Raw genomic sequence first — 72,089 nt, forward strand, 5'->3', positions numbered from 1 at the left:
CGTTGAACTTGAATTGTCCAATTTATCACACCTATTGATTTCGGATCAAGCCCCAAACTTGGGCAACATCATAATATGGCGGGAGGAGTCATTTCGTGACTTTCGATTGAAATCCAATCGCTAGAAGTATGGAATACACCAACCACTCCAATTAGGAACGAACTGCCGTTGTACTTGAATTGTCTAATTTCTCACACCTATTGATTTCGGATCGAGCCCAAAACTTGGGCAACAAGATAATCTGGTGTTAGGAGTCAGTTGGTGAGTTTTGAGTGAAATCCAATCGCTAGATGTATGGAATACACCAACCACTCCAATTAGGAACGAATGGTCGTTGAACTTGAATTGTCCAATTTATCACACCTATTGATTTCGGATCGAGCCCCAAACTTGGGCATCATCATAATATGGTGGGAGGAGTCATTTGGTGAGTTTTGAGTGAAATCCAATCGCTAGAAGTATGGAATACACCAACCACTCCAGTTAGGAACGAACTGCCGTTGAACTTGAATTGTCCAATTTCTCACACCTATTGATTTCGGATCGAGCCCAAAACTTGGGTAACATCATAATATGGTGGGAGGACTCATTTGGTGAGTTTTGAGTGAAATCCAGTCGCTAGAAGTATGGAATACACAAACCATTCCAATTAGGAACGAATTGCCGTTGAACTTGAATTGTCCAATTTCTCACACCTATTGATTTCGGATCGAGCCCAAAACTAGGGCAACATGGTAATCTGGTGTTAGGAGTCATTTGGTGAGTTTTGAGTGAAATCCAAACGCTAGAGGTATGGAATACACCAACCACGCCAATTAGGAAAGAACTTCTGTTGAACTTGAATTGTCCAATTTCTCACACCTATTGATTTCGGATCGAGCCCAAAACTTGGGCAACAAGATAATATGGTGGGAGGAGTCATTTGGTGAGTTTTGAGGGAAATCCAATCGCTGGATGTATGGAATAAACCAACCACCCCAAGTAGGAAAGAACTGCCGTTGAACTTGAATTGTCCAATTTCTCACACTTATAGATTTAGGATCGAGCCCAAAACTTGGGCAACATCATAATATGGTGGGAGGAGTCATTCGGTGAGTTTTGAGTGAAATCCAATCGCTAGAAGTATGGAATACACCAACCACTCCAGTTAGGAACGAACTGCCGTTGAACTTGAATTGTCCAATTTCTCACACCTATTGATTTCGGATCGAGCCCAAAACTTGGGCAACATCATAATATGGTGGGAGGACTCATTTGGTGAGTTTTGAGTGAAATCCAGTCGCTAGAAGTATGGAATACACAAACCATTCCAATTAGGAACGAATTGCCGTTGAACTTGAATTGTCCAATTTCTCACACCTATTGATTTCGGATCGATCCCAAAACTTGGGCATCAGGATAATATGGTGGGAGGAGTAATCAGGTGAGTTTTGAGTGAAATCCAATCGCTAGAAGTATGGAATACACCAACCACTCCAATTAGGAACGAAGTGCCGTTGAACTTGAATTGTCCAATTTCTCACACCAATTGATTTCGTATCGAGCCCAAAACTTGGGCAACATGGTAATATGGTGGGAGGAGTAATTTGGTGAGCTTTGAGTGAAATCCAATCACTAGAAGTATGGAATACACCAACCACTCCAACTAGGAACGAACTGCCATCGAACTTGAATTGTCCAATTTCTCGCACCTATTGATTTCGGATAGAGCCCCAAACATGGGCAACATCATAATATGGTGGGAGGAGTCATTTGGTGAATTTTGAGTGAAATCCAATCGCTAGAAGTATGGAATACACCAACCACTCCAATTGGGAACGAACTGCCGTTGAACTTGAATTGTCCAATTTCTAACACCTATTGATTTCGGATCGAGCCCAAAACTTCGGCAATATGATAATATGGTGGGAGGAGTCATTTGGTGAGTTTTGAGGGAAATCCAATCGCTAGAAGTATGGAATACACCAACCACTCCAATTAGGAACGAATTGCCGTTGAACTTGAATTGTCCAATTTATCACACCTATTGATTTCGGATCAAGCCCCAAACTTGGGCAACATCATAATATGGCGGGAGGAGTCATTTCGTGACTTTCGATTGAAATCCAATCGCTAGAAGTATGGAATACACCAACCACTCCAATTAGGAACGAACTGCCGTTGTACTTGAATTGTCTAATTTCTCACACCTATTGATTTCGGATCGAGCCCAAAACTTGGGCAACAAGATAATCTGGTGTTAGGAGTCAGTTGGTGAGTTTTGAGTGAAATCCAATCGCTGGATGTATGGAATACACCAACCACTCCAATTAGGAACGAATGGTCGTTGAACTTGAATTGTCCAATTTATCACACCTATTGATTTCGGATCGAGCCCCAAACTTGGGCATCATCATAATATGGTGGGAGGAGTCATTTGGTGAGTTTTGAGTGAAATCCAATCGCTAGAAGTATGGAATACACCAACCACTCCAGTTAGGAACGAACTGCCGTTGAACTTGAATTGTACAATTTCTCACACCTATTGATTTCGGATCGAGCCCAAAACTTGGGCAACATCATAATATGGTGGGAGGACTCATTTGGTGAGTTTTGAGTGAAATCCAGTCGCTAGAAGTATGGAATACACAAACCATTCCAATTAGGAACGAATTGCCGTTGAACTTGAATTGTCCAATTTCTCACACCTATTGATTTCGGATCGAGCCCAAAACTAGGGCAACATGATAATCTGGTGTTAGGAGTCATTTGGTGAGTTTTGAGTGAAATCCAAACGCTAGAGGTATGGAATACACCAACCACGCCAATTAGGAAAGAACTTCTGTTGAACTTGAATTGTCCAATTTCTCACACCTATTGATTTCGGATCGAGCCCAAAACTTGGGCAACAAGATAATATGGTGGGAGGAGTCATTTGGTGAGTTTTGAGGGAAATCCAATCGCTGGATGTATGGAATAAACCAACCACCCCAAGTAGGAAAGAACTGCCGTTGAACTTGAATTGTCCAATTTCTCACACTTATAGATTTCGGATCGAGCCCAAAACTTGGGCAACATCATAATATGGTGGGAGGAGTCATTCGGTGAGTTTTGAGTGAAATCCAATCGCTAGAAGTATGGAATACACCAACCACTCCAGTTAGGAACGAACTGCCGTTGAACTTGAATTGTCCAATTTCTCACACCTATTGATTTCGGATCGAGCCCAAAACTTGGGCAACATCATAATATGGTGGGAGGACTCATTTGGTGAGTTTTGAGTGAAATCCAGTCGCTAGAAGTATGGAATACACAAACCATTCCAATTAGGAACGAATTGCCGTTGAACTTGAATTGTCCAATTTCTCACACCTATTGATTTCGGATCGATCCCAAAACTTGGGCATCAGGATAATATGGTGGGAGGAGTAATTAGGTGAGTTTTGAGTGAAATCCAATCGCTAGAAGTATGGAATACACCAACCACTCCAATTAGGAACGAAGTGCCGTTGAACTTGAATTGTCCAATTTCTCACACCAATTGATTTCGTATCGAGCCCAAAACTTGGGCAACATGGTAATATGGTGGGAGGAGTAATTTGGTGAGCTTTGAGTGAAATCCAATCACTAGAAGTATGGAATACACCAACCACTCCAACTAGGAACGAACTGCCATCGAACTTGAATTGTCCAATTTCTCGCACCTATTGATTTCGGATAGAGCCCCAAACATGGGCAACATCATAATATGGTGGGAGGAGTCATTTGGTGAGTTTTGAGTGAAATCCAATCGCTAGAAGTATGGAATACACCAACCACTCCAATTGGGAACGAACTGCCGTTGAACTTGAATTGTCCAATTTCTAACACCTATTGATTTCGGATCGAGCCCAAAACTTCGGCAATATGATAATATGGTGGGAGGAGTCATTTGGTGAGTTTTGAGGGAAATCCAATCGCTAGAAGTATGGAATACACCAACCACTCGAATTAGGAACGAATTGCCGTTGAACTTGAATTGTCCAATTTATCACACCTATTGATTTCGGATCAAGCCCCAAACTTGGGCAACATCATAATATGGCGGGAGGAGTCATTTCGTGAGTTTCGATTGAAATCCAATCGCTAGAAGTATGGAATACACAAACCACTCCAATTAGGAACGAACTGCCGTTGTACTTGAATTGTCTAATTTCTCACACCTATTGATTTCGGATCGAGCCCAAAACTTGGGCAACAAGATAATCTGGTGTTAGGAGTCAGTTGGTGAGTTTTGAGTGAAATCCAATCGCTAGATGTATGGAATACACCAACCACTCCAATTAGGAACGAATGGTCGTTGAACTTGAATTGTCCAATTTATCACACCTATTGATTTCGGATCGAGCCCCAAACTTGGGCATCATCATAATATGGTGGGAGGAGTCATTTGGTGAGTTTTGAGTGAAATCCAATCGCTAGAAGTATGGAATACACCAACCACTCCAGTTAGGAACGAACTGCCGTTGAACTTGAATTGTCCAATTTGTCACACATATTGATTTCGGATCGAGCCCAAAACTTGGGCAACATCATAATATGGTGGGAGGACTCATTTGGTGAGTTTTGAGTGAAATCCAGTCGCTAGAAGTATGGAATACACAAACCATTCCAATTAGGAACGAATTGCCGTTGAACTTGAATTGTCCAATTTCTCACACCTATTGATTTCGGATCGATCCCAAAACTTGGGCAACAGGATAATATGGTGGGAGGAGTAATTAGGTGAGTTTTGAGTGAAATCCAATCGCTAGAAGTATGGAATACACCAACCACTCCAATTAGGAACGAAGTGCCGTTGAACTTGAATTGTCCAATTTCTCACACCAATTGATTTCGTATCGAGCCCAAAACTTGGGCAACATGGTAATATCGTGGGAGGAGTAATTTGGTGAGCTTTGAGTGAAATCCAATCACTAGAAGTATGGAATACACCAACCACTCCAACTAGGAACGAACTGCCATCGAACTTGAATTGTCCAATTTCTCGCACCTATTGATTTCGGATAGAGCCCCAAACATGGGCAACATCATAATATGGTGGGAGGAGTCATTTGGTGAGTTTTGAGTGAAATCCAATCGCTAGAAGTATGGAATACACCAACCACTCCAATTAGGAACGAACTGCCGTTGAACTTGAATTGTCCAATTTCTCACACCTATTGATTTCGGATCGAGCCCAAATCTTGGGCAACATGATAATATCGTGGGAGGAGTAATTTGGTGAGTTTTGAGTGAAATCCAATGGCTAGAAGTATGGAATACACCAACCACTCCAATTAGGAACGAACTGCCGTTGAACTTGAATTGTCCAATTTCTCACACCTATTGATTTCGGATCGAGCCCAAAACTATGGCAACATGATAATCTGGTGTTAGGAGTCGTTTGGTGAGTTTTGAGTGAAATCCAAACGCTAGAGGTATGGAATACACCAACCACGCCAATTAGGAAAGAACTTCTGTTGAACTTGAATTGTCCAATTTCTCTCACCTATTGATTTCGGATCGAGCCCAAAACTTGGGCAACAAGATAATATGGTGGGAGGAGTCATTTGGTGAGTTTTGAGGGAAATCCAATCGCTGGATGTATGGAATAAACCAACCACCCCAAGTAGGAAAGAACTGACGTTGAACTTGAATTGTCCAATTTCTCACACTTATAGATTTCGGATCGAGCCCAAAACTTGGGCAACATCATAATATGGTGGGAGGAGTCATTCGGTGAGTTTTGAGTGAAATCCAATCGCTAGAAGTATGGAATACACCAACCACTCCAGTTAGGAACGAACTGCCGTTGAACTTGAATTGTCCAATTTCTCACACCTATTGATTTCGGATCGACCCCAAAAGTTGGTCAACATGATAATCTGGTGCTAGGAGTCAGTTGGTGAGTTTTGAGTGAAATCCAATCGCTAGATGTATGGAATACACCAACCACTCCAATTAGGAACGAACTGCTGTTGAACTTGAATTGTCCAATTTCTCACACCTATTGATTTCGGATCGAGCCCAAATCTTGGGCAACATGATAATATCGTGGGAGGAGTAATTTGGTGAGTTTTGAGTGAAATCCAATCGCTAGAAGTATGGAATACACCAACCACTCCAATTAGGAACGAACTGCCGTTGAACCTGAATTGTCCAATTTCTCACACCTATTGATTTCGGATCGAGCCCAAAACTAGGGCAACATGATAATCTGGTGTTAGGAGTCATTTGGTGAGTTTTGAGTGAAATCCAAACGCTAGAGGTATGGAATACACCAACCACGCCAATTAGGAAAGAACTTCTGTTGAACTTGAATTGTCCAATTTCTCACACCTATTGATTTCGGATCGAGCCCAAAACTTGGGCAACAAGATAATATGGTGGGAGGAGTCATTTGGTGAGTTTTGAGGGAAATCCAATCGCTGGATGTATGGAATAAACCAACCACCCCAAGTAGGAAAGAACTGCCGTTGAACTTGAATTGTCCAATTTCTCACACTTATAGATTTCGGATCGAGCCCAAAACTTGGGCAACATCATAATATGGTGGGAGGAGTCATTCGGTGAGTTTTGAGTGAAATCCAATCGCTAGAAGTATGGAATACACCAACCACTCCAGTTAGGAACGAACTGCCGTTGAACTTGAATTGTCCAATTTCTCACACCTATTGATTTCGGATCGAGCCCAAAACTTGGGCAACATCATAATATGGTGGGAGGACTCATTTGGTGAGTTTTGAGTGAAATCCAGTCGCTAGAAGTATGGAATACACAAACCATTCCAATTAGGAACGAATTGCCGTTGAACTTGAATTGTCCAATTTCTCACACCTACTGATTTCGGATCGATCCCAAAACTTGGGCAACAGGATAATATGGTGGGAGGAGTAATTAGGTGAGTTTTGAGTGAAATCCAATCGCTAGAAGTATGGAATACACCAACCACTCCAATTAGGAACGAAGTGCCGTTGAACTTGAATTTTCCAATTTCTCACACCAATTGATTTCGTATCGAGCCCAAAACTTGGGCAACATGGTAATATGGTGGGAGGAGTAATTTGGTGAGCTTTGAGTGAACTCCAATCACTAGAAGTATGGAATACACCAACCACTCCAACTAGGAACGAACTGCCACCGAACTTGAATTGTCCAATTTCTCGCACCTATTGATTTCGGATAGAGCCCCAAACATGGGCAACATCATAATATGGTGGGAGGAGTCATTTGGTGAGTTTTGAGTGAAATCCAATCCCTAGAAGTATGGAATACACCAACCACTCCAATTAGGAACGAACTGCCGTTGAACTTGAATTGTCCAATTTCTCACACCTATTGATTTCGGATTGAGCCCAAAAGTTGGGCAACATGATAATCTGGTGCTAGGAGTCAGTTGGTGAGTTTTGAGTGAAATCCAATCGCTAGATGTATGGAATACACCAACCACTCCAATTAGGAACGAACTGCTGTTGAACTTGAATTGTCCAATTTCTCACACCTATTGATTTCGGATCGAGCCCAAATCTTGGGCAACATGATAATATCGTGGGAGGAGTAATTTGGTGAGTTTTGATTGAAATCCAATCGCTAGAAGTATGGAATACACCAACCACTCCAATTAGGAACGAACTGCCGTTGAACTTGAATTGTCCAATTTCTCACACCTATTGATTTCGGATCGAGCCCAAAACTATGGCAACACGATAATCTGGTGTTAGGAGTCGTTTGGTGAGTTTTGAGTGAAATCCAAACGCTAGAGGTATGGAATACACCAACCACGCCAATTAGGAAAGAACTTCTGTTGAACTTGAATTGTCCAATTTCTCACACCTATTGATTTCGGATCGAGCCCAAAACTTGGGCAACAAGATAATATTGTGGGAGGAGTCATTTGGTGAGTTTTGAGGGAAATCCAATCGCTGGATGTATGGAATAAACCAACCACCCCAAGTAGGAAAGAACTGCCGTTGAACTTGAATTGTCCAATTTCTCACACTTATAGATTTCGGATCGAGCCCAAAACTTGGGCAACATCATAATATGGTGGGAGGAGTCATTCGGTGAGTTTTGAGTGAAATCCAATCGCTAGAAGTATGGAATACACCAACCACTCCAGTTAGGAACGAACTGCCGTTGAACTTGAATTGTCCAATTTCTCACACCTATTGATTTCGGATCGAGCCCAAAAGTTGGTCAACATGATAATCTGGTGCTAGGAGTCAGTTGGTGAGTTTTGAGTGAAATCCAATCGCTAGATGTATGGAATACACCAACCACTCCAATTAGGAACGAACTGCTGTTGAACTTGAATTGTCCAATTTCTCACACCTATTGATTTCGGATCGAGCCCAAATCTTGGGCAACATGATAATATCGTGGGAGGAGTAATTTGGTGAGTTTTGAGTGAAATCCAATCGCTAGAAGTATGGAATACACCAACCACTCCAATTAGGAACGAACTGCCGTTGAACCTGAATTGTCCAATTTCTCACACCTATTGATTTCGGATCGAGCCCAAAACTAGGGCAACATGATAATCTGGTGTTAGGAGTCATTTGGTGAGTTTTGAGTGAAATCCAAACGCTAGAGGTATGGAATACACCAACCACGCCAATTAGGAAAGAACTTCTGTTGAACTTGAATTGTCCAATTTCTCACACCTATTGATTTCGGATCGAGCCCAAAACTTGGGCAACAAGATAATATGGTGGGAGGAGTCATTTGGTGAGTTTTGAGGGAAATCCAATCGCTGGATGTATGGAATAAACCAACCACCCCAAGTAGGAAAGAACTGCCGTTGAACTTGAATTGTCCAATTTCTCACACTTATAGATTTCGGATCGAGCCCAAAACTTGGGCAACATCATAATATGGTGGGAGGAGTCATTTGGCGAGTTTTGAGTGAAATCCAATCGCTAGAAGTATGGAATACACCAACCACTCCAATTAGGAACGAAGTGCCGTTGAACTTGAATTGTCCAATTTCTCACACCAATTGATTTCGTATCGAGCCCAAAACTTGGGCAACATGGTAATATGGTGGGAGGAGTAATTTGGTGAGCTTTGAGTGAAATCCAATCACTAGAAGTATGGAATACACCAACCACTCCAACTAGGAACGAACTGCCATCGAACTTGAATTGTCCAATTTCTCGCACCTATTGATTTCGGATAGAGCCCCAAGCATGGGCAACATCATAATATGGTGGGAGGAGTCATTTGGTGAGTTTTGAGTGAAATCCAATCGCTAGAAGTATGGAATACACCAACCACTCCAATTGGGAACGAACTGCCGTTGAACTTGAATTGTCCAATTTCTAACACCTATTGATTTCGGATCGAGCCCAAAACTTTGGCAATATGATAATATGGTGGGAGGAGTCATTTGGTGAGTTTTGAGGGAAATCCAATCGCTAGAAGTATGGAATACACCAACCACTCCAATTAGGAACGAATTGCCGTTGAACTTGAATTGTCCAATTTATCACACCTATTGATTTCGGATCGATCCCAAAACTTGGGCAACATCATAATATGGCGGGAGGAGTCATTTCGTGAGTTTCGATTGAAATCCAATCGCTAGAAGTATGGAATACACCAACCACTCCAATTAGGAACGAAGTGCCGTTGAACTTGAATTGTCCAATTTCTCACACCAATTGATTTCGTATCGAGCCCAAAACTTGGGCAACATGGTAATATGGTGGGAGGAGTAATTTGGTGAGCTTTGAGTGAAATCCAATCACTAGAAGTAGGGAATACACCAACCACTCCAACTAGGAACGAACTGCCATCGAACTTGAATTGTCCAATTTCTCGCACCTATTGATTTCGGATAGAGCCCCAAACATGGGCAACATCATAATATGGTGGGAGGAGTCATTTGGTGAGTTTTGAGTGAAATCCAATCGCTAGAAGTATGGAATACACCAACCACTCCAATTGGGAACGAACTGCCGTTGAACTTGAATTGTCCAATTTCTAACACCTATTGATTTCGGATCGAGCCCAAAACTTCGGCAATATGATAATATGGTGGGAGGAGTCATTTGGTGAGTTTTGAGGGAAATCCAATCGCTAGAAGTATGGAATACACCAACCACTCCAATTAGGAACGAATTGCCGTTGAACTTGAATTGTCCAATTTATCACACCTATTGATTTCGGATCAAGCCCCAAACTTGGGCAACATCATAATATGGCGGGAGGAGTCTTTTCGTGAGTTTCGATTGAAATCCAATCGCTAGAAGTATGGAATACACCAACCACTCCAATTAGGAACGAACTGCCGTTGTACTTGAATTGTCTAATTTCTCACACCTATTGATTTCGGATCGAGCCCCAAACTTGGGCAACAAGATAATCTGGTGTTAGGAGTCAGTTGGTGAGTTTTGAGTGAAATCCAATCGCTAGATGTATGGAATACACCAACCACTCCAATTAGGAACGAATGGTCGTTGAACTTGAATTGTCCAATTTATCACACCTATTGATTTCGGATCGAGCCCCAAACTTGGGCATCATCATAATATGGTGAGAGGAGTCATTTGGTGAGTTTTGAGTGAAATCCAATCGCTAGAAGTATGGAATACACCAACCACTCCAGTTAGGAACGAACTGCCGTTGAACTTGAATTGTCCAATTTCTCACACCTATTGATTTCGGATCGAGCCCAAAACTTGGGCAACATCATAATATGGTGGGAGGACTCATTTGGTGAGTTTTGAGTGAAATCCAGTCGCTAGAAGTATGGAATACACAAACCATTCCAATTAGGAACGAATTGCCGTTGAACTTGAATTGTCCAATTTCTCACACCTATTGATTTCGGATCGATCCCAAAACTTGGGCAACAGGATAATATGGTGGGAGGAGTAATTAGGTGAGTTTTGAGTGAAATCCAATCGCTAGAAGTATGGAATACACCAACCACTCCAATTAGGAACGAAGTGCCGTTGAACTTGAATTGTCCAATTTCTCACACCAATTGATTTCGTATCGAGCCCAAAACTTGGGCAACATGGTAATATGGTGGGAGGAGTAATTTGGTGAGCTTTGAGTGAAATCCAATCACTAGAGAGAGAGAGAGAGAGAGAGAGAGAGAGAGAAAATTGGGGTTTTACTTCGAGCTTGAAATTTTCATTTTCGTTATCTCCAAACAGCAATTAGGGTTTTACTTCGAGCTTGAAATTTTTACAGTAGAAAAAACAACGAGAATGAAACGAAGGAATACTGAACGTTTGCGTTTGATAGAACCCTAAATCAATCATACCCACATCTTCGATCGTGAATCAAATAAAACAAAAAATGAGAGAACGAGGCAACACAATAAGCAATGAAGAATTAGAAAGAGAGTAACTAGCTCACCTGGTTTCGTGACGCCGCCGAGTCGGAGAGAATGAGAGAGAGAGAGAAAATTGGAATTAGAAAGAGGAAGAAGAAAGAGAAAGAAGAAGAAAGAGAGAGAGAGAGAGAGAGAGAGAGAGAGAGAGAGAGAAAAAAAATAAAAGAGAGAAGCTGCGGCGGATTGAAAAGATAAAGGAGAGAGGAAGGAAAGAAAAGGTGGTTTTAGGGTTAGGTGTTGGTTGATGGGCTTTTGTTGTTGGGCTTGGCTAAGGTTAGATGTTAGTAGTTGGGTTTGGGAAGTGAGAAAAATTCTGGGCTTAGTGGTTGGGCCACCAAAAAATATATATTAAATACTGGACCGGTCCGGTCCGGTGCTATTTTGTGTAAAACAGGAACTGGAATCGGTTTGAACCGGTCCGGTCCGGTTCGGTCCGATTTTGTTGACTTTTTAGTCAACTCAGTTTTTTCCGGTTTTTTTTCATCCGATTTGGTTCGGTTTTCCGGTTTCCCGGTTTATATGCCCACCCCTACCCCAAGGGGGGGAGCTCTCAAATACTTCTCTAGAGAATTTGAGGGAGAGAAGGGAAGGGAGCTCTAGAGAAGTGTTTGAGAGCTCTCCCCCTTGGGGTGTGTTTACAAGCTTAGAGAACCTCCCTATTTATAGGCCTAAGGAAGTGAAAAATCTGAATTCAATATGGCTAATGCATACAACACTTGTTTTATAAAATCTAAAATGGTTGATGCACTTCACCAATAAATCCCACCAGCAGCCCTAGCTCATCTTCATGTCACCATGACCAAGCTTCCAACCAGCTCAATAGCTCATGCCTAGCTCACCATGACCAAGCTTCCAACCAGAAACAATAGCTCATCCTGAGGTCAGCATGACCAGCAACTTCAAGGGCTTACGAATTGGGCTTCCCTTAAGCAAATTAAGACTTTAAGCACTCAAACGTGAAGTTCAGAATGTCTTCTTTCCAGCCATATATCATTTGGGCCAATCCAAGGTCGGAGGAGGAAGGTAAGGCCAAAACAAACTGCTAACTCATTTTGCGCGCTGATAAAATCCATCCTGAGCATGGCTCTGTGTTTGCTAGGTAATAGACTCCATATTTATCCAATGGGGTTGAATTTTGGATATGTTATAGTACACACTCATTGGAACAACTTTCATGAAGAATTCTGCCTCATCTGAGCTGTGTAGGTTGCTGAAACAAAGCTTGCAATATGACCTAGGAAACTGGACTGGCAGGGGACTGTAGCCAAAATGAGTTTGTCTTTTAAGCTCTTCATCCATTCATCCAAATTAGGCCTTAACATGCTTGAATTGCATGAATTATGCTCTCTTGCTCTATTTGCCTACAAAACACACAAAGGGAGGCAAATAACATAGAAATCTAGGAAACTAAGCAAAAGAAGTAAGTAAATTTGGGCATGTATATGTATGAAATTATGAGCTTAACAACCATCCAAACTTGGGCAACATCATAATATGGTGGGAGGAGTCATTTGGTGAGTTGTGAGTGAAATCCAATCGCTAGAAGTATGGAATACACCAACCACTCCAATTAGGAACGAACTGCCGTTGAACTTGAATTGTCCAATTTCTCACACCTATTGATTTCATATCGAGCCCAAAACTTGGGCAACATCATAATATGGCGGGAGTAGTCATTTGGTGAATTTTGAGTGAAATCCAATCACTAGAAGTATGGAATACACCAACCACTCCAATTAGGAACGAACTGCCGTTGAACTTGAATTGTCCAATTTCTCACATCTATTGATTTCGGGTTGAGCCCAAAACTATGGCAACTTCATAATATGGTGGGAGGAGTCATTTGGTGAGTTTTGAGTGAAATCGAATCGCTAGAAGTATGGAATACAGCAACCACTCCAATTAGGAAGGAACTGCCTTTGAACTTGAATTGTCCAATTTCACACACCTATTGATTTCAGATCGAGCCCAAAACTTAGGCAACATGATAATATGGTGTTAGGAGTCGTTTGGTGAGTTTTGAGTGAAATCCAATCGCTAGAAGTATAGAATACAGCAACCACTCCAATTTGGAATGAACTGCCGTTGAACTTGAATTGTCCAATTTCTCACACCTATTGATTTCAGATTGAGCCCAAAACTTGGGCAACATCATAGTAGGGTGGGAGGAGTCATTTGGTGAGTTTTGAGTGAAATCGAATCGCTAGAAGTAGGGAATGCACCAACCACTCCAATTAGGAACGAACTGCCATCGAACTTGAATTGTCCAATTTCTCACACCTAATGAATTCGGATCGAGCCCAAAACATGGGCAACATCATAATATTGTGGGAGGAGTCATTTGGTGAGTTTTGAGTGAAATCCAAACGCTAGAAGTATGGAATACACCAACCACTCCAATTAGGAACGAACTGCCGTTGAACTTCAATTGTCCAGTTTCTTTCACCTATTGATTTCGGATCGAGCCCAAAACTTGGGCAACATCATAATATAGTGTTAGGAGTCATTTGGTGAGTTTTGAGTAAAATCCAATCGCCAGAAGTATGGAATACACCAACCACTCCAGTTAGGAACGAACTGCCGTTGAACTTGAATTGTCCAATTTCTCACACCTATTGATTTCGGATCGAGCCCAAAACTTGGGCAACGTGATAATATGGTGTTAGGAGTCATTTGGTGAGTTTTGAGTGAAATCCAATCGCTAGAAGTATAGAATACACTCCAATTAGGAACGAACTGCCGTTGAACTTGAATTGTCCAATTTCTCACACCTATTGATTTCGGATCGAGCCCAAAACTTGGGCAACATGATAATATGGTGGGAGGAGTCATTTGGTGAGTTTTGAGGGAAATCCAATCGCTAGAAGTATGGAATACACCAACAACTCCAATTAGGAACGAACTGCCGTTGAACTTGAATTGTCCAATTTCTTTCACCTATTGATTTCGGATCGATCCCAAAACTTGGGCAACATCATAATATGGTGGTCGGAGTCATTTGGTGAGGTTTGAGTGAAATCCAATCGCTAGAAGTATGGAATACACCAACCACTACGATTAGGTACGAACTGCCGTTGAACTTGAATTGTCCAATTTCTCACACCTATTGATTTCGGATCGAGCCCAAAACTTGGGCAACACCATAATATGTTGGGAGGAGTCATTTGGTGTGTTTTGAGTGAAATCCAATCGCTCGAAGTATGGAATACACCAACCACTCCAATTAGGAACGAACTGCCTTTGAACTTGAATTGTCCAATTTCTCACAACTATTGATTTCGGATTGAGCCCAAAACTTGGGCCACATGATAATATGGTGTTAGGAGTCGTTTGGTGAGTTTTGAGTGAAATCCAATCGCTAGAAGTATAGAATACAGCAACCACTCCAATTTGTAATGAACTGCCGTTGAACTTGAATTGTGCAATTTCCCACACCTATTGATTTCAGATCGAGCCCAAAACTTGGGCAACATCATAATATTGTGGGAGGAGTCATTTGGTGAGTTTTGAGTGAAATCGAATCGCTAGAAGTAGGGAATGAACCAACCACTCCAATTAGGAACGAACTGCCATTGAACTTGAATTGTCCAATTTCTCACACCAAATGATTTCGGATCGAGCCCAAAACGTGGGCAACATCATAATATTGTGGGAGGAGTCATTTGGTGAGTTTTGAGTGAAATCCAATCGCTAGAAGTATGGAATACACCAACCACTCCAATTAGGAACGAACTGCCGTTGAACTTGAATTGTCCAATTTCTCACACCTATTGATTTCGGATCGAGCCCAAAACTTTGGCAACGTGATAATATGGTGTTAGGAGTCATTTGGTGAGTTTTGAGTGAAATCCAATCGCTAGAAGTACAGAATACACTCCAATTAGGAACGAACTGACGTTGAACTTGAATTGTCCAATTTCTCACACCTATTGATTTCGGATCGAGCCCAAAACTTGGGCAACATGATAATATGGTGGGAGGAGTCATTTGGTGAGTTTTGATGGAAATCCAATCGTTAGAAGTATGGAATACACCAACAACTCCAATTAGGAACGAACTGCCGTTGAAATTGAATTGTGCAATTTGGAACACCTATTGATTTCGGATCGAGCCCAAAACTTGGGCAACATCATAATATGGTGGGAGGAGTCATTTGGTGAGTTTTGAGTGAAATCCAATCCCTAGAAGTATGGAAAACACCAACCACTACAATTAGGTACGAACTGCCGTTGAAATTGAATTGTCCAATTTCTCACACCTATTGATTTCGGATCGAGCCCAAAACTTGCGCAACACCATAATATGTTGGGAGGAGTCATTTGGTGTGTTTTGAGTGAAATCCAATCGCTCGAAGTATGGAATACACCAACCACTCCAATTAGGAACGAACTGCCGTTGAAGTTGAATTGTCCAATTTCTCACACCTATTGATTTCGGATCGAGCCCAAAACTGGGGCAACATGATAATATGGTGTTAGGAGTCGTTTGGTGAGTTTTGAGTGAAATCCAATCGCTAGAAGTATAGAATACAGCAACCACTCGAATTATGAACGAACTGCCGTTGAACTTGAATTGTCCAATTTCTCACACCTATTGATTTCGGATCGAGCCCCAAACATGGGCAACATCATAATATGGTCTGACGAGTCATTTGGTGAGTTTTGAGTGAAATCCAATTGCTAGAAGTAGGAAATACATGAACCACTCCAATTAGGAACGAACTGCCGTTGAACTTGAATTGTCCAATATCTCACACCTATTGATTTCAGATCGAGCCCAAAACTTGGGCAACTTGATAATCTGGTGTTAGGAGTCAGTTGGTGAGTTTTGAATGAAATCCAATCGCAAGATGTATGGAATACACCAACCACTCCAATTAGGAACGAACTGCCGTCGAACTTAAATTGTCCAATTTCTCACACCAACTGATTTCGGATCGAGCCCAAAACTTGGGTAACTTCATAATATGGTGGGAGTAGTCATTTGGTTAGTTTTGAGTGAAATCCAGTCTTTAGAAGTACAGAATACACCAACCACTCCAATTAGGAACGAACTGCCGTTGAACTTGAATAGTCCAATTTCTCACACCTATTGATTTCGGAGCAAGCCCCAAACTTGGGCAACATCATAATATGGTGGGAGGAGTCATTTGGTGAGTTTTGAGTGAAATCCAATCGCTAGAAGTATGGAATACACCATCCACCCCAATTAGGAACGAACTGCCGTTGAACTTGAATTGTCCAATGTCTCACACCAATTGATTTCGGATCGAGCCCAAAACTTGGGCAACATGGTAATATGGTGGGAGGAGTAATTTGGTGAGTTTTGAGTGAAATCCAATCACTAGAAGTATGGAATACACCAACCACTCCAATTAGGAACGAACTGCCGTTGAACTTGAATTGTCCAATTTCTCACACCTATCGATTTCGGATCGAGCCCAAAAGTTGGGCAACATGATAATCTGGTGTTAGTAGTCAGTTGGTGAGTTTTGAGTGAAATCCAATCGCTAGATGTATGGAATACACCAACCACTCCAATTAGGAACGAACTGCCGTTGAACTTGAATTGTCCAATTTCTCACACCTATTGATTTCGGATTGAGCCCAAAACTTGGGCAACACGACAATATGGTGGGAGGAGTCATTTGGTGAGTTTTGAGTGAAATCCAATCGCTAGATGTATGGAATACACCAACCACTCCAATTAGGAACGAACCGCTTTTGAACTTGAATTGTCCAATTTCTCACACCAATTGAATTCGGATCGAGCCCAAAACTTGGGCAACACGGTAATATGGTGGGAGGAGTAATTTGGTGAGGTTTGAGTGAAATCCAATTACTAGAAGTATGGAATACACCAACCACTCCAATTCGGAGGGCTTCTTGAGTTTAATGCAAGAAGAGCATCTAGCTTTTGTTCCAGTTTTGAAATCTGCACACTAGAAGCATCATTAGAACCACTAATAACACGTTTACCTCTTGTATCCGTATGTTGGGTCTCCATTGCTATCTCCTCAAAGAGTTCGTATGTTTCTTCTGGTGTTTTGGTTTTAAAAGAACCACCTGCAAAATTGGTGACTATATTATGACTAGAAGGGGTTAGTCCTTTATAAAACATACGCATTTGAAGCTTCAATGGAATCCCATGATGAGGACATTGGTTGAGCAGCCCATTGAATCTCTCCCATGCTTCACAAAACGATTCATCATCTTGCTGTGCAAATAACAAGATCTTATCCCTAAGCATGTCGGTCTTTTGCGTGGAGAAGTATTTCTCCAAGAACTTCTTTTGAATGGCAGCCCATGTAGTGAGTGAACCAGGCTTTAAAGAATTCAACCAATATTTCGCCTTATCCTTCAAAGTGTATGGAAACACTCTCATTCGAAGTTGATCTTCTGTCACACCTGTCAAGGGAAAAGAACTCACAACATTAAAAATATCCTTTATATGAGTTAATGGATCTTCATTAGGTAAACCATAAAAGGAAGGCAGCATATTAAGATGAGAAGATTTAAGCTCATAATTTCGAGCTACAGTGGGCAGCAAAATGCTTGAAGGAGATGCTGGAATTGTTGGGATATCAAGTTCTCCCATGAACTCATTGGCAGCCATCTCTTCTTCTTCTTCTTGGTCTGAACTTGCTTCCGAATTTGAAGGTGAAGAACCAGGAAGTTCAGTGTGGAGAGCAATACTTGTAAATGTGGCAAGAGCTTGCTCTTTTGCAGTTGACAACTCTCTTTCTAGACGATTATGAACTTCAGAGATCACCCGGTTGGGTTGCAACGATGGTCCTGCGTTCAAAGATCTGGAGCGTTGGAACGAAGACCTCACTTGTTCAAGGAACGGTCTTTTAGACATAAACTACCTGAAACAGAAAATTAGATTAATTAGAAACACTAAAAAAATAGGGTAACCTTGGGCACATAACCAGGGAAGAACTTTCGTTCAGTCCCCGGCAACGGCGCCAAAATTTGTTGTTAATTATTATGTTAACTCGCAATTGTACGGGGCAATTAGTAATATAGCAAGACAAGTACGAGGTCGTACCCACGAAGACTGAGAAGTTCAAATTAGTTATGTACGTAGATTACCGAATTCAAGAAGTTAGGAAGTTAAGTCTAAAACAGAAATTAAAGTGAGAGTGATTATGATTGTGAAAGGAAGTGAGCAAACTGAAATTGCAAATGAAAGCAAATAAACAAGTGTAACAAAGAGTGGTTTTAAGAGTTGGAAAACAAATTTGGAGACTAGGGCATTCGAATCACCATAACAATTCAATTCTGGGTTATATGGAGTCAAGTAACAAGTCTAATTCAGATTCAAAGATTGATTCTAGCTAAAGTATGATTAGGCCATGGTGTTTGGTCCTAACCTTGTGTTCCTAATTCCCTAATTTGATCATTTGTTGTCTAACCTAAAATTAAGCATTAGGAACCCATTAAGCATAGAAGAACAATTTAAACAACCAAGCATGTATCTAATCCCTGTTGTCGAATGTCCATACATACTCTTCCTATTCATAGTTCAATTCGAATTAAAGCATGGTGTCTACTCTTAATTCAAACCAAGATAGTTAACAAACAAGTTCTAATGGTGATCAATCATTCAAACAAGCATGTTAACTTATAAGCATAATGAATAAGAACATGAATCATGAATCAAACTTGAAACTCCAAACTTATAAACCCAGAATATTCATGTTAGGTTACATCGAAGCCCTAGTTATGGATTTAGCTACTCATAATGGAAAAGAAACTAAAATAGAAATGGGAAAACATAATGAATGCCATAAGAGTAGAAAAACCCTTTTCTGAAGTTCTTGTAGTGTCCAATGCTTCTCCAAGAGCTTCTCCACGTCTAGAAGGATGTACGAAGGATATGGAGGTGATTTGAGATGAGCTTGAGTGAGTGGTGATGGCTGAGAAAGAGGAAATTCGTAGGGAAATGGAAGGGAGGTTTTCTGGAGCTGTTTTGGTGATTTTGGGGCAGTTTAGAGTATTGGGTTGATTGCTTGAGTGTTTGGGGTTGTGGGAATGTATGAGGATGATTTCTGGATGATGGAAGTGTGGAGGATGGCTGAAGTCAATTTTGTAGCTTGAAGACTCCTCTATTTATAGGGCTAAGAGGGAGGAACATCATGATGAAATCCAACACCACAATTCCTCATTTAATACAACCCATAACTCCCACTTCATCTTGTCTATGTTAGTGTGGTTGGAATCAATCCCATCCCATACTTCTTTTGCAGACCTCAAGCTTTCTTCACATGGGATCAAAGGTGATCAATTGTGGCTGCCTTTTGCTGCCAACCCATGTGGTCTTCTTTTGGTTGTTGAACAAATACGAGTCTTCTGAACCAGACTTGGTGTAGGAAGGCCAGAGGTTTCAAAACTTATCCAATGGGGCTCAAATTTGGATATGTTATAGTAGACACCCATTGGAACAACTTCTATGAAGAAAGTATTCCCATCGGAGCAGTAGAAGTATGCGTTTCGGGCCTTACAATTTGGCTGCCGAACAGAGACTGGAATTGACTTCATTTCATTTATGCTTTACATGCATGCACATGCTTTCTCAATAATAACTCCAGCATGTACCAACTTGATCCTTTAGACTTTCATAGCTGGAATGCCTCCCCACTTCACTCATTATGTTGGATCCAAAGTCAGTTGCAGCATGGGTGAGGCACATGGAGGCACATGACAAAGCTGGCAGCTGCAAATCCTCCTGAGCAGGGTTGAGTGTTGGGCGGGCTGAGCACTCCACAAATGTCCAATTGGGCTGAAATTTGGATATGTTGTACTAGACACCCATTGGAACAAGTTTCATGAAGATCTTCACCTCATCCAAGCCCCATAGCATGCTGATCCAAGGCCAAGAAGCTGACCTACGAAATTGGGCTGGAAAGGAGTTGTAGCCAAAATGTGTTTGTCTTTAAGCCCTTCTTCCATTCACCCAAATCAAGCCTTAACATGCATGGATTGCATCATTTCCTATCCAAAGTCATCATTGTTACCTAAATGTCAATTAACTGAAAGATAAACACAAAAAGGATTAAAAGCACAAGTTTATCTCAAACACATAACCAAATCATAAGCTAGAATGGTACAAAATGATATACAATTATGAACCGATCAAATACCCCCAAACCTAGATTTTGCTAGTCCTCGAGCAAAACAACACAAAACAAAGTTAAAAACAAAAAGTTAACTAAACCACTTTCGTAGGTAACTCGATTGCATTGAGCGTATGCAACAAGCCTTTAAACCTCTAGGCATCCCTAGTAGGAGGAGTTGTGTCTCCTGAGGGTTTAACAGAAACGATACCCACAAACGCATTACTAACTCTACAAAACAAAGTGGTTAGTAAAACTTGAAATCAACTAATGAGAACGAAAGAAAACTTTAGTCATACCTCCAACACCGTAGAGTTGCCAAGATAGGTGATCAATCAGTGTGTAATGTGGAAGCTATAGCTCAAAGGCACACGGTTTCAAAGCAAGCACACTCAAACCTTGAATAAAGAACATGCTTCGACTCTAATTCTCACAGATAACACTCAATCACTCAGAACCAATGGTTTTATTCTCTTAAACAAGCTTAAGTGAGTATATGAAATAGAAGCACAATATTTGGTTAGATCTCATGAAGGGAATCAAATACTAAGAATAGAGATACACACATACCTACCATCACCCATGAATACATCCTCAAAGATCAGCTAGGTCTTTCACAAGGTTTGTAATGAAAGGTAAGGTTAGGGGAAATGGAAGAATTGGAAGGAAAAACAGGTAACTTAAGAACATACCAAGGTTGCATTCTTCATTGATCTGCAAGGTAGCATTGACTTATAATGGCATGGCTGCAAACTTCATGGTACCACCTGGCATAGACTTTATTTATTTATTTATTTATTTATTTTTTTTTTTTTACACTTAGATCAAATCGAAACACTTTCATCTTCGTTGATTTGATCTGCATCTTCATTAACTTCATTGCACAGAATCACACCATCTTTCATTTAGGCACATGGCAGCAACTTCCTTGCTTCAAACTTTATCTTGGCACACCTTGGTATATTTCTAAGCTATAGGGTATGGCTACAATAGGTGAAGTATCTCAGATTGAGATACAAAGGTAGGGAAATTATGAGGGTGATAGAAGAAAAGGCTTTAAGTGTTTGGCTTCAAGAGGGTTGATGGAACACACATATAGGTAGGGTGAAAAGAAAGCACATCGAATGGTTATGCACACATAGCCTAACATCACTTCAATGAGTTCATTCATGAATGAGAGCAAGCACATGATATCTGCAAAAGAGAATCATCCTTAGTATTCAATCAAAATGGAATAATGAGATCATTTAGAGTGAAATGAAGAAAATAAATTGGGATGAGAAATAGAAACACTTTAAACCCTCTCAAGAAAACAATTGGGCTCAAAATAGCTCACTAGGGTAGTCTCCACTATTCTCCTTCGAGAATTTGAGCATGGTACTTTAGCCACCAGAATTCTAGGAGCCAAAGCTTTGTGAAGTGCAAAATTCTGATATGAAAACCTCAATGGCAGCTCCATAGCATCGATTGTATGACATTAAAAAAAAAAATAATAAAAAAATAAAAAAATTAGTGACAAATGAACGAAAATTGAAAACACAAATGAATGAAATTTGAAAACCTTCCCCCCAGACCTGAATTGAACATTGTCCTCAATGTTAAAGCAAAGTAAAGATGATTGAGAACAAGTAAATGATAAAGGGAAAAGTTAAGAAAAAGTTTAGAAGAAAAAAAAAAAAAAAAAAAAAAAAAAAAAAAAAAAAAACACAAATATACAAGCAACTCACGGATGACCAGTTAAGGGCCTCAGAAAACACAGCCAGGGGATCCGGGAAGGTTGGAGGGGTCACAATGGTCCCGCTTAAAACCCAAACTTCTTAGACACCGAAGGTGTCGCCTAAAGAACTCCTAGACACTGTATTGACGGAGGTGCTCACTGGGGTTACCCAAAGTTAGCTCATATGAAAAAAAATTATTTAAAGAAACAGAAACTTAAAATGACTAAAATAAAAACAAAACAAGTAAAGAGAAAGGATAGAAATGCTCCCCCTTGATGCGATTAGGTCGATTGCTACCAAGCACCTTCTTCTTGAACACATGGGTTGCCTCCCAAGAAGCGCCTTAGTTACTGTCTTGGCAAGACATTATGTGATCAGCTAAGTTGATGGTACAAAGGGAAGTTGATCCACCACATGGCTTGTTTGAATGCCAGCTGAGATTCCCTCATAGAATGGCTTTAAACGTTGTCCATTTACTTTGAAAGTTGAGCCGTCTTTAGGGTTTTGAATCTCTACAGCTCCATAGGGAGAAACATTGACCACGGTGAATGGGCCTTGCCATCTAGACTTCAATTTTCCTGGAAAGAGACGCAATCGTGAGTTAAACAAAAGAACTGACATACCTTTGGAGAACTCTTTCCGTTGAATGTTTCTGTCATGGTAACTCTTGGTTCGTTCTTTGTAAAGCTTTGCATTCTCATAAGACTCATGTCTAATTTCTTCCAATTCATTGAGCTGAAACTTTCTTGCATGGCCTGCCTTGTCTAGATCAAAATTTAACTTCTTGATGGCCCAAAAAGCATTGTGTTCAAGCTCCATTGGCAGGTGACAAGCTTTCCCAAACACAAGACGATAAGGGCTCATCCCAATGGGAGTCTTATATGCAGTCCTATAAGCCCATAATGAATCATTGAGCTTGGCTGCCCAATCTTTCCTTGTATTGTTCACCACCTTCTCCAGGATGTGCTTAATTTCTCTATTGCTTATTTCCACTTGACCAGAAGTTTGCGGATGATATGGTGTAGAGACTCGATGGGTGATGTTGTACTTCTTCATGAGTGCTTCGAATGGCTTGTTACAGAAGTGGCTGCCTCCATCACTAATGACAGCCCTTGGAGTACCAAACCTTGTGAAAATATTATCCTTCAAGAACTTGAGCACCACCTTATGATCATTGGTTTTGGTGGCTATGGCTTCCACCCATTTAGACACATAATCAACAGCAACAAGTATGTAAGTACAACCAAAGGAAGATGGGAATGGTCCCATGAAATCAATACCCCATACATCGAAGAGCTCCACAACAAGTATGCTATTCAATGGCATTTCGTTCCTGCGACTTATGTTCCCCATCCTTTGACACCTATCACACTTAACACAAAAATTAAACGCATCTTTGAATAGAGTGGGCCAAAAGAAACCAGATTGGAGAATTTTAAGTGCTGTTTTCTTAGCTCCAAAGTGACCTCCACAAGCCAATTCGTGGCTATGCCTAAGTATGCTTTCTTGCTCTTCTTCTGGAACACATCTTCTGATGAGTTGATCCGGGCAATGCTTGAATAAGAAAGGTTCATCCCAGACATAATGTTTCACCATGGAAAAGAACTTCTTCTTGTCCTGAGAAGTTAGATCATTTCTAAGAACACCACAAGCAAGATAATTAACAAAATCAGCATACCATGGTTCTTTGACTTGGGCAGCATATAGTTGTTCATCAGGGAAAGTCTCATTCAAGGGTAGCACAGCTTCTCCTTTTTCTTCAACCACAATTCTGCTCAAATGATCAGCTACCACATTCTCACATCCCTTCTTGTCTCGAATTTCCAAATCGAACTCTTGCAGCAAGAGAATCCATCTAATTAAGCGTGGTTTTGCGTCCTTCTTAGTGAGCAAGTATCTAAGAGCTGCATGGTCAGAATAAACAATTACTTTAGAACCAACAAGATAAGAACGAAATTTTTCTAAAGCAAAAACCACAGCAAGGAACTCCTTCTCTGTTGTGGAGTAGTTGATTTGAGCATCATTCAAGGTCCGGCTAGCATAATGAATCACATGGGGGAGCTTGTTCTTCTTTTGACCTAAAACTGCACCAATAGCAAAGTCAGAGGCATCACACATTATTTCAAATGGTAAAGACCAATCTGGAGCTATGATAATAGGGGCTGAAGTTAGCTCCCTCTTCAAGGTAGTAAAGGCTTCCATGCAAGCTTCATTAAACTCAAAAACAGCATCCTTAGCAAGGAGATTACACAATGGCCTTGTAATGCTTGAGAAATTTTTGATGAACCTTCTATAGAATCCAGCATGACCTAGAAAGCTTCTAATTCCTTTCACAGAGGTAGGGGGTGGCAGATTTGAGATGAGATCGATCTTGGCTTTATCCACTTCAATTCCCTTGCTTGAAATCACATGGCCTAGCACAATGCCTTGTCTCACCATGAAGTGACACTTCTCCCAATTCAAAATCAGGTTTGTTTCCTGGCATCTTTTAAGCACTAGAGACAAGTGGTGAAGACAATTATCAAAAGAGGAACCAAAAACTGAAAAATCATCCATAAATACCTCAATGAATCGTTCCACCATATCTGAAAAGATAGACATCATGCATCTTTGGAAAGTTGCTGGGGCATTGCACAAACCGAATGGCATCCTTCTATAAGCAAACGTACCAAATGGGCATGTGAATGTGGTTTTCTCTTGGTCTTCCGGAGCAATGGGAATTTGATTATAACCTGAAAAACCATCAAGAAAACAATAGTAAGCATGGCCAGATAAACGTTCAAGCATTTGATCAATAAAAGGCAAGGGGAAATGATCTTTTCTAGTGGATGTGTTCAACTTCCTGTAATCAATGCAAACTCTCCAACCAGTGATAGTTCGTGTAGGAACTATCTCATTCTTCTCATTCTTCACAACGGTGATTCCGGACTTCTTCGGAACAACTTGTACAGGGCTCACCCACTTAGAATCTGAAATTGGGTAGATGATTCCTACATCGAGTAGCTTTAAAACTTCAGCTCTAACCACCTCTTTCATGTTGGGATTTAGCCTCCTTTGGGCATCACGGGATGGTTTGCTGTCTTCTTCCATTAGAATCCGGTGCATGCACATGCTTGGACTAATTCCTTTGATGTCTGCTATGGTCCACCCAATGGCTGTTTTATGCTCTTTTAGAACCTTAATTAAGCTCTCTTCTTCATGTGAGGTGAGACCTGCAGCAATTATAACAGGGAGAGTTTCGTTAGCACCCAAATAAGTATATTTAAGATGATTGGGCAGTGGTTTAAGTTCTAGCTTTGGTGGGGTGATAATGGATGGCTCCAATTTCGTGGATGATGGTCCAAGAGGCTCGAGTGGTGGCCTAAAGGATGGTGGGTATGGTTGAAACACTTCTAAGGCAGCCACCACTTCTTGGAACTCCGGTTCACAAAGATCTTCCTCTTCTTGTGTTAAGACAGCTTCTAGAGGATCATTAAACTTTCTCTGCAAAATTTTGGAAGAAACCTCATGATCCACAACATCAATTGAAAAGCAAGAATCAAGAGAGATAGAAGGTTGAGATAGAGCATTAAGCATTTTAAATTCAACAGTTTCACCCAGAACAGTCATGGAAAGGGTGCTATCTTTCACTTTGATAACTGTGTCTGCAGTGGCCATGAATGGCCTGCCTAGGAGAATGCGATCAACATGATCTCCATTTGGATTGTCTTCCATGTCCATCACTACAAAATCAGCAGGGAGAATTAGTGTATTAACTTGAACTAAAATATCTTCTACAATACCTTTTGGATATTTTATAGAATGATCAGCTAGTTCAAGTCGTATTGAAGTCTTCTTCATCCCTTCTAAGCCAAGCTTTTGATACAATGAATATGGCATTAGGTTGACACTTGCTCCCAAGTCCAACATGGCTCTTCCAACCTTATTGCCTCCAATGTTAATGGGAATGTCAAAGCTGCCAGGATCAACTAGTTTTGGTGGAAGCTTCCTTTGCAACACAGCACTTACATTCTGGTCAAGCTTTACATCTTCATTTGGAGCGAAATTGAGCTTGTGAGTTTTCAAGTCCTTGATGAACTTTCCATATGCAGGAATCTGTTCAATAACATCAAGCAAAGGCAAATTGATATTAACTTTACTCAAAATATCATAAATCTCTTTAAAAGCCTTATCTTGCTTTGCTTTCTTAAGACGGCCTGGAAATGGAATCGGTGGAACATATGGAGCGGGTGGCACGTATCTATCTTCTTGAAGATGTGGTGGCACAAATTTGTCATCTCTCTTATGCAATTGGAATTGTTTGGATTCCTGAGAATCTGATTTGGCATTAGGAGCAGATTGAGAAGTTTTGAGATGTTCCCCTTCTGTAGCCGTGGTCTCCTCCTCTTCATCTTCTACAATCACAACATCATTTGAAAGATTAGAATCAACTTTACTATCAATGATCTTACCTGATCTGAGCACATGAATGGCCTTGGCTTCTTGGTTCTTTGGATTGATCTCGGTTTGGCTTGGCCATTTCCCAGGTGCTCTTTGAGTTATTTCAGCAGCTAATTGGCCTATTTGAACTTCCAATTTGGTAATGGCAGCTTGTGTAGTTTGCTGGAAATTGGATTGGTTGATTGCCATCTGCTTAACTATATCCTCCAATGATGATGTTTGTTGTGGCTTTTGGAATGAAGGGGGATTGGCTTGATTCTGAGTATTCCTCCATGAAAAGTTTGGATGATTCCTCCAACCTGGATTATAACTTTGAGAGTATGGATCATTTCTTGGACCTTGGTTGTAGGAATTTACCAACTTAGCTTGCTCTTGCACAAATTCTGGATATCCAGCCCCAAGTGGACAAGCTATGGTAGCATGGTCAGGAGTTTCGCAAATACTACACACTTCTTTCGGAGGGCTTCTTGAGTTTAATGCAAGAAGAGCATCTAGCTTTTGTTCCAGTTTTGAAATCTGCACACTAGAAGCATCATTAGAACCACTAATAACACGTTTACCTCTTGTATCCGTATGTTGGGTCTCCATTGCTATCTCCTCAAAGAGTTCGTATGTTTCTTCTGGTGTTTTGGTTTTAAAAGAACCACCTGCAAAATTGGTGACTATATTATGACTAGAAGGGGTTAGTCCTTTATAAAACATACGCATTTGAAGCTTCAATGGAATCCCATGATGAGGACATTGGTTGAGCAGCCCATTGAATCTCTCCCATGCTTCACAAAACGATTCATCATCTTGCTGTGCAAATAACAAGATCTTATCCCTAAGCATGTCGGTCTTTTGCGTGGAGAAGTATTTCTCCAAGAACTTCTTTTGAATGGCAGCCCATGTAGTGAGTGAACCAGGCTTTAAAGAATTCAACCAATATTTCGCCTTATCCTTCAAAGTGTATGGAAACACTCTCATTCGAAGTTGATCTTCTGTCACACCTGTCAAGGGAAAAGAACTCACAACATTAAAAATATCCTTTATATGAGTTAATGGATCTTCATTAGGTAAACCATAAAAGGAAGGCAGCATATTAAGATGAGAAGATTTAAGCTCATAATTTCGAGCTACAGTGGGCAGCAAAATGCTTGAAGGAGATGCTGGAATTGTTGGGATATCAAGTTCTCCCATGAACTCATTGGCAGCCATCTCTTCTTCTTCTTCTTGGTCTGAACTTGCTTCCGAATTTGAAGGTGAAGAACCAGGAAGTTCAGTGTGGAGAGCAATACTTGTAAATGTGGCAAGAGCTTGCTCTTTTGCAGTTGACAACTCTCTTTCTAGACGATTATGAACTTCAGAGATCACCCGGTTGGGTTGCAACGATGGTCCTGCGTTCAAAGATCTGGAGCGTTGGAACGAAGACCTCACTTGTTCAAGGAACGGTCTTTTAGACATAAACTACCTGAAACAGAAAATTAGATTAATTAGAAACACTAAAAAAATAGGGTAACCTTGGGCACATAACCAGGGAAGAACTTTCGTTCAGTCCCCGGCAACGGCGCCAAAATTTGTTGTTAATTATTATGTTAACTCGCAATTGTACGGGGCAATTAGTAATATAGCAAGACAAGTACGAGGTCGTACCCACGAAGACTGAGAAGTTCAAATTAGTTATGTACGTAGATTACCGAATTCAAGAAGTTAGGAAGTTAAGTCTAAAACAGAAATTAAAGTGAGAGTGATTATGATTGTGAAAGGAAGTGAGCAAACTGAAATTGCAAATGAAAGCAAATAAACAAGTGTAACAAAGAGTGGTTTTAAGAGTTGGAAAACAGATTTGGAGACTAGGGCATTCGAATCACCATAACAATTCAATTCTGGGTTATATGGAGTCAAGTAACAAGTCTAATTCAGATTCAAAGATTGATTCTAGCTAAAGTATGATTAGGCCATGGTGTTTGGTCCTAACCTTGTGTTCCTAATTCCCTAATTTGATCATTTGTTGTCTAACCTAAAATTAAGCATTAGGAACCCATTAAGCATAGAAGAACAATTTAAACAACCAAGCATGTATCTAATCCCTGTTGTCGAATGTCCATACATACTCTTCCTATTCATAGTTCAATTCGAATTAAAGCATGGTGTCTACTCTTAATTCAAACCAAGATAGTTAACAAACAAGTTCTAATGGTGATCAATCATTCAAACAAGCATGTTAACTTATAAGCATAATGAATAAGAACATGAATCATGAATCAAACTTGAAACTCCAAACTTATAAACCCAGAATATTCATGTTAGGTTACATCGAAGCCCTAGTTATGGATTTAGCTACTCATAATGGAAAAGAAACTAAAATAGAAATGGGAAAACATAATGAATGCCATAAGAGTAGAAAAACCCTTTTCTGAAGTTCTTGTAGTGTCCAATGCTTCTCCAAGAGCTTCTCCACGTCTAGAAGGATGTACGAAGGATATGGAGGTGATTTGAGATGAGCTTGAGTGAGTGGTGATGGCTGAGAAAGAGGAAATTCGTAGGGAAATGGAAGGGAGGTTTTCTGGAGCTGTTTTGGTGATTTTGGGGCAGTTTAGAGTATTGGGTTGATTGCTTGAGTGTTTGGGGTTGTGGGAATGTATGAGGATGATTTCTGGATGATGGAAGTGTGGAGGATGGCTGAAGTCAATTTTGTAGCTTGAAGACTCCTCTATTTATAGGGCTAAGAGGGAGGAACATCATGATGAAATCCAACACCACAATTCCTCATTTAATACAACCCATAACTCCCACTTCATCTTGTCTATGTTAGTGTGGTTGGAATCAATCCCATCCCATACTTCTTTTGCTGCACCTCAAGCTTTCTTCACATGGGATCAAAGGTGATCAATTGTGGCTGCCTTTTGCTGCCAACCCATGTGGTCTTCTTTTGGTTGTTGAACAAATACGAGTCTTCTGAACCAGACTTGGTGTAGGAAGGCCAGAGGTTTCAAAACTTATCCAATGGGGCTCAAATTTGGATATGTTATAGTGGACACCCATTGGAACAACGTCTATGAAGAAAGTATTCCCATCGGAGCAGTAGAAGTATGCGTTTTGGGCCTTACAATTTGGCTGCCGAACAGAGACTGGAATTGACTTCATTTCATTTATGCTTTACATGCATGCACATGCTTTCTCAATAATAACTCCAGCATGTACCAACTTGATCCTTTAGACTTTCATAGCTGGAATGCCTCCCCACTTCACTCATTATGTTGGATCCAAAGTCAGTTGCAGCATGGGTGAGGCACATGGAGGCACATGACAAAGCTGGCAGCTGCAAATCCTCCTGAGCAGGGTTGAGTGTTGGGCGGGCTGAGCACTCCACAAATGTCCAATTGGGCTGAAATTTGGATATGTTGTACTAGACACCCATTGGAACAAGTTTCATGAAGATCTTCACCTCATCCAAGCCCCATAGCATGCTGATCCAAGGCCAAGAAGCTGACCTACGAAATTGGGCTGGAAAGGAGTTGTAGCCAAAATGTGTTTGTCTTTAAGCCCTTCTTCCATTCACCCAAATCAAGCCTTAACATGCATGGATTGCATCATTTCCTATCCAAAGTCATCATTGTTACCTAAATGTCAATTAACTGAAAGATAAACACAAAAAGGATTAAAAGCACAAGTTTAACTCAAACACATAACCAAATCATAAGCTAGAATGGTACAAAATGATATACAATTATGAACCGATCACACGGTCCGGTTCGGTCCGGTTCTCCCCTAAACCCGAAATTGAAATCGGTACTTCTCATCCGGTCCGGTTCGGTCCGGTTTTTCAATTAAACACCTAAGTGATCCGCACCAACCCGAACCGGTTTATATCCGGTTCGGTTTCCGATTTTACAATTTGGACCGGCCCTTGGGCCCAATTGATTTTTTTATTATAAATTTTTAGAGATTTAAGCCCAACTGAAGTTTTTAAACAAAATTTGGGCCTACAAATTCACAATTAGCCCAATTCCCACCCAATCATCCCAAACATTAAATTTAAAATTACATGCCAATAACAAAACAAATACACTTAATTGCAAACAAAATTACTAAAAAAATTATAGAAATAACATTTAAACTACTCCATTTTCCACTGAAAAAAAAAGAAAAAAAAAGCTCCATCTTCCCCTTGTTCTTTCTCGGAGGCAAGGGCAACACAAAGAGGCATCTTCTTCAAACCTTCTCTATTAAGCTCTCCCAGCCCCTGGATTTCCTGTGCAAAGATATACTGCTTCTTCTGTTATCTGCTGCTGTGAAGCCATATGAGTTGACTGCAGGTGAGAAAGTATGTCCTCCATGATATGATTGCACAAAAGTCTTGTCCAATGAATTAATAAACTTTGGAGAATCGGAAACTACATACATGTCATTGTTATGTGTTCTCATGTCACCATTGCTAAGCAGCACAACTGCCGCCAAGCCACTCTCAGACACATCAAGCCTAGTCCAAAAAAAAAAATACAGAGAGAGAGAGAGAGAGAGAGAGAAAATTGGGGTTTTACTTCGAGCTTGAAATTTTCATTTTCATTATCTCCAAACAGCAATTAGGGTTTTACTTCGAGCTTGAAATTTTTACAGTAGAAAAAACAACGAGAATGAAACGAAGGAATACTGAACATTTGCGTTTGATAGAACCCTAAATCAATCATACCCACATCTTCGATCGTGAATCAAATAAAACAAAAAATGAGAGAACGAGGCAACACAATAAGCAATGAAGAATTAGAAAGAGAGTAACTAGCTCACCTGGTTTCGTGACGCCGCCGAGTCAGAGAGAATGAGAGAGAGAGAAAATTGGAATTAGAAAGAGGAAGAAGAAAGAGAAAGAAGAAGAAAGAGGCAACACTAGAAGCATCATTAGAACCACTAATAACACGTTTACCTCTTGTATCCGTATGTTGGGTCTCCATTGCTATCTCCTCAAAGAGTTCGTATGTTTCTTCTGGAGTTTTGGTTTTAAAAGAACCACCTGCAAAATTGGTGACTATATTATGACTAGAAGGGGTTAGTCCTTTATAAAACATACGCATTTGAAGCTTCAATGGAATCCCATGATGAGGACATTGGTTGAGCCGCCCATTGAATCTCTCCCATGCTTCACAAAACGATTCATCATCTTGCTGTGCAAATAACAAGATCTTATCCCTAAGCATGTCGGTCTTTTGCGTGGAGAAGTATTTCTCCAAGAACTTCTTTTGAATGGTAGCCCATGTAGTGAGTGAACCAGGCTTCAAAGAATTCAACCAATATTTCGCCTTATCCTTCAAAGTGTATGGAAACACTCTCATTCGAAGTTGATCTTCTGTCACACCTGTCAAGGGAAAAGAACTCACAACATTAAAAATATCCTTTATATGAGTTAATGGATCTTCATTAGGTAAACCATAAAAGGAAGGCAGCATATTAAGATGAGAAGATTTAAGCTCATAATTTCGAGCTACAGTGGGCAGCAAAATGCTTGAAGGAGATGCTGGAATTGTTGGGATATCAAGTTCTCCCATGAACTCATTGGCAGCCATCTCTTCTTCTTCTTCTTGGTCTGAACTTGCTTCCGAATTTGAAGGTGAAGAACCAGGAAGTTCAGTGTGGAGAGCAATACTTGTAAATGTGGCAAGAGCTTGCTCTTTTGCAGTTGACAACTCTCTTTCTAGACGATTATGAACTTCAGAGATCACCCGGTTGGGTTGCAACGATGGTCCTGCGTTCAAAGATCTGGAGCGTTGGAACGAAGACCTCACTTGTTCAAGGAACGGTCTTTTAGACATAAACTACCTGAAACAGAAAATTAGATTAATTAGAAACACTAAAAAGAATAGGGTAACCTTGGGCACATAACCAGGGAAGAACTTTCGTTCAGTCCCCGGCAACGGCGCCAAAATTTGTTGTTAATTATTATGTTAACTCGCAATTGTACGGGGCAATTAGTAATATAGCAAGACAAGTACGAGGTCGTACCCACGAAGACTGAGAAGTTCAAATTAGTTATGTACGTAGATTACCGAATTCAAGAAGTTAGGAAGTTAAGTCTAAAACAGAAATTAAAGTGAGAGTGATTGTGATTGTGAAAGGAAGTGAGCAAACTGAAATTGCAAATGAAAGCAAATAAACAAGTGTAACAAAGAGTGGTTTTAAGAGTTGGAAAACAGATTTGGAGACTAGGGCATTCGAATCACCATAACAATTCAATTCTGGGTTATATGGAGTCAAGTAACAAGTCTAATTCATATTCAAAGATTGATTCTAGCTAAAGTATGATTAGGCCATGGTGTTTGATCCTAACCTTGTGTTCCTAATTCCCTAATTTGATCATTTGTTGTCTAACCTAAAATTAAGCATTAGGAACCCATTAAGCATAGAAGAACAATTTAAACAACCAAGCATGTATCTAATCCCTGTTGTCGAATGTCCATACATACTCTTCCTATTCATAGTTCAATTCGAATTAAAGCATGGTGTCTACTCTTAATTCAAACCAAGATAGTTAACAAACAAGTTCTAATGGTGATCAATCATTCAAACAAGCATGTTAACTTATAAGCATAATGAATAAGAACATGAATCATGAATCAAACTTGAAACTCCAAACTTATAAACCCAGAATATTCATGTTAGGTTACATCGAAGCCCTAGTTATGGATTTAGCTACTCATAATGGAAAAGAAACTAAAATAGAAATGGGAAAACATAATGAATGCCATAAGAGTAGAAAAACCCTTTTTATGAAGTTCTTGTAGTGTCCAATGCTTCTCCAAGAGCTTCTCCACGTCTAGAAGGATGTATGAAGGATATGGAGGTGATTTGAGATGAGCTTGAGTGAGTGGTGATGGCTGAGAAAGAGGAAATTCGTAGGGAAATGGAAGGGAGGTTTTCTGGAGCTGTTTTGGTGATTTTGGGGCAGTTTAGAGTATTGGGTTGATTGCTTGAGTGTTTGGGGTTGTGGGAATGTATGAGGATGATTTCTGGATGATGGAAGTGTGGAGGATGGCTGAAGTGAATTTTGTAGCTTGAAGACTCCTCTATTTATAGGGCTAAGAGGGAGGAACATCATGATGAAATCCAACACCACCATTCCTCATTTAATACAACCCATAACTCCCACTTCATCTTGTCTATGTTAGTGTGGTTGGAATCAATCCCATCCCATACTTCTTTTGCTGCACCTCAAGCTTTCTTCACATGGGATCAAAGGTGATCAATTGTGGCTGCCGAACAGAGACTGGAATTGACTTCATTTCATTTATGCTTTACATGCATGCACATGCTTTCTCTATAATAACTCCAGCATGTACCAACTTGATCCTTTAGACTTTCATAGCTGGAATGCCTCCCCACTTCACTCATTATGTTGGATCCAAAGTCAGTTGCAGCATGGGTGAGGCACATGGAGGCACATGACAAAGCTGGCAGCTGCAAATCCTCCTGAGCAGGGTTGAGTGTTGGGCGGACTGAGCACTCCACAAATGTCCAATTGGGCTGAAATTTGGATATGTTGTACTAGACACCCATTGGAACAAGTTTCATGAAGATCTTCACCTCATCCAAGCCCCATAGCATGCTGATCCAAGGCCAAGAAGCTGACCTACGAAATTGGGCTGGAAAGGAGTTGTAGCCAAAATGTGTTTGTCTTTAAGCCCTTCTTCCATTCACCCAAATCAAGCCTTAACATGCATGGATTGCATCATTTCCTATCCAAAGTCATCATTGTTACCTAAATGTCAATTAACTGAAAGATAAACACAAAAAGGATTAAAAGCACAAGTTTAACTCAAAAACATAACCAAATCATAAGCTAGAAGGGTACAAAATGATATACAATTATGAACCGATCAAATTCCCCCAAACCTAGATTTTGCTAGTCCTCGAGCAAAACAACACAAAACAAAGTTAAAAACAAAAAGTTAACTAAACCACTTTCGTAGGTAACTCGATTGCATTGAGCGTATGGAACAAGCCTTTAAACCTCTAGGCATCCCTAGTAGGAGGAGTTGTGTCTCCTGAGGGTTTAACAGAAACGATACCCACAAACGCATTACTAACTCTACAAAACAAAGTGGTTAGTAAAACTTGAAATCAACTAATGAGAACGAAAGAAAACTTTAGTCATACCTCCAACACCGTAGAGTTGCCAAGATAGGTGATCAGTCAGTGTGTAATGTGGAAGCTATAGCTCAAAGGCACACGGTTTCAAAGCAAGCACACTCAAACCTTGAATAAAGAACATGCTTCGACTCTAATTCTCACAGATAACACTCAATCACTCAGAACCAATGGTTTTATTCTCTCAAACAAGCTTAAGTGAGTATATGAAATAGAAGCACAATATTTGGTTAGATCTCATGAAGGGAATCAAATACTAAGAATAGAGATACACACATACCTACCAGCACCCATGAATACATCCTCAAAGATCAGCTAGGTCTTTCACAAGGTTTGTAATGAAAGGTAAGGTTAGGGGAAATGGAAGAATTGGAAGGAAAAACAGGTAACTTAAGAACATACCAAGGTTGCATTCTTCATTGATCTGCAAGGTGGCATTGACTTATAATGGCATGGCTGCAAACTTCATGGTACCACCTGGCATAGACTTTATTTATTTATTTATTTTTATTTTTTTTTACACTTAGATCAAATCGAAACACTTTCATCTTCGTTGATTTGATCTGCATCTTCATTAACTTCATTGCACAGAATCACACCATCTTTCATTTAGGCACATGGCAGCAACTTCCTTGCTTCAAACTTTATCTTGGCACACCTTGGTATATTTCTAAGCTATAGGGTATGGCTACAATAGGTGAAGTATCTCAGATTGAGATACAAAGGTAGGGAAATGATGAGGGTGATAGAAGAAAAGGCTTTAAGTGTTTGGCTTCAAGAGGGTTGATGGAACACACATATAGGTAGGGTGAAAAGAAAGCACATCGAATGGTTATGCACAGATAGCCTAGCATCACTTCAATGAGTTCATTCATGAATGAGAGCAAGCACATGATATCTGCAAAAGAGAATCATCCTTAGTATTCAATCAAAATGGAATAATGAGATCATTTAGAGTGAAATGAAGAAAATAAATTGGGATGAGAAATAGAAACACTTTAAACCCTCTCAAGAAAGCAATTGGGCTCAATATAGCTCACTAGGGTAGTCTCCACTATTCTCCTTCGAGAATTTGAGCATGGTACTTTAGCCACCAGAATTCTAGGAGCCAAAGCTTTGTGAAGTGCAAAATTCTGATATGAAAACCTCAATGGCAGCTCCATAGCATCGATTGTATGACATTAAAAATAATAATAATAATAAAAAATAAAAAAATAAAAAATTAGTGACAAATGAACGAAAATTGAAAACACAAATGAATGAAATTTGAAAACCTTCCCCCCAGACCTGAATTGAACATTGTCCTCAATGTTAAAGCAAAGTAAAGATGATTGAGAACAAGTAAATGATAAAGGGAAAAGTTAAGAAAAAGTTTAGAAGAAAAAAAAAAAAAAAACAACACAAATATACAAGCAACTCATGGATGACCAGTTAAGGGCCTCAGAAAACACAGCCAGGGGATCCGGGAAGGTTGGAGGGGTCACAATGGTCCCGCTTAAAACCCAAACTTCTTAGACACCGAAGGTGTCGCCTAAAGAACTCCTAGACACTGTATTGACGGAGGTGCTCACTGGGGTTACCCAAAGTTAGCTCATATGAAAAAAAATTATTTAAAGAAACAGAAACTTAAAATGACTAAAATAAAAACAAAACAAGTAAAGAGAAAGGATAGAAATGCTCCCCCTTGATGCGATTAGGTCGATTGCTACCAAGCACCTTCTTCTTGAACACATGGGTTGCCTCCCAAGAAGCGCCTTAGTTACTGTCTTGGCAAGACATTATGTGATCAGCTAAGTTGATGGTACAAAGGGAAGTTGATCCACCACATGGCCTGTTTGAATGCCAGCTGAGATTCCCTCATAGAATGGCTTTAAACGTTGTCCATTTACTTTGAAAGTTGAGCCGTCTTTAGGGTTTTGAATCTCCACAGCTCCATAGGGAGAAACATTGACCACGGTGAATGGGCCTTGCCATCTAGACTTCAATTTTCCTGGAAAGAGACGCAATCGTGAGTTAAACAAAAGAACTGACATACCTTTGGAGAACTCTTTCCGTTGAATGTTTCTGTCATGGTAACTCTTGGTTCGTTCTTTGTAAAGCTTTGCATTCTCATAAGACTCATGTCTAATTTCTTCCAATTCATTGAGCTGAAACTTTCTTGCATGGCCTGCCTTGTCTAGATCAAAATTTAACTTCTTGATGGCCCAAAAAGCATTGTGTTCAAGCTCCATTGGCAGGTGACAAGCTTTCCCAAACACAAGACGATAAGGGCTCATCCCAATGGGAGTCTTATATGCAGTCCTATAAGCCCATAATGAATCATTGAGCTTGGCTGCCCAATCTTTCCTTGTATTGTTCACCACCTTCTCCAGGATGTGCTTAATTTCTCTATTGCTTATTTCCACTTGACCAGAAGTTTGCGGATGATATGGTGTAGAGACTCGATGGGTGATGTTGTACTTCTTCATGAGTGCTTCGAATGGCTTGTTACAGAAGTGGCTGCCTCCATCACTAATGACAGCTCTTGGAGTACCAAACCTTGTGAAAATATTATCCTTCAAGAACTTGAGCACCACCTTATGATCATTGGTTTTGGTGGCTATGGCTTCCACCCATTTAGACACATAATCAACAGCAACAAGTATGTAAGTACAACCAAAGGAAGATGGGAATGGTCCCATGAAATCAATACCCCACACATCGAAGAGCTCCACAACAAGTATGCTATTCAATGGCATTTCGTTCCTGCGACTTATGTTCCCCATCCTTTGACACCTATCACACTTAACACAAAAATTAAACGCATCTTTGAATAGAGTGGGCCAAAAGAAACCAGATTGGAGAATTTTAAGTGCTGTTTTCTTAGCTCCAAAGTGACCTCCACAAGCCAATTCGTGGCTATGCCTAAGTATGCTTTCTTGCTCTTCTTCTGGAACACATCTTCTGATGAGTTGATCCGGGCAATGCTTGAATAAGAAAGGTTCATCCCAGACATAATGTTTCACCATGGAAAAGAACTTCTTCTTGTCCTGAGAAGTTAGATCATTTCTAAGAACACCACAAGCAAGATAATTAACAAAATCAGCATACCATGGTTCTTTGACTTGGGCAGCATATAGTTGTTCATCAGGGAAAGTCTCATTCAAGGGTAGCACAGCTTCTCCTTTTTCTTCAACCACAATTCTGCTCAAATGATCAGCTACCACATTCTCACATCCCTTCTTGTCTCGAATTTCCAAATCGAACTCTTGCAGCAAGAGAATCCATCTAATCAAGCGTGGTTTTGCGTCCTTCTTAGTGAGCAAGTATCTAAGAGCTGCATGGTCAGAATAAACAATTACTTTAGAACCAACAAGATAAGAATGAAATTTTTCTAAAGCAAAAACCACAGCAAGGAACTCCTTCTCTGTTGTGGAGTAGTTGATTTGAGCATCATTCAAGGTCCGACTAGCATAATGAATCACATGGGGGAGCTTGTTCTTCTTTTGACCTAAAACTGCACCAATAGCAAAGTCAGAGGCATCACACATTATTTCAAATGGTAAAGACCAATCTGGAGCTATGATAATAGGGGCTGAAGTTAGCTCCCTCTTCAAGGTAGTAAAGGCTTCCATGCAAGCTTCATTAAACTCAAAAACAGCATCCTTAGCAAGGAGATTACACAATGGCCTTGTAATGCTTGAGAAATTTTTGATGAACCTTCTATAGAATCCAGCATGACCTAGAAAGCTTCTAATTCCTTTCACAGAGGTAGGGGGTGGCAGATTTGAGATGAGATCGATCTTGGCTTTATCCACTTCAATTCCCTTGCTTGAAATCACATGGCCTAGCACAATGCCTTGTCTCACCATGAAGTGACACTTCTCCCAATTCAAAATCAGGTTTGTTTCCTGGCATCTTTTAAGCACTAGAGACAAGTGGTGAAGACAATTATCAAAAGAGGAACCAAAAACTGAAAAATCATCCATAAATACCTCAATGAATCGTTCCACCATATCTGAAAAGATTGACATCATGCATCTTTGGAAAGTTGCTGGGGCATTGCACAAACCGAATGGCATCCTTCTATAAGCAAACGTACCAAATGGGCATGTGAATGTGGTTTTCTCTTGGTCTTCCGGAGCAATGGGAATTTGATTATAACCTGAAAAACCATCAAGAAAACAATAGTAAGCATGGCCAGATAAACGTTCAAGCATTTGATCAATAAAAGGCAAGGGGAAATGATCTTTTCTAGTGGATGTGTTCAACTTCCTGTAATCAATGCAAACTCTCCAACCAGTGATAGTTCGTGTAGGAACTATCTCATTCTTCTCATTCTTCACAACGGTGATTCCGGACTTCTTCGGAACAACTTGTACAGGGCTCACCCACTTAGAATCTGAAATTGGGTAGATGATTCCTACATCGAGTAGCTTTAAAACTTCAGCTCTAACCACCTCTTTCATGTTGGGATTTAGCCTCCTTTGGGCATCACGGGATGGTTTGCTGTCTTCTTCCATTAGAATCCGGTGCATGCACATGCTTGGACTAATTCCTTTGATGTCTGCTATGGTCCACCCAATGGCTGTTTTATGCTCTTTTAGAACCTTAATTAAGCTCTCTTCTTCATGTGAGGTGAGACCTGCAGCAATTATAACAGGGAGAGTTTCGTTAGCACCCAAATAAGTATATTTAAGATGATTGGGCAGTGGTTTAAGTTCTAGCTTTGGTGGGGTGATAATGGATGGCTCCAATTTCGTGGATGATGGTCCAAGAGGCTCGAGTGGTGGCCTAAAGGATGGTGGGTATGGTTGAAACACTTCTAAGGCAGCCACCACTTCTTGGAACTCCGGTTCACAAAGATCTTCCTCTTCTTGTGTTAAGACAGCTTCTAGAGCATCATTAGACTTTCTCTGCAAAATTTTGGAAGAAACCTCATGATCCACAACATCAATTGAAAAGCAAGAATCAAGAGAGATAGAAGGTTGAGTAGAGCATTAAGCATTTTAAATTCAACAGTTTCACCCAGAACAGTCATGGAAAGGGTGCTATCTTTCACTTTGATAACTGTGTCTGCAGTGGCCATGAATGGCCTGCCTAGGAGAATGCGATCAACATGATCTCCATTTGGATTGTCTTCCATGTCCATCACTACAAAATCAGCAGGGAGAATTAGTGTATTAACTTGAACTAAAATATCTTCTACAATACCTTTTGGATATTTTATAGAATGATCAGCTAGTTCAAGTCGTATTGAAGTCTTCTTCATCCCTTCTAAGCCAAGCTTTTGATACAATGAATATGGCATTAGGTTGACACTTGCTCCCAAGTCCAACATGGCTCTTCCAACCTTATTGCCTCCAATGTTAATGGGAATGTCAAAGCTGCCAGGATCAACTAGTTTTGGTGGAAGCTTCCTTTGCAACACAGCACTTACATTCTGGTCAAGCTTTACATCTTCATTTGGAGCGAAATTGAGCTTGTGAGTTTTCAAGTCCTTGATGAACTTTCCATATGCAGGAATCTGTTCAATAACATCAAGCAAAGGCAAATTGATATTAACTTTACTCAAAATATCATAAATCTCTTTAAAAGCCTTATCTTGCTTTGCTTTCTTAAGACGGCCTGGAAATGGAATCGGTGGAACATATGGAGCGGGTGGCACGTATCTATCTTCTTGAAGATGTGGTGGCACAATTTGTCATCTCTCTTATGCAATTGGAATTGTTTGGATTCCTGAGAATCTGATTTGGCATTAGGAGCAGATTGAGAAGTTTTGAGATGTTCCCCTTCTGTAGCCGTGGTCTCCTCCTCTTCATCTTCTACAATCACAACATCATTTGAAAGATTAGAATCAACTTTACTATCAATGATCTTACCTGATCTGAGCACATGAATGGCCTTGGCTTCTTGGTTCTTTGGATTGATCTCGGTTTGGCTTGGCCATTTCCCAGGTGCTCTTTGAGTTATTTCAGCAGCTAATTGGCCTATTTGAACTTCCAATTTGGCAATGGCAGCTTGTGTAGTTTGCTGGAAATTGGATTGGTTGATTGCCATCTGCTTAACTATATCCTCCAATGATGATGTTTGTTGTGGCTTTTGGAATGAAGGGGGATTAGCTTGATTCTGAGTATTCCTCCATGAAAAGTTTGGATGACTCCTCCAACCTGGATTATAACTTTGAGAGTATGGATCATTTCTTGGACCTTGGTTGTAGGAATTTACCAACTTAGCTTGCTCTTGCACAAATTCTGGATATCCAGCCCCAAGTGGACAAGCTATGGTAGCATGGTCAGGAGTTTCGCAAATACTACACACTTCCTTCGGAGGGCTTCTTGAGTTTAATGCAAGAAGAGCATCTAGCTTTTGTTCCAGTTTTGAAATCTGCACACTAGAAGCATCATTAGAACCACTAATAACACGTTTACCTCTTGTATCCGTATGTTGGGTCTCCATTGCTATCTCCTCAATGAGTTCGTATGTTTCTTCTGGAGTTTTGGTTTTAAAAGAACCACCTGCAAAATTGGTGACTATATTATGACTAGAAGGGGTTAGTCCTTTATAAAACATACGCATTTGAAGCTTCAATGGAATCCCATGATGAGGACATTGGTTGAGCAGCCCATTGAATCTCTCCCATGCTTCACAAAACGATTCATCATCTTGCTGTGCAAATAACAAGATCTTATCCCTAAGCATGTCGGTCTTTTGCGTGGAGAAGTATTTCTCCAAGAACTTCTTTTGAATGGCAGCCCATGTAGTGAGTGAACCAGGCTTCAAAGAATTCAACCAATATTTCGCCTTATCCTTCAAAGTGTATGGAAACACTCTCATTCGAAGTTGATCTTCTGTCACACCTGTCAAGGGAAAAGAACTCACAACATTAAAAATATCCTTTATATGAGTTAATGGATCTTCATTAGGTAAACCATAAAAGGAAGGCAGCATATTAAGATGAGAAGATTTAAGCTCATAATTTCGAGCTACAGTGGGCAGCAAAATGCTTGAAGGAGATGCTGGAATTGTTGGGATATCAAGTTCTCCCATGAACTCATTGGCAGCCATCTCTTCTTCTTCTTCTTGGTCTGAACTTGCTTCCGAATTTGAAGGTGAAGAACCAGGAAGTTCAGTGTGGAGAGCAATACTTGTAAATGTGGCAAGAGCTTGCTCTTTTGCAGTTGACAACTCTCTTTCTAGACGATTATGAACTTCAGAGATCACCCGGTTGGGTTGCAACGATGGTCCTGTGTTCAAAGATCTGGAGCGTTGGAACGAAGACCTCACTTGTTCAAGTTACGGTCTTTTAGACATAAACTACCTGAAACAGAAAATTAGATTAATTAGAAACACTAAAAAGAATAGGGTAACCTTGGGCACATAACCAGGGAAGAACTTTCGTTCAGTCCCCGGCAACGGCGCCAAAATTTGTTGTTAATTATTATGTTAACTCGCAATTGTACGGGGCAATTAGTAATATAGCAAGACAAGTACGAGGTCGTACCCACGAAGACTGAGAAGTTCAAATTAGTTATGTACGTAGATTACCGAATTCAAGAAGTTAGGAAGTTAAGTCTAAAACAGAAATTAAAGTGAGAGTGATTGTGATTGTGAAAGGAAGTGAGCAAACTGAAATTGCAAATGAAAGCAAATAAACAAGTGTAACAAAGAGTGGTTTTAAGAGTTGGAAAACAGATTTGGAGACTAGGGCATTCGAATCACCATAACAATTCAATTCTGGGTTATATGGAGTCAAGTAACAAGTCTAATTCATATTCAAAGATTGATTCTAGCTAAAGTATGATTAGGCCATGGTGTTTGATCCTAACCTTGTGTTCCTAATTCCCTAATTTGATCATTTGTTGTCTAACCTAAAATTAAGCATTAGGAACCCATTAAGCATAGAAGAACAATTTAAACAACCAAGCATGTATCTAATCCCTGTTGTCGAATGTCCATACATACTCTTCCTATTCATAGTTCAATTCGAATTAAAGCATGGTGTCTACTCTTAATTCAAACCAAGATAGTTAACAAACAAGTTCTAATGGTGATCAATCATTCAAACAAGCATGTTAACTTATAAGCATAATGAATAAGAACATGAATCATGAATCAAACTTGAAACTCCAAACTTATAAACCAAGAATATTCATGTTAGGTTACATCGAAGCCCTAGTTATGGATTTAGCTACTCATAATGGAAAAGAAACTAAAATAGAAATGGGAAAACATAATGAATGCCATAAGAGTAGAAAAACCCTTTTTATGAAGTTCTTGTAGTGTCCAATGCTTCTCCAAGAGCTTCTCCACGTCTAGAAGGATGTATGAAGGATATGGAGGTGATTTGAGATGAGCTTGAGTGAGTGGTGATGGCTGAGAAAGAGGAAATTCGTAGGGAAATGGAAGGGAGGTTTTCTGGAGCTGTTTTGGTGATTTTGGGGCAGTTTAGAGTATTGGGTTGATTGCTTGAGTGTTTGGGGTTGTGGGAATGTATGAGGATGATTTCTGGAGGATGGAAGTGTGGAGGATGGCTGAAGTGAATTTTGTAGCTTGAAGACTCCTCTATTTATAGGGCTAAGAGGGAGGAACATCATGATGAAATCCAACACCACCATTCCTCATTTAATACAACCCATAACTCCCACTTCATCTTGTCTATGTTAGTGTGGTTGGAATCAATCCCATCCCATACTTCTTTTGCTGCACCTCAAGCTTTCTTCACATGGGATCAAAGGTGATCAATTGTGGCTGCCGAACAGAGACTGGAATTGACTTCATTTCATTTATGCTTTACATGCATGCACATGCTTTCTCTATAATAACTCCAGCATGTACCAACTTGATCCTTTAGACTTTCATAGCTGGAATGCCTCCCCACTTCACTCATTATGTTGGATCCAAAGTCAGTTGCAGCATGGGTGAGGCACATGGAGGCACATGACAAAGCTGGCAGCTGCAAATCCTCCTGAGCAGGGTTGAGTGTTGGGCGGGCTGAGCACTCCACAAATGTCCAATTGGGCTGAAATTTGGATATGTTGTACTAGACACCCATTGGAACAAGTTTCATGAAGATCTTCACCTCATCCAAGCCCCATAGCATGCTGATCCAAGGCCAAGAAGCTGACCTACGAAATTGGGCTGGAAAGGAGTTGTAGCCAAAATGTGTTTGTCTTTAAGCCCTTCTTCCATTCACCCAAATCAAGCCTTAACATGCATGGATTGCATCATTTCCTATCCAAAGTCATCATCGTTACCTAAATGTCAATTAACTGAAAGATAAACACAAAAAGGATTAAAAGCACAAGTTTAACTCAAAAACATAACCAAATCATAAGCTAGAAGGGTACAAAATGATATACAATTATGAACCGATCAAATCGCTAGAAGTATGGAATACAGCAACCACTCCAATTAGGAAGGAACTCCCTTTGAACATGAATTGTCCAATTTCTCACACCTATTGATTTCGGATCGAGCCCAAAACTTGGGCAACATCATAATATGGTGGGAGGAGTCATTTGGTTAGTTTTGAGTGAAATCCAATCGCTAGAAGTATGGAATACACCAACCACTTCAACTAGGAATGAACTGCCGTTGAACTTGAATTGTCCAATTTCTCACACCTATTAATTTTGGATCGAGCCCAAAACTTGGGCAACATCATAATATGGTGGGAGTAGTCATTTGGTGAATTTTGAGTGAAATCCAATCGCTAGAAGTATGGAATACAGCAACCACTCCAATTAGGAAGGAACTGCCGTTGAACTTGAATTGTCCAATTTCTCACACCTATTGATTTCGGGTTGAGCCCAAAACTATGGCAACTTCATAATATGGTGGGAGGAGTCATTTGGTGAGTTTTGAGTGAAATCGAATCGCTAGAAGTATGCAATACAGCAACCACTCCAATTAGGAAGGAACTGCCGTTGAACTTGAATTGTCCAATTTCTCACACCTATTGATTTCGGATCGAGCCCCAAACTTGGGCAACATCATAATATGGTGGGAGGAGTCATTTGGTGAGTTTTGAGTGAAATCCAATCGCTAGAAGTATGGAATACACCAACCACTCCAATTAGGAACGAACTGTCGTTGAACTTGAATTGTCCAATTTCTCACACCTATTAATTTCGTATCGAGCCGCAAACTTGGGCAACATCATAATATGGTGGGAGGAGTCATTTGGTGAGTTTTGAGTGAAATCCAATCGCTAGAAGTATGGAATACACCAACTACTCCAATTAGGAACGAACTGCCGTTGAACTTGAATTGTCCAATTTGGAACACCTATTGGTTTCGGATCGAGCCCAAACCTTGGGCAATATCATAATATGGTGGGAGGAGTCATTTGGTGAGTTTTGAGTGAAATCCAATGGCTAGAAGTACGGAATACACCAACCACTCCAATTAGGAACGAACAGCAGTTGAACTTGAATTGTCCAATTTGGAACACCTATTGATTTCGGATCTAGCCCAAAACTTGGGCAACATCAGAATATGGTGGGAGGAGTCATTTGGTGAGTTTTGGGTGAAATCCAATCGCTAGAAGTGTGGAATACACCAACCACTCCAATTAGGAACGAACTGCCGTTGAACTTGAATTGTCCAATTTCTCACACCTATTGATTTCGGATTGAGCCCAGAACTTGGGCAACATCATAATACGGTGGGAGGAGTCATTTGGTTAGTTTTCAGTGAAATCCAATCGCTAGAAGTATGGAATACCCCAACCACTCCAATTAGGAACGAACTGCCGTTGAACTTGAATTGTCCAATTTCTCACACCTATTGATTTTGGATCGAGCCCCAAACTTGGGCAACATCATAATATGGTGGGAGGAGTCATTTGGTGAGTTTTGAGTGAAATCCAATCGCTAGAAGTATGGAATACACCAACCACTCCAATTAGGAACGAACTGTCGTTGAACTTGAATTTTCCAATTTGGAACACCTATTGATTTTGGATTGAGCCCAAAACTTGGGCAACATCATAATATGGTGGGAGGAGTCATTTGGTTAGTTTTGAGTGAAATCCAATCGCTAGAAGTATGGAATACACCAACCACTCCAATTAGGAACGAACTGCCGTTGAACTTGCATTGTCCAATTTCTCACACCTATTGATTTCGGATCGAGCCCCAAACTTGGGCAACATCATAATATGGTGGGAGGAGTCATTTGGTGAGTTTTGAGTGAAATCCAATCGCTAGAAGTATGGAATACACCAACCACTCCAATTAGGAACGAACTGTCGTTGAACTTGAATTGTCCAATTTCTCACACCTATTGATTTCGGATCAAGCCGCAAACTTGGGCAACATCATAATATGGTGGGAGGAGTCATTTGGTGAGTTTTGAGTGAAATCCAATCGCTAGAATTATGGAATACCACTCCAATTAGGAACGAACTGCCGTTGAACTTGAATTGTCCAATTTGGAACACCTATTGATTTCGGATCGAGCCCAAAACTTGGGCAACATCATAATATGGTGGGAGGAGTCTTTTGGTGAATTTTGATTGAAATCCAATCGCTAGAAGTATGGAATACACCAACGACTCCAATTAGGAACGAACTGCCGTTGAACTTGAATTGTCCAATTTGGAACACCTATTGATTTCGGATCGAGCCCAAAACTTGGGCAACATCAAAATATGGTGGGAGAAGTCATTTGGTGAGTTTTGAGTGAAATCCAATCGCTAGAAGTATGGAATACACCAACCACCCCAATTAGGAACGAACTGCCGCTGAACTTGAATTGTCCAATTTGGAACACCTATTGATTTCGGATCGAGCCCAAAACTTGGGAAAAATCATAATATGGTGGGAGGAGTCATCTGGGGAGTTTTGAGTGAAATCCAATCGCTAGAAGTATGGAATACACCAACCACTCCAATTAGGAACGAACTGTCGTTGAACTTGAATTGTCCAATTTCTCACACCTATTGATTTCGGATCGAGCCCAAAACTTGGGCAACATCATAATATGGTGGGAGGAGTCATTTGGTGAGTTTTGAGTGAAATCCAATCGCTAGAAGTATGGAATACCACTCCAATTAGGAACGAACTGTCGTTGAACTTAAATTGTCCACTTTGGAACACCTATTGATTTCGGATCGAGCCCAAAACTTGGGCAAACTCATAATATGGTGGGAGGAGTCATTTGGTTAGTTTTGAGTGAAATCCAATCGCTAGAGGTATGGAATACACCAACCACTCCAATTAGGAACGAACTGCCGTTGAACTTGAATTGTCCAATTTCTCACACCTATTGATTTCGGATCGAGCCCACAACTTGGGCAACATCGTAATATGGTGGGAGGAGTCATTTGGTGAGTTTTGAGTGAAATCCAATCGCTAGAAGTATGGAATACAACAACTACTCCGATTTGGAACGAACTGTCATTGAAATTGAATTGACCAATTTCTCACACCTATTGATTTCGGATCGAGCCCAAAACTTGGGCAACATCATAATATGGTGGGAGGAGTCATTTGGTGAGTTTTGAGTGAAATCCAATCGCTAGAAGTATGGAATACACCAACCACTCGAATTAGGAACGAACTGCCGTTGAACTAGAATTGTCCAATTTCTGACACCTGTTGATTTCGGATCGAGCCCAAAAGTTGGGCAACATCATAATATGGTGGGAGGAGTGATTTGGTGAGTTTTGAGTGAAATCCAATCGCTAGAAGTATGGAATACACCAACCACTCCAATTAGGAACGAACTGCCGTTGAACTTGAATTGTCCAATTTCTCATACCTATTGATTTCGGATCGAGCCCAAAAGTTGGGCAACATCATAATATGGTGGGAGGAGTCATTTGGTGAGTTTTGAGTGAAATCCAATCGCTAGAAGTATGGAATACACCAACCACTCCAATTAGGAACGAACTGCCGTTGAACTTGAATTGTCCAATTTGGAACACCTATTGATTTCGGATCGAGCCCAAAACTTGGGCAACATCAAAATATGGTGGGAGAAATGATTTGGTGAGTTTTGAGTGAAATCCAATCGCTAGAAGTGTGGAATACACCAACCACTCCAATTAGGAACGAACTGCCGTTGAACTTGAATTGTCCAATTTCTCACACCTATTGATTTCGGATCGAGCCCTAAACTTGGGCAACATCATAATATGGTGGGAGGAGTCATTTGGTGAGTTTTGAGTGAAATCCAATCGCTAGAAGTATGGAATACACCAACCACTCCAATTAGGAACGAACTGCCGTTGAACTTGAATTGTCCAATTTCTCAAACCGATTGATTTCGGATCGAGCCCCAAACTTGGGCAACATCATAATATGGTCGGAGGAGTCATTTGGTGAGTCTTGAGTGAAATCCAATCGCTAGAAGTATGGAATACCACTCCAATTAGGAACGAACTGCCGTTGAACTTGAATTGTCCAATTTGGAACACCTATTGATTTCGGATCGAGCCCAAAACTTGGGCAACATCATAATATGGTGGGAGGAGTCATTTGGGGAGTTTTGAGTGAAATCCAATCGCTAGAAGTATGGAATGCACCAACCACTCCAATTAGGAACGAACTGCCGTTGAACTTGAATTGTCCAGTTTCTCACACCTATTGATTTCGGTTCGATCCCCAAACTTGGGCAACATCATAATATGGTGGGAGGAGTCATTTGGTGAGTTTTGAGTGAAATCCAATCGCTAGAAGTATGGAATACCACTCCAATTAGGAACGAACTGCCGTTGAACTTGAATTGTCCAATTTGGAACACCTATTGATTTCGGATCGAGCCCCAAACTTGGGCAACATCATAATATGGTGGGAGGAGTCATTTGGTGAGTTTTGAGTGAAATCCAATCGCTAGAAGTGTGGAATACCACTCCAATTAGGAATGAACTGCTGTTGAACTTGAATTGTCCAATTTGGAACACCTATTGATTTCGGATCGAGCCCAAAACTTGGGCAACTTCATAATATGGTGGGAGGAGTCATTTGGGGAGTTTTGAGTGAACACTACAACACAAAAACCCTTCTATGACGTCTGATTTGCGTCATGGAAGGCATTTAATGACGCGGATCAGGCGTCGTAACCTGCGTTGTCGAAAGGGGGGGTCATGGAAACGTTTTTCAAAACACGACGTCTGTTCCGCGTCATGGAATGGGGTTTCAATGACGCGGATCGTGTGTCGTCCTACTCTTTCCATGACGCGTCCTCGATGTCATGGATGAAGTTTTGATGACGTCAATTAAGCGTCGTTAAGAATATGACGTTCTATTTGACGCCTTCTTTTAGGACTTTACATGACGCGGACTAGGCGTCATGGAACTTAACGACGCTGATGAGACGTCATTGAAATATTTTTCATGACACAGTTCAGACGTCATTGAAATTCTTTATTTATAAAAACAAAAATTAAAATTCTAATATTTATATATATCCCATCATTATAATTATTAAAAAATAAATTAATATATAGAAGGAAAAATGAAGACACAAAGGCAAAGTACTCTAAATTATATTTCTATTACTCAAAATGATGCTAGTACATTAATATTGTCTTGAACTAATCCCACAAAGTCAATCCTATGAAGTTTGAGAAGATTTGATACTTGGACTGTCCAAAACAAAGTATGCTCCATGATCGTATGAGAGGATGTGATGCTTCATGTCCAAAAGAGAGTGTAAAAGGTACTAAAATAATTACAACCACACCTGCATTAAAACAGAAGATTAGAAAATGAGAATGAAGGTCTAGAAATTACAAGCAAGCATGAATGAAAATGATACAGGTCTGTAAATTCTTGGTCAAAATTGGAAATTTCATTTGTGGAAATTTCATTTGATAGAAATGTCTTGCTAAACCAAATGCCAAATAAAACAAGAGGAACAATAGAATCCAACAAAACAAATTTTAAGGACCAAAAATTCCTGAATGAAGTTAACTTACCAAAAAACCAGAAAAAAAGAAAGATAAGAAATAGGTGCAAGTACGGGGAGGGATGGTAAGAGAAACTAATATCATATATGGCATTATATCCAAAACCCAAAAACCAGTTAGTTTTGTTCAATTCTTTTGGGCTGGAACCTATCACCTCTCAAAGACGATCAATTGCATAGAAGGTTAATTGGGGTTACAATCTTGACAGAGGAAATCCTAAGCTCTGTGGCCATGCCCCTAACATTTGCAGTGGTGTTGCTAACTAAACATTCAGTTTAATTCAAAAGAATGTAAAACTTTCCAGATCATAACAAGACATATAGAACCTCATCATATCAAAAATTCATTCAATTCGAAGTTCAGGAATCATGTCAAAAACTGAATTCAAAACAGACTAAGTTACAGACTTTTCTGTTTTTCTGCAGCATAACACTAACTTGGAAAAGTTACCATAAATTCAATTTAACTCTGATTTACATGAAACAAGTTTTCAAATGTTCATTGAGATGTCTATTTTCATATAACAAAGGTAAGTGTTTCAAAACTGAAACTGCAGCCCCTGTTTTTGACAGATTTTGTAGTCATACTTTAATTACCAAACTTTAGGTATCAAACTTCAGCCAAATTACATGATATCAGAGGGCTTTTAATCCTGGATATGTATAGTTTAAAACCAAGTACTTATATCTCAAAACTAACCCACAACCTGTGCAAAACTAACAGTCAATGTGGGTAAAACAATCACACTTTCTAAAAATCTGAAACTGAACAACTTCTGCACCTATTTGTTTTTTTAACAAAACAAAACCCCAAAACACTTTTGAACAATCTTAAAAACAAGTATATATTTCAGTTATGACTGCTACTCAATTACCAACAAGAATCGAAGTTTGAAAAACCAAAACCCGAAACTGAAAGTTGATCAATACACCCAAACTTAATAAATCCAATTCATACTCTTCTTCCATTTAGTTTCGTGGGTTCTGTGGAGCAATCAATCAACTACACAATTTAAATAATCAACCCAACAAGACAACAACATCCAAAAACAAGAAATTAAAATCTAAGAAAACAAACTTACAAAGGGTTCAAGAAGAAATTCAAAATTCCTTAGCTCTCTCAACGAATTGCCCAAGCTGACAATGGCTTTATGAAGCTCTCTCAAATGTCCCCAGAAGAAATTAAAGGCTCGAAAAGACACCTCTTCAACAGCTCAAATGTCCCGAAAATTCATTACAAAAATGATAATATAAAAAAGAATTAGGGGCAAACTAAAATATAAATGAGAAAAATGCAAAGAAGAGAAGAAGAAGAAAAAATTCGTACCTTGAGCATTGAATTACCACAACTTCAATTAGAATCTTCACCTTCAAAACTCAATATCACACATCCCCAGCAAAATAAGCCACCGTTGGAGATACACGAGAAGAAAAGATGAGGAGAAGATCAGGGGGTGCTGGAGAATGAGTGAAGAGTGAACAGAAAAAGAAAAGAAAGGGAAGGGAGAGATGAGAGAGAATGAAGAGAAGATTTGGAGTTGGGGACAGAGAGAGAGAGATCCTTAGGTATGAGAATGAGGAGAATATTTTAGAAAGACAGAGAGAGAGAGCGCGCCTTCTGGAAGGGAATAGCGGGCAAACTAAAATTTCACCCAAAAAAAGAGCGCAACGTGAAAAAAAATTGGGGCCTCAAAACCAAATTTCATGACGCAGAATCTACGTCGTAAAATTACATTCTATGATGCGTATACTGCGTCCTCAAAACCAATTCCATGACGCATATACTGCGTCGTCAAATCGTTAAAGCTTTTATGGCGCTCAAGACGCGTCATCTTAAGGTTATTAAAAATATTTTTATAATATGTGAAAAAATAGCGGGCAAAATTAAAGAGGTAAAAAATAATTGCGTGGAACGAAAAAAAAAAGGTGGGAAATTTTCATAGATCTATGACGCATAGGAAACGTCATTGAAAAACACTACCATGATAAAGCTAGCCAGCCATGGATACTTGATTCCATGACGCAACCCAAACGTCATAGACATTTATGACGCGCAATATGCGTCATTGATTTAACAAACGTTTCATGACGCAGATCCAACGTCATGTAAAGTCAAAAAAATCTATGACGCGTAAAACGCGTCATTGAATGCATATTCAATGGCGTGCATATCCGGATGTCATTGAAAGGATAAAACAAACCCGCTTCAATGACGCATTTTAAAAGCACGTCATAGATAATTACAATTAATGACGTGTATTCCTGACACGTCATTAAAACCATGTCATCAAAAAGCCTTTTTGTTGTAGTGGAAATCCAATCGCTAGAAGTATGGAATGCACCAACCACTCCAATTAGGAACGAACTGCCGTTGAACTTGAATTGTCCAATTTCTCACACCTATTGATTTCGGGTCGAGCCCAAAACTTGGGCAACATCATAATATGGTGGGAGGAGTCATTTGGTGAGTTTTGGGTGAAATCCAATCGCTAGACGTATGGAATACAACAACCACTCCAATTAGGAACGAACTGCCGTTGAACTTGAATTGTCCAATTTCTCACACCTATTGATTTCGGATCGAGCCCAAAACTTGGGCAAAATCATAATATGGTGGGAGGAGTCATTTGGTTAGTTTTGAGTGAAATCCAATAGCTAGAAGTATGGAATACACCAACCACTCCAATTAGGAACGAACTGCCGTTGAACTTGAATTGTCCAATTTCTCACACCTATTGATTTCGGATCGAGCCCAAAACTTGGGCAACATCATAATATGGTGGGAGGAGTCATTTGGTTAGTTTTGAGTGAAATCCCATCGCTAGAAGTACGGAATACACCAACTACTCCAATTAGGAACGAAATGCCGTTGAACTTGAATTATCCAATTTGGAACACCTATTGATTTCGGCTCGAACCCAAAACTTGGGCAACATCATAATATGGTGGGAGGACTCATTTGGTGAGTTTGGAGTGAAATCCAATCACTAGAAGTATGGAATACACAAACCACTCCAATTTGGAACGAACTGCCGTTGAACTTGAATTATCCAATTTCGAACACCTATTGATTTCGGATCGAGCCCAAAACTTGGGCAACATCATAATATGGTGGGAGGAGTCCTTTGGTGAGTTTTGAGTGAAATCCAATCGCTAGAAGTATGGAATACACCAACCACTCCAATTAGGAACGAACTGCCGTTGAACTTGAATTGTCCAATTTGGAACACCTATTGATTTCGGATCGAGCCCAAAACTTGGGCAACATCATAATATGGTGGGAGGAGTCATTTGGTGAGTTTGGAGTGAAATCAAATCGCTAGAAGTATGGAATACACCAACCACCCCAATTAGGAACGAACTGCCGTTGAACTTGAATTGTCCAATTTCGAACACCTATTGATTTCGGATCAAGCCCAAAACTTGGGCAACATCATAATATGGTGGGAGGAGTCCTTTGGTGAGTTTTGAGTGAAATGCAATCGCTAGAAGTGTGGAATATACCAACCACTCCAATTAGGAACGAACTGCTGTTGAACTTGAATTGTCCAATTTCTCACACCTATTGATTTCGGATCGAACCCTAAACTTGGGCAACATCATAATATGGTGGGAGGAGTCATTTGGTGAGTTTTGAGTGAAATCCAATCGCTAGAAGTATGGAATACACCAACCACTCCAATTAGGAACGAACTGCCGTTGAACTTGAATTGTCCAATTTCTCAAACCGATTGATTTCGGATCGAGCCCCAAACTTGGGCAACATCATAATATGGTGGGAGGAGTCATTTGGTGAGTTTTGAGAGAAATCCAATCATTAGAAGTATGGAATACACCAACCACTCCAATTAGGAACGAAATGCCGTTGAACTTGAATTGTCCAATTTCTCACACCAATTGATTTCGGATCGAGCCCAAAACTTGGGCAACATCATAATATGGTGGGAGGGGTCATTTGGTGAGTTTTGAGTGAAATCCAATTGCTAGAAGTATGGAATACACCAACCACTCCAATTAGGAACGAACTGCCGTTGAACTTGAATTGTCCAATTTTTCAAACCTATTGATTTCGGATCGAGCCCCAAACTTGGGAAACATCATAATATGGTGGGAGGAGTCATTTGGTGAGTTTTGAGTGAAATCCAATCACTAGAAGTAGGGAATACACCAACCACTCCAATTAGGAACGAACTGCCGTTGAACTTGAATTGTCCAATTTCTCACACCTATTGATTTCGGAACGAGCCCCAAACTTGGGCAACATCATAATGTGGTGGGAGGAGTCATTTGGTGAGTTTTGAGTGAAATCCAATCGCTAGAAGTAGGGAATACACCAACCACTCCAATTAGGAACGAACTGCCGTTGAACTTGAATTGTCCAATTTGGAACACCTATTGATTTCGGATCGAGCCCAAAACTTGGGCAACATCATAATATGGTGGGAGGACTCATTTGGTGAGTTTTGAGTGAAATCCATTCGCTAGAGGTATGGAATACACCAACCACTCCAATTAGGAACGAATTGCCGTTGAACTTGAATTGTCCAATTGCTCACACCTATTGATTACGGATCGAGCCCAAAACTTGGGCAACATCATAATATGGTGGGAGGAGTCCTTTGGTGAATTTTGAGTGAAATCCAATCACTAGAAGTATGGAATACACCAACCACTCCAATTAGGAACGAACTGCCGTTGAACATGAATTGTCCAATTAGGAACGAACTGCCGTTGAACTTGAATTGTCCAATTGCTCAAACCTATTGATTTCGGATCGAGACCCAAATTTGGGCAACATCATAATATGGTGGGAGGAGTCATTTGGTGAGTTTTGAGTGAAATCGAATCTCTAGAAGTATGGAATACACCAAGCACTCCAATTAGGAACAAACTGCCGTTGAACTTGAATTGTCCAATTTCTCACACCTATTGATTACGGATCGACCCCAAAACTTGGGCAACATCATAATATGGTGGGAGGAGTCCTTTGGTGAGTTTTGAGTGAAATCCAATCGCTAGAAGTATGGAATACACCAACCACTCCAAGTAGGAACGAACTGCCGTTGAACTTGAATTGTCCAATTTCTCAAACGGATTGATTTCGGATCGAGCCCCAAACTTGGGCAAAATCATAATATGGTGGGAGGAGTCATTTGGTGAGTTTTGAGTGAAATCCAATTGCTAGAAGTATGGAATACACCAACCACTTCAATTAGGAACGAATTGCCGTTGAACTTGAATTGTCCAATTTGGAACACCTATTGATTTCGGATCGAGCCCAAAACTTGGGCAACATCATAATATGGTGGGAGGAGTCATTTCGTGAGTTTTGAGTGAAATCCAATCGCTAGAAGTATGGAATACACCAAGGACTCCAATTAGGAACGAACTGCCGTTGAACTTGAATTGTCCAATTTGGAACACCTATTGATTTCGGACCGAGCCCCAAACTTGGGCAACATCATAATATGGTGGGAGGAGTCTTTTGGTTAGTTTTTAGTGAAATCCAATCGCTAGAAGTATGGAATACACCAAGGACTCCAATTAGGAACGAACTGCCGTTGAACTTGAATTGTCCAATTTAGAACACCTATTGATTTCGGATCGAGCCCAAAACTTGGGCAACATCATAATATGGTGGGAGGAGTCATTTGGTGAGTTTTGAGTGAAATCCAATCGCTAGAAGTGTGGAATACACCAACCACTCCAGTTAGGAAGGAACTGCCGTTGAACTTGAATTGTCTAATTTGGAACACCTATTGATTTCGGATCGAGCCCAAAACTTGGGCAACATCGTAATATGGTGGGAGGAGTCATTTGGTTAGTTTTCAGTGAAATCCAATAGCTAGAAGTATGGAATACACCAACCACTCCAATTAGGAACGAACTGCCGTTGAACTTGAATTGTCCAATTTGGAACACCTATGGATTTCGGATCGAGCCCAGAACTTGGGCAACACCATAATATGGTGGGAGGAGTCATTTGGTGAGTTTTGAGTGAAATCCAATCGCTAGAAGTATGGAATACACCAACCACTCCAATTAGGAACAAACTGCCGTTGAACTCGAATTGTCCAATTTGGAACACCTATTGATTTCGGATCGAGCCCAAAACTCGGGCAACATCATAATATGGTGGGAGGAGTCATTTGATGAGTTTTGAGTGAAATCCAATCGCTAGAAGTATGGAATACACCAACCACTCCAGTTAGGAAGGAACTGCCGTTGAACTTGAATTGTCCATTTTGGAACACCTATTGATTTCGGATCGATTCCAAAACTTGGGCAACATCATAATATGGTGGGAGGAGTCATTTGGTTAGTTTTGAGTGAAATCCAATCGCTAGAAGAATGGAATACACCAACCACTCCAATTAGGAACGAACTGCCGTTGAACTTGAATTGCCAATTTCTCACACCTATTGATGTCGGATCGAGCCCCAAACTTGGGCAACATCATAATATGGTGGGAGGAGTCATTTGGTGAGTTTTGAGTGAAATCCAATCGCTAGAAGTATGGAATACACCAACCACTCCAGTTAGGAACGAACTGCCGTTGAAGTTGAATTGTCCAATTTGGAACACCTATTGATTTCGGATCGAGCCCAAAACTTGGGCAAGATCATAATATGGTGGGAGGAGTCATTTCGTGAGTTTTGAGTGAAATCCAATCGCTAGAAGTATGGAATACACCAACCACTCCAATTAGGAACGAACTGCCATTAAACTTGAATTGTCCAATTTGGAACACCTATTGATTTCGGATCGAGCCCAAAACTTGGGCAACATCATCATATGGTGGGAGGAGTCATTTGGTTAGTTTTGAGTGAAATCCAATTGTTGAGCCTATTCCTAACAACTAAAATGAGTTATTAAAAATAGAAACTTCAATTCTCGCAAGTGCACGAACCATTTATAGTATAGCTTATGAAATACGAGGTCGATCCCACGGAGAATGGTAACTTGGTTGCAAGTTAAACTACTTAGAATGATGGAAAAACTGAAAACAAAGAAACAAACTAACTAACAATTGGCAAGGTCTAGGACAGAATCCTAGCACCACACACGCACTCGAATGGGGGGTTTTTGTTGTTTAAATGAAAACAAGAGAATGAAATGGAAGTGCTGGAAGTAAACAATGGCAGCAATGAACAAGTTGTGAAACAATGATTGAGAAGTGTTAGAGCCTTGGAATCTTCCACTAGTCTTCCTATCCAAGTTATGAATGCATAGAAATTGACTCAAGCTTCATTAACAATAGATTATCGCATACAAGCCTATGGTATCTATGTGCAGGATGCATGATTCTCCTAAGGCATGTAATTGTGCATGGTATCTACACAACACGTGATCTCTAATATGCAACCTAAGCATGGTATCTACTTAGAATAAAGCATATAAGAGTCATTAAGTTCCTTGAGAATATGATAATCACACAAGTCCTAGAACATGGTATCTGTCCTAGTCAACCTATGGTTATTAACCCCTTGAATGATTCTTAGGCCATTCATGTGTTGCTTGTGAAAGGAGAGTAGAATTGGTGAATCTAAACCCCTTCCCAACCTGTGCTAGATGCATAAAATCCTAGTTAGCTACTCCAAGAAAACATACATCAAGCACATAATAAGCTGGAGATTAACAACTTGATAATGAAAGCAAGGAAATCAATTAACTATGAAATCATCCATAACATTGAATATTCATGACTAGGGCTTCATCCTAAGCCCTAACAAAATGGATTAGTTAAACATAATTATGAATACAGAAGATAAGAAATACATAGGTAGAATAAAGAGAATAGAAGAACTAGCTGGTGGCAGCAAGGTAGTTTCCAGGACAGCTCCCAGCTCTCCCTCCTTTGCAGCTAGCTCTCTCTCTCTCTTTGTGGTGAATCTGAATGTGTGTATGGAAGTAATGGATGAAGTGAATTGTGTCTGGGATGTGGAATGGAAGTGGTATTTATAGGGAGAAGGAAAGGGGAATTCTGAATTGAATATGACTAATGCATACAACACTTGTATTTAGATAATCAGAATTGGTTGCTGCACTAATAAATCCCACCAGCAGCCATAGGTCATCTTCATGTCAGCATGATCAAGCATCCATCCAGAAACCAATAGCTCATGCCTAGCTCACCATGACCAAGCATCCATCAGCTCATCCTCATGTCAGCATGATGTGTATTTTGATGGGCTCACGGATTGGGTTTGGCTGAATCCAAATATGACTTTAAGATATCCATTTTGAAGTTCAGAATGTCTCTGATCCAACCACACAAGTATTGGCCCAATCCAAGCTCGGATGAAGAAGATAAGTCCGAAATGAACTTCTAACTCAATATCCAGTTTTTGCACGTTTTGCACCATTTTGCTTCAAAAGCAATCTCTTGCTGCCTTCAACCTATAGAACACACAAACATAGGTAAGTGACTTGAAATAAAGAGAAACTAAACAAAATTACTAAGTAACGAAGGCATGCAAATGTGTGAAATTATGAACTTATCAAATACCCCCAAACTTAGACTTTGCTAGTCCTCGAGCAAACAAAATAAAACTACAACTTAGAAAACAGAAAATAAGCAGCTAGCCTTCCAAACAATATCCTCAAAGAATCATCAAAGTATATGGTTCCAAAGAAACACAACAATCACAATCTAAGTTCCACACATGATTCAAGAGTGTGCAAAGCTTACAATGACATCCTTTTTAGCTAACAAGTATTTCAATGCTGCATGATCAGTGTAAACAATGACCTTGTTAGTAATCAAATAAGATCTGAACTTCTCTAAAGCAAATATGACAGCTAATAACTCCTTCTCTGTGGTGGAATAGTTGAGTTGGGCATCGTTGAGGGTTCTACTAGCATAGTAGATGGCATGTGGCTTCTTATCAACTCGCTGCCCCAAAACAGCTCCAACAGCATAATCTGAGGCGTCACACATCAGTTCAAAAGGCAAGCTCCAATCCGGTGGCATAATGATTGGGGCAGTTGTGAGCATCATTTTCAAAGCATTGAAAGCATTCTCACAGTTTTGATCAAACACAAAATCCATGTCCTTGGCAAGGAGATTGCACAAAGGCCTTGCAATCTTAGAAAAATCTTTAATGAAACGCCTATAGAAACCTGCATGGCCAAGGAAAGAACGTACTTCTTTGACAGAAGTAGGTGAGGGCATAGAAGCAATCAAATCAATCTTAGCTTTATCTACCTCAATTCCATTACTAGAGATGACATGACCAAGAACTATGCCTTGGTTAACCATAAAATGACATTTTTCCCAATTAAGCACAAGGTTATTTTGTTCACATCTAGCCAACACCTTAGATAAGTTATGCAAACATTGATCAAAAGAATCACCAAAGACAGAGAAGTCATCCATGAATACCTCAATAAACCTTTCTACCATGTCGGAGAAAATGCTCATCATGCACCTTTGGAAAGTGGCTGGGGCGTTGCAAAGACCAAAGGGCATCCTCCTATAAGCAAAAGTACCAAAGGGACATGTGAAGGTTGTCTTCTCTTGATCTTCTGGGGCTATGGCGATTTGGTTGTAACCTGAATATCCATCAAGGAAGCAATAGTGGCTATGGCCAGCCAATCTCTCAAGCATTTGATCAATAAATGGAAGAGGGAAGTGATCCTTGCTTGTTGTTGTGTTGAGCTTCCTATAATCAATGCAAACTCTCCAGCCCGTGGTCATCCGTGTTGGTACAAGCTCGTTTGCTTCATTCTTCACCACTGTGATACCTGATTTCTTGGGGACAACTTGTATTGGGCTCACCCATTTACTGTCAGAAATAGGGTAAATAATACCAACATCTAAAAGCTTCATTACTTCTTTCCTTACCACCTCCTTCATGTTTGGATTGAGACGTCTTTGGGCATCCCTCTTAGGCACTGCATTGTCCTCCAATAGTATCCTATGCATGCACGATGTTGGGCTTATGCCTTTGATATCTGCAATGCTCCATCCAATCGCAGTTTTGTGCTCTTTTAGAACCCTCGAAAGCTTCTTCTCATCATTTGGTTCGAGGTGTGAGGCAATGATAACAGGTAGAGTCTCACTCTCACCTAAATAAGCATATTTAAGGTGTGTTGGCAATTGCTTTAATTCCAACTCCGGTGCCTGCACAATAGAAGGTAAAACCTTATTAGTAGGTGCGGGTAAAGATTCAAATTGGTTTGCATACCTCTTTCCCACTTCTATGTAGCTATCCATGCTGCAAACAAGCTCAAGAAGTAAAGGAGAGATCACAGCCTCTAATCTGTCCACTTCTTCTTTCCTTATGCTTTGTGTGATGCATGCTTCAATAGGCTCCAAATAACTCATTGGCAGTGCTTCTTTCACCATATTATCAATTGCATCAAGCTGGAAAACTTCATGCTCATCACTTGGAAACTTGGAGGCTTCAAACACTTTGAATGCTATTGTCTCATCAAACACGTTCATAGTCAATGTACCCTTCTTCACATCAATAATTGCACCGGCAGTTGCCATGAATGGACGACCAAGAATGAGTGGTAACTGATTGTCATGAATTGGTGCTTCTTCCATTTCCAACACCAAGAAATCAGCTGGCAAAATCAGCTCTTCTACTTTCACCAAAACATCTTCTAGAATGCCCCTAGGGTACCTGATAGTTCTATCTGCCAATTGAATGCTCACAGATGTGGCTTGCAACTCACCAAGGTTAAGTTTCTCATAAACATGATATGGCATAAGGTTAATGGATGCACCAAGATCAAGCAAAGCTTTTTGAAACTTAAAATCACCAACTATACAAGGTATAGAAAATGAACCTGGATCCTTTAGCTTTGGAGGTAGCTTTCTTTGTAAGACTGCACTAACCTCTTCACTTAATGCAACCTGTTCATGCTCTTTGAATCTCCTCTTGTTAGTGCATAGATCCTTCAAAAATTTTGCATATTTTGGAATCTGAGCAATGGCATTGAGCAATGGGATGTTGATTTGCACTTTCTTGAATATTTCCATTATCTCATCCAAGCCTTGATCTTTCTTTGACTTTGATAACCTGCTGGGAAAGGGTGCAATAGGCCTAAAAGCATTAGATGAAATTGGAACTTGATTAGCATTAGATGATACCTTAGGGCCTGTGCTCTTTCCAAGAGAATTGAGGGGCTGTTTGGTGGAACCTGTTGGCTGCCCTTGTGGTGGCTGAATGATCTCCACGTTTTCTCCATCTTCTTGCTCTTCATTGGCATCTCCAACCTTATTATCAACTTGTTTACCACTTCTCAAGATGTGCACTGCTTTAACTTGCTCATGATGCCTTGGATTCACCTCCGTTTGGCTTGGAAAAGTTCCGGATGCTCTATTGCTCATGGAGGATGCAATCTGCCCAACTTGCACTTCTAGTTTGTTCATTGCATTTTGAAGATTCTGATTGGTTTGCATCTGTTGCCCCATGAACTTCTTGAACATGTCTTGCAATTCTCCCATTTGATCACCCCTTTGCTCTTGTACTTGTTGGGGAGCTTGCTGGAATTGCCTTTGTTGTATTTGAAATCCTGGGGGAGGTCCTTGAGATTGTTGCACATTTGAATTATTGCTCCACCTGAAATTAGGATGATTTCTCCACCCCGGATTGTATGTGTTTGAGTAAGGATCATTCTGAGGATTCCTTCCTTGAAGGGCATTTGCTTGCTCTAGCATGTGCTTTGCAAAAGATTGGTCTTGAACTTCCTCTTTGCTTCCTAGAGGGCCAGTCACTGCCTGTTGAAGCAAAGAACACATAACATCAAGTTTTGCATTAATCTCATTATTAGTACTTACCTCAGAGACCACAGCTTTCATAGGAGCTCCTCTTCCTTTATTGTAGCTCCATTGTTGAGAGTTGGTACTCAAAGATTCAAAGAGAGTAAAAGCCTCATCTGCTGTTTTGTTCATCAGTCCTTCTCCACTTGTTGCATCTACCATCATCCTTTCGGAATCAAGCAAACCTTCATAGAAAGATTGCATTTGCATCCAACTCTCTATATTGTGGTGTGGGCAAGAACTCATCATCTCCTTGTACCTCTCCCAGCATTCATGAAAAGCTTCTCCTTCTCTTTGTGTGAAACCAAGAATTTCCTTTCTAATCTTGTTAGTCTTTTGAGCTGGAAAGAATTTCTGCAAAAACTTATTAGAAAGCTCATCCCAAGTACGAATTGAAGCATTAGGCAAAGAGTATAACCATGACTTAGCCTTATCTTTTAAACTGAATGGGAATAGCCTCATCTTAATCTGCTCATCATCAAGTCCTTGAATTTTGATTGTAGCACATATTTCAAAGAATTGCTTAACATGCATGTAAGGATCCTCAGTGGTATTACCATAATAAGTTGGAAGAAGATGAATCATACCACTTCTAAGCTCAAACCTGTCAATTGTGAGTTGAGGATAGACGATGCACGAAGGTTGATCAGTGACTTTGGGGATGGAAAATTCACGCAGGGGTTTCCTAGGTTGGACAACAAGCGCACCACCTCCTTCATCATTATTGTTGTTGTTTGGAATCTCTGCCATCTTGCTTGAACCTTCAGATTCGTAGCTCTCAGATTCAGCACTTAAAGAACTATAATTCCTCCTCAAACCAACACGTACAGCAAAAGTTCCTGGTGAAATTGGCTCAGAATCAGATTCGGACATATATGCACACACAAGAAACCAATTAGTGCCTTCAAATGGAGATAACAACTAAAAAGAAAAACAGAATACAGAAATAAAAACCAACGAAAACAAAAACAAAAACACTCAAAGTAATCTAACTATAGCACCATCGTTACCGGTTCCCCGGCAACGGCGCCAAAAACTTGTTGAGCCTATTCCTAACAACTAAAATGAGTTATTAAAAATAGAAACTTCAATTCTCGCAAGTGCACGAACCATTTATAGTATAGCTTATGAAATACGAGGTCGATCCCACGGAGAATGGTAACTTGGTTGCAAGTTAAACTACTTAGAATGATGGAAAAACTGAAAACAAAGAAACAAACTAACTAACAATTGGCAAGGTCTAGGACAGAATCCTAGCACCACACACGCACTCGAATGGGGGGTTTTTGTTGTTTAAATGAAAACAAGAGAATGAAATGGAAGTGCTGGAAGTAAACAATGGCAGCAATGAACAAGTTGTGAAACAATGATTGAGAAGTGTTAGAGCCTTGGAATCTACCATTAGTCTTCCTATCCAAGTTATGAATGCATAGAAATTGACTCAAGCTTCATTAACAATAGATTATCGCATACAAGCCTATGGTATCTAGGTGCAGGATGCATGATTCTCCTAAGGCATGTAATTGTGCATGGTATCTACACAACACGTGATCTCTAATATGCAACCTAAGCATGGTATCTACTTAGAATAAAGCATATAAGAGTCATTAAGTTCCTTGAGAATATGATAATCACACAAGTCCTAGAACATGGTATCTGTCCTAGTCAACCTATGGTTATTAACCCCTTGAATGATTCTTAGGCCATTCATGTGTTGCTTGTGAAAGGAGAGTAGAATTGGTGAATCTAAACCCCTTCCCAACCTGTGCTAGATGCATAAAATCCTAGTTAGCTACTCCAAGAAAACATACATCAAGCACATAATAAGCTGGAGATTAACAACTTGATAATGAAAGCAAGGAAATCAATTAACTATGAAATCATCCATAACATTGAATATTCATGACTAGGGCTTCATCCTAAGCCCTAACAAAATGGATTAGTTAAACATAATTATGAATACAGAAGATAAGAAATACATAGGTAGAATAAAGAGAATAGAAGAACTAGCTGGTGGCAGCAAGGTAGTTTCCAGGACAGCTCCCAGCTCTCCCTCCTTTGCAGCTAGCTCTCTCTCTCTCTTTGTGGTGAATCTGAATGTGTGTATGGAAGTAATGGATGAAGTGAATTGTGTCTGGGATGTGGAATGGAAGTGGTATTTATAGGGAGAAGGAAAGGGGAATTCTGAATTGAATATGACTAATGCATACAACACTTGTATTTAGATAATCAGAATTGGTTGCTGCACTAATAAATCCCACCAGCAGCCATAGGTCATCTTCATGTCAGCATGATCAAGCATCCATCCAGAAACCAATAGCTCATGCCTAGCTCACCATGACCAAACATCCATCAGCTCATCCTCATGTCAGCATGATGTGTATTTTGATGGGCTCACGGATTGGGTTTGGCTGAATCCAAATATGACTTTGAGTGAAATCCTCATAATATGGTGGGAGGAGTCATTTGGTTAGTTTTGAGTGAAATCCAATCGCTAGAAGTATGGAATACACCAACCACTCCAATTAGGAACGAACTGCCGTTGCACTCGAATTGTCTAATTTGGAACACCTATTGATTTCGAATCCAGCCCAAAACTTGGGCAACATCAAAATATGGAGGGAGGAGTCATTTGGTGAGTTTTGAGTGAAATCCAATCGCTAGAATTATGAAATACACCAACCACTCCAATTAGGAACGAGCTGCCGTTGAACTTGAATTGTCTAATTTGGAACCCCTATTGATTTCGGATCGAGCCCAAAACTTGGGCAACATCATAATATGGTGGGAGGAGTCATTTGGTGAGTTTTGAGTGAAATCCAATCGCTAGAAGTATGGAATACACCAACCACTCCAGTTAGGAACGAGCTGCCGTTGAACTTGAATTGTCCAATTTGGAACACATAATGATTTCGGATCGAGCCCAAAACTTGGGCAACATCATAATATGGTGGGAGGAGTCATTTGGTGAGTTTTGAGTGAAATCCAATCGCTAGAAGTATGGAATACACCAACCACTCCAATTAGGAACGAACTGCCGTTGAACTTGAATTGTCCAATTTCTCACACCTAGTGATTTCGGATCGAGCCCAAAACTTGGACAACATTACCATATGGTGGGAGGAGTCATTTGGTTAGTTTTGAGTGAAATCCAATCGCTAGAAGTATGGAATACACCAACCACTCCAATTAGGAACGAACTGCCGTTGAACTTGAACTGTTCAATTTCTCACACCTATTGATTTCGGATCGAGCCCCAAATTTGGGAAACATCATAAAATGGTGGGAAGAGTCATTTGGTGAGTTTTGAGTGAAATCCAATCGCTAGAAGTATGGAATACACCAACCACTCCAATTAGGAACGAACTGCCGTTGAACTTGAACTGTTCAATTTCTCACACCTATTGATTTCGGATCGAGCCCCAAACTTGGGCAACATCATAATATGGTGGGAGGAGTCATTTGGTGAGTTTTGAGTGAAATCCAATCGCTAGAAGTATGGAATACACCAACCACTCCAATTAGGAACGAACTGCCGTTGAACTTGAATTGTCCAATTTGGAACACCTATTGATTTCGGATCGAGCCCCAAAATTGGGCAACATCATAAAATGGTGGAAAGAGTCGTTTGGTGAGTTTTGAGTGAAATCCAATCGCTAGAAGTTTGGAATACACCAACCACTCCAATTAGGAACGAACTGCCGTTGCACTCGAATTGTCCAATTTGGAACACCTATTGATTTCGGATTGAGCCCAAAACTTGGGCAACATCATAATATGGTCGGGGGAGTCATTTGGTGAGTTCTGAGTGAAATCCAATCGCTAGAAGTATGGAATACACCAACCACTCCAATTAGGAACGAACTACCGTTGAACTTGAATTGTCCAATTTATCACACCTATTGATTTCGGATTGAGCCCCAAACTTGGGCAACATCATAAAATGGTGGGAAGAGTCATTTGGTGAGTTTTGAGTGAAATCCAATCGCTAGAAGTATGGAATACACCAACCATTCCAATTAGGAACGAACTGCCGTTGAACTTGAATTGTCCAATTTCCTACACCTATTGATTTCGGATCGAGCCCAAAACTTGGGCAACATCATAATATGGTGGGAGGAGTCATTTGGTGAGTTTTCAGTGAAATCCAATAGCTAGAAGTATGGAATACACCAACCACTCCAATTAGGAACGAACTGCCGTTGAACTTGAATTGTCCAATTTGGAACACCTATTGGTTTCGGATCGAGTCCAAAACATGGGCAACATCATAATATGGTGGCAGGAGTCATTTGGTGAGTTTTGAGTGAAATCCAATCGCTAGAAGAATGGAATACACCAAACACTCCAATTGGGAACGAACTGCCGTTGAACTTGAATTGTCCAATTTGGAACACCGATTGATTTCGGATAGAGCCCAAAACCTGGGCAACATCATAATATGGTGGGAGGAGTCATTTGGTGAGTTTTGAGTGAAATCCAATCGCTAGAAGTATGGAATACACCAACCACTCCAATTAGGAACGAACTGCCGTTGAACTTGAATTGTCCAATTTGGAACACCTATTGATTTCGGATCGAGCCCCAAACTTGGGCAACATCATAATATGGTGGGAGGAGTCATTTGGTGAGTTTTGAGTGAAATCCAATCTCTAGAAGTATGGAATACACCAACCACTCCACTTAGGAATGAACTGCCGTTGAACTTGAATTGTCCAATTTCTCACACCTATTGATTTCGGATCGAGCCCAAAACTTGGGCAACATCATAATATGGTGGGAGGATTCATTTGGTGAGTTTTGAATGAAATCCAATCGCTAGAAGTATGGAATACACCAACCACTCCAATTAGGAACGAACTGCCGTTGAACTTGTATTGTCCAATTTGGAACACCTACTGATTTCGGATCGAGCCCAAAGCTTGGGCAACATCGTAATATGGTGGGAGGAGTCATTTGGTGAGTTTTGAGTGAAATCCAATCGCTAGAAGTATGGAATACGCCAACCACTCCAATTAGGAACGAACTGCCGTTGAACTTGAATTGTCCAATTTCTCACACCTATTGATTTCGGGTCAACCCCAAACTTGGGCAACGTCATAATATGGTGGGAGGAGTCATTTGGTGAGTTTTGAGTGAAATCCAATCGCTAGAAGTATGGAAAACACCAACCACCCCAATTAGGAAAGAACTGTCGTTGAAATTGAATTGACCAATTTCACACACCTATTGATTTCGGATCGAGCCCAAAACTTGGGCAACATCATTATATGGTGGGAGGAGTCATTTGGTGAGTTTTGAGTGAAATGCAATCGCTAGAAGTGTGGAATACACCAACCACTGCAATTAGGAACGAACTGCCGTTGAACTTAAATTGTCCAATTTGGAAAACCTATTAATTTCGGATCGAGCCAAAAACTTGGGCAACATCATAATATGGTGGGAGGAGTCATTTGGTGAGTTTTGAGTGAAATCCAATCGCAAGAAGTATGGAATACACCAACCACTACAATTGGGAACGAACTGCCGTTGAACTTGAATTGTCCAATTTCTCAAACCTATTGATTTCGGATCGAGACCCAAACTTGGGCAACAACATAGTATGGTGGGAGGAGTCATTTGGTGAGTTTTGAGTGAAATCCAATCGCTAGAAGTATGGAATATACCTACCACTTCAGTTAGGAACGAACTGCCGTTATACTTGAATTTTCCAATTTGGAACACCCATTGATTTCGGATCGAGCCCAAAACTTGGGCAACATCATAATATGGTGGGAGTCATTTGGTGAGTTTTGAGTGAAATCCAATCGCTAGAAGTATGGAATACACCAACCACTCCAATTAGGAACGAACTGCCGTTGAACTTGAATTGTCCAATTTCTCACACCTATTGATTTCGGATCGGGCCCAAAACTTGGGCAACATCATAATATGGTGGGAGGAGTCACTTGGTGAGTTTTCAGAGAAATCCAATCGCTAGAAGTATGGAATACACCAACCATTGCAATTAGGAACGAACTGCCGTTGAACTTGAATTGTCCAATTTGGAAAACCTATTGATTTCGAATCGAGCCAAAAACTTGGGCAACATCATAATATGGTGGGAGGAGTCATTTGTTGTGTTTTGAGTGAAATCCAATCGCTAGAAGTATGGAATACACCAACCACTCCAATTAGGAACGAACTGTCGTTGAAATTGAATTGACCAATTTCTCACACCTATTGATTTCGGATCGAGCCCAAAACTTGGGCAACAACATAATATGGTGGGAGGAGTCATTTGGTGAGTTTTGAGTGAAATCCAATTGCTTGAAGTATGGAATACACCAACCACTCCAATTAGGAAAGAACTGTCGTTGAAATTGAATTGACCAATTTCTCACACCTATTGATTTCGGATCAAGCCCAAAACTTGGGCAACATCATTATATGGTGGGAGGAGTCATTTGGTGTGTTTTGAGTGAAATTCAATCGCTAGAAGTATGGATTACATCAACCAATCCAATAAGGAACGAACTGCCGTTGAACTTGAATTGTCCAATTTGGAACACCTGTTGATTTCGGATCGAGCCCAAAACTTGGGCAACATCATAATATGGTGGGAGGAGTCATTTGGTGAGTTTTGAGTGAAATTCAATCGCTAGAAGTATGGAATACATCAACCAATCCAATAAGGAACGAACTGCCGTTGAACTTGAATTGTCCAATTTGGAACACCTATAGATTTCGGATCGAGTCCAAAACATGGGCAACAGCATAATATGGTGGGAGGAGTCATTTGGTGAGTTTTGAGTGAAATCCAATCGCTAGAAGTATGGAATACACCAACCACTGCAATTAGGAACGAACTGCCGTTGAACTTGAATTGTCCAATTTCTCATACCTATTGATTTCGGATCGAGCCCAAAACTTGGGCAACATCTTAATATGGTGGGAGGAGTCATTTGGTGAGTTTTGAGTTAAATCCAATCGCAAGAAGTATGGAATACACCAACCACTCCAATTGGGAAAGAACTGCCGTTGAGCTTGAATTGTCCAATTTGGAACACCGATTGATTTCGGATCGACCCCCAAAACCTGGGAAACATCATAATATGGTGGGAGGAGTCATTTGGTGAGTTTTTAGTGAAATCCAATCGCTAGAAGTATGGAATACACCAACCACTCCAATTAGGAACGAACTGCCGTTGAACTTGAATTGTCCAATTTGGAACACCTATTGATTTCGGATCGAGTCCAAAACATGGGCAACATCATAATATGGTGGGAGGAGTCATTTGGTGAGTTTTGAGTGAAATCCAATGGCTAGAAGTATGGAATACACCAACCACTCCAATTGGGAACGAACTGCCGTTGAACTTGAATTGTCCAATTTGGAACACCGATTGATTTCGGATCGAGCCCAAAACCTGGGCAACATCATAATATGGTGGGAGGAGTCATTTGGTGAGTTTTGAATGAAATCCAATCGCTAGAAGTATGGAATACACCTACCACTCCAATTAGGAACGAACTGCCGTTGAAATTGAATTGTCCAATTTCTCACACGTATTGATTTCTGATCGAGCCCAAAACTTGGGCAACATCATAATATGGTGGGAGGAGTCATTTGGTGAGTTTTGAGTTAAATCCAATCGCAAGAAGTATGGAATACACCAACCACTCCAATTGGGAACGAACTGCCGTTGAACTTGAATTGTCCAATTTGGAACACCTATTGATTTCGGATCGAGCCCAAAACTTGGGCAACATCATAATATGGTGGGAGGAGTCTTTTGGTGATTTTTGAGTGAAATCCAATCGCTAGAAGTATGGAATACACCAACCACTCCAATTAGGAATGAACTGCCGTTGAACTTGAATTGTCCAATTTGGAACACCTATTGATTTTGGATCGAGCCCCAAACTTGGGCAAGATCGTAATATGGTGGGAGGAGTCATTTGGTGAGTTTTGAGTGAAATCCAATCGCTAGAAGTATGGAATACACAAACCACTCCAATTAGGAAAGAACTGCCGTTGAACTTGAATTGTCCAATTTCTCACACCCATTGATTTCGGATCGAGCCCAAAACTTGGGCAACATCATAATATGGTGGGAGGAGTCATTTGGTTAGTTTTGAGTGAAATCCAATCGCTAGAAGTATGGAATACACCAACCACTCCAATTAGGAACGAACTGCCATTGAACTTGAATTGTCCAATTTGGAACACCTATTGATTTTGGATCGAGCCCGAAACTTGGGCAACACCATAATATAGTGGGAGGAGTCATTTGGTTAGTTTTCAGTGAAATCCAATTGCTAGAAGTAGGGAATACACCAACCACTCCAATTAGGAACGAACTGCCATTGAACTTGAATTGTCCAATTTCTCACACCTATTGATTTCGGATCGAGCCCCAAACCTGGGCAACATCATAATATGGTGGGAGGAGTCATTTGGTGAGTTTTGAGTGAAATCCAATCGCTAGAAGTGTGGAATACACCAACCACTCCAATTAGGAACGAACTGCCGTTGAACTTGAATTGTCCAATTTGGAACACATATTGAATTCGGATCGAGCCCCAAACTTGGGCAACGTCATAATATGGTGGGAGGAGTCATTTGGTGAGTTTGGGGTGAAATCCAATCGCTAGAAGTATGGAATACACCAACCACTCCAATTAGGAACGAACTGCCGTTGAACATGAATTGTCCAATTTCTCACACGTATTGTTTTCGGATCGAGCCCAAAACTTGGGCAACATCATAATATGGTGGGAGGAGTCATTTGGTGAGTTTTGAGTGAAATCCAATCGCTAGAAGTATGGAATACACCAACCACTCCAATTAGGAACGAACTGCCGTTGAACTTGAATTGTCCAATTTCTCACACCTATTGATTTCGGATCGATCCCCAAACTTGGGAAACATGATAATATGGTGGGAGGAGTCATTTGGTGAGTTTTGAGTGAAATCCAATCGCTAGAAGTATGGAATACACCAACCACTCCAATAAGGAACTAACTGCCGTTGAACTTGAATTGTCCAATTTGGAACACCTATTGATTTTGGATCGAGCCCAAAACTTGGGCAATATCATAATATGGTGGGAGGAGTCATTTGGTGAGTTTTGACTGAAATCCAATCGCTAGAAGTATGGAATACACCAACCACTCCAATTAGGAACGAACTGCCGTTGAACTTGAATTGTCCAATTTGGAACACCTATTGATTTCGGATCGAGCCCAAAACTTGGGCAACATCATAATATGGTGGGAGGAGTCATTTGGTGAGTTTTGAGTGAAATCCAATCGCTAGAAGTATGGAAGACACGAACCACTCCAATTTGGAACGAACTGCCGTTGAACTTGAATTGTCCAATTTGTCACACCTATTGATTTCGGATCGAGCCCAAAACTTGGGAAACATCATAATATGGTGGGAGGGGTCATTTGGTGAGTTTTTAGTGAAATCCAATCGCTAGAAGTATGGAATACATCAACCACTCCAATTAGGAACGAACTTCCGTTGAACTTGAATTGTCCAATTTGTCACACCTATTGATTTCGGATCGAGCCCAAAACGTGGGCAACATCATAATATGGTGGGAGGACTTATTTAGTGAGTTTTGAGTGAAATCCAATCGCTAGAAGTATGGAATACACCAACCACAGCAATTAGGAACGAACTGCCGTTTAACTTGAATTGTCCAATTTGGAAAACCTATTGATTTCGGATCGAGCCCAAAACTTGGGCAACATCATAATATGGTGCGAGGAGTCATTTGGTTAGTTTTGAGTGAAATCCAATCGCTAGAAGTATGGAATACACCAACCACTCGAATTAGGAACGAACTGCCGTTGAACTTGAATTGTCCAATTTGTCACACCTATTGATTTCGGATCGAGCCCAAAACTTGGGAAACATCATAATATGGTGGGAGGGGTCATTTGGTGAGTTTTGAGTGAAATCCAATCGCTAGAAGTATGGAATACATCAACCACTCCAATTAGGAACGAACTTCCGTTGAACTTGAATTGTCCAATTTGTCACACCTATTGATTTCAGATCGAGCCCAAAACGTGGGCAACATCATAATATGGTGGGAGGACTTATTTAGTGAGTTTTGAGTGAAATCCAATCGCTAGAAGTATGGAATACACCAACCACAGCAATTAGGAACGAACTGCCGTTTAACTTGAATTGTCCAATTTGGACAACCTATTGATTTCGGATCGAGCCCAAAAGTTGGGCAACATCATAATATGGTGCGAGGAGTCATTTGGTTAGTTTTGAGTGAAATCCAATCGCTAGAAGTATGGAATACACCAACCACTCGAATTAGGAATGAACTGCCGTTGAACTTGAATTGTCCAATTTCTCACACCTATTGATTTCGAATCAAACCCAAAACTTGGGCAACATCATAATATGGTGGGAGGAGTCATTTGGTGAGTTTTGAGTGAAATCCAATCGCTAGAAGTATGGAATACACCAACCACTCCAATTAGGAACGAACTGCCGTTGAACGTGAATTGTCCAATTTGGAACACCTATTGACTTCGGATCGAGCCCAAAACTTGGGCAACAACATAATATGGTGCGAGGAGTCATTTGGTTAGTTTTGAGTGAAATCCAATCTTTAGAAGTATGGAATACACCAACCACTCCAATTAGGAACGAACTGCCGT

At 40.3% G+C, this 72,089-nt stretch overlaps 5 non-coding genes across 5 annotated transcripts; all 5 read left to right on the forward strand.

The window, feature by feature from the left end:
- Positions 1 to 17,489: 17,489 nt before the first annotated feature.
- On the forward strand, positions 17,490 to 17,596 carry LOC148297642 (small nucleolar RNA R71). The gene has a single exon (XR_015833193.1). It is a non-coding gene; the product is annotated as a small nucleolar RNA R71 (small nucleolar RNA).
- Positions 17,597 to 27,347: 9,751 nt separating this feature from the next.
- Positions 27,348 to 27,454, forward strand: LOC148297643 (small nucleolar RNA R71). The gene has a single exon (XR_015833195.1). It is a non-coding gene; the product is annotated as a small nucleolar RNA R71 (small nucleolar RNA).
- Positions 27,455 to 31,690: 4,236 nt separating this feature from the next.
- On the forward strand, positions 31,691 to 31,797 carry LOC148297644 (small nucleolar RNA R71). The gene has a single exon (XR_015833214.1). It is a non-coding gene; the product is annotated as a small nucleolar RNA R71 (small nucleolar RNA).
- A 9,518-nt stretch (positions 31,798 to 41,315) lies between these two features.
- LOC148297645 (small nucleolar RNA R71) lies at positions 41,316 to 41,422 on the forward strand. The gene has a single exon (XR_015833196.1). It is a non-coding gene; the product is annotated as a small nucleolar RNA R71 (small nucleolar RNA).
- Positions 41,423 to 61,635: 20,213 nt separating this feature from the next.
- LOC148297646 (small nucleolar RNA R71) lies at positions 61,636 to 61,742 on the forward strand. The gene has a single exon (XR_015833278.1). It is a non-coding gene; the product is annotated as a small nucleolar RNA R71 (small nucleolar RNA).
- The last annotated feature ends 10,347 nt before the right edge of the window (positions 61,743 to 72,089 follow it).

This window comes from Prunus avium, chromosome 1, assembly GCF_965620075.1.
Source record: "Prunus avium chromosome 1, drPruAviu1.hap1.1, whole genome shotgun sequence".
NCBI lineage: Eukaryota > Viridiplantae > Streptophyta > Magnoliopsida > Rosales > Rosaceae > Prunus > Prunus avium.